Raw genomic sequence first — 68,069 nt, 5'->3', positions numbered from 1 at the left:
CAATCTACCCATAGGTGGTTGGCCGGTAACTGCCTGGATGTTCTTCACATTTGACAAAGGCTGCACATGCCACCACATTTTATTTCTATCTGCCAAGCCTTGGAGTAGTTTCCCACAGTGATTTTGAGTGTGGAAGAAATAGTATTGTCCCTGAAAAGCTGGCTTGGTATCAAACTCTAATTGAGGCTTTTATTAAATTGATTTTCCTTTGGAGATTTTAAAAGGATGATCTGATTTCCAGAAAATAGTAGACTCAAAGTCTTGAGACCTAAAATTCTTTTCTATTTGGCAAAACAAGTCACTGTATAGAGATTGTTCAAATCAACTAAAGTAATAAATGTCTGTTAAACAAAAAAAAAAAAAAAAAAAAAGAGAGAGAGAGAGAAAAATTAAAGCTACCGGGTTTGGTGATATGTGCCTGTAACCCCAACACTTGAAAAATGAAGACAGGAGAGTCAGAAGCTCAATATCTTGCATAGCCACTAGCCTAGGCGACACGAGACCCTGCTTCAAACAAAACAAAACCAAAGCCACAAAGCACTGGGGTGTAGTTCAACTAGGTGAGCAAGGCTAGACCTAGGTTCAGGCTAGGAGTTCCACAGCCAGTGCTTGCGTGGCATGCGTGAGACCCATGGTCCCAGCACTAACATCAACATATGCACATACACACACACAAACATACATACAAGCACACACACTCGTATACATGCATACAAGCAAATATGCATGCACACACACTTCAGTCCCTAGCACTGAAAGGAGAGAAGATAATTCTCTTGCTATTCTGAAGCATAAAGTAGGTACACTGGGCTTGGCTGCTTCTAGAAATTCTAGGAAAGAATTCACACTCTCCTCTCCTGAGCTTCTGGAAGCTTCCTGCTTTCCTGTGTCACTCCAAACTGGGGCTTGGCATCCTGACTCCTGTTGACTCTACTGGCCATCCTTCTGATGAGACCCACCTGATTCATCACCTATGATCAATAATATCCTCATCTTGAGATCCTTAAACTGGCCAGCTGGTATTGTCACACGCCTTTAATCCCAGCACTGGGGAGGCAGAGAGGCAGGATCTCTAAATTCAAGGCCAGCCTGATCAACAGAACCAGTTCCAGGAATGCCAGGGCAACACACACACACACACACACACACACACACACACACACACAAACTGTCTGCCAAGAGCCATGCAGCAGGAACAAAAAAACAGCTTTAGAACTCATGGAATGCATTCCACCAGTTAACACAATCACAATGGCTGTACCACGGGCATGCATGGCCCTGAGGACTACCTGTCCTGAAGACTTCATGCTATTGTGCAGTTTTGCTCTGGTTGTGGCCTTCACTTCCCTCTTAATCTAAATTGTATGAAAACTCTAAGGGGGCTTCCAGCCCCTCAGTGGGTGGCATCATTGACACAATAATAGTGCTTGATCTCTTTCAGGCATTGCTGCTGGAGCAGACTAATGATTCTATCACCACCCCGGGGAAGAAATTAGAGATGTAGATTGTCAGCAGTGACCACCACCCTTAGAAAACATTTGGAAAAATAAAATTATTAGTGGAGCTAGGTTAAGATGTTTTGGGTAAGCCGGGCGTGGTGGCGCACGCCTTTAATCCCAGCACTCGGGAGGCAGAGGCAGGCGGATTTCTGAGTTCGAGGCCAGCCTGGTCTACAGAGTGAGTTCCAGGACAGCCAGGGCTACACAGAGAAACCCTGTCTCGAAAAACCAAAAAAAAACTCCAATAAATAAATAAATAAATAAATAAATAAATAAAAATAAAAAGATTTTTTAGGTACTCCTCTGATGTAGAAAATTTTAGGGGACAGTTTGAAGTTTGGACAGTCACTCTCTTAGTAGTTAAGCTAGGAATTTTTTTAAAGTCAGGGGACAAGACAATGACTGCCATGGCTGACAGGACTCTTCCTGGTGATGGTTTCTTGTACCCACTTTTGCCCTCAGCTCTCTGATATAATTTATAACAATTTGCTGATGAGTAGATATGCATTCTGAGGATTTAAAGTAGACATATATGACTGCTTGTTCTTTATATAAAAGTTTAGATCTGTGATTCTTTTAAAATTCTTACAAGATTACTTTTAAAGATAAATAATAAAATAATTGCTACTTTTTGGTAACTGCAAATTGCTGCCTGCCGGTAAGAGAAAGTGGCTGAGCAGACTCACATTGTTAATCTGTAACAAGTTGCTTAGTTACAAATGTTCTTGGGAATAATTTGTTTTCTTTACCTGTGCTACAAAATGTTTTTCATGTAAAGGTATTGGGGAACATACTGTTTTTAAATATCATTCACTAGAAGGAAAATAGGATGTAGTCACATTGTAATTCTATACTGCTTGAAAGATTTTACTGGGATATATAAGCTATGAAAGAAAAGAATGTGTGTTGGAGCTTGCTCCATCCACCAGTTGTGTATGTGTGTGTGTGTGTGTGTGTATTGTGAAATGCTTGGAGCCTGCTTGATCCAAGGCTTCAGAGGAGAAGATCCCTTTGTGGCCTAAAGATAATTGCCAGGACATTTTGGTGAAGAATGTGGCCGATTTCTGCCCTTGTCCAAAGAATCTGCCCGAGGCTACTTGAAGAGTTGTGAATGAATAGTTTTGGTGGAGAAGATTTCCAGACAGCCTAGCATTGACCATATTGATTGGTTATTAGTGGCCTCACTAATGCAGATCTGTAATGAACAGGAACAAGCTGAACAAGGAAAAACACAAAAGTACAGCTTGAGGCAGAGGCTGGTGGGTGTCTGCGTGTGAGGCCAGCCTGGTCTACAGGCAGTGAAGGAAACTCCATGAAAACCAGAGGGCTGCTGAGGCTGGATTTGAAAAGGGGGTCCGTATTCCAGCCCCAGCAAGCTGCAGAACTTGGCAGCTTTGACCAGGTGGTTCTGGCTTTAGATTGAAATATACATGAAAGTGGTTGTGGAATCTCAATCCACATTAAAGGAAAGCTACTAAGGCCAGGCTTGTGTCAGGGGTGTCGCCACATAGAGAGGCCTAGAGAGGCCATTGTGTGAAACTGTGAAGGTGACGCCTGGGTTGCCTTGGAGACTGAAAAATGTTGGAGATGCAAGAAGTATGGGATGCCTTTCCAGGAAAGCTGTTAACAGGGAGTTGAACCAGCCCAAGAGAAAGAGCTGTGTTACCTACAGTCAACAAAGCAAAAACCAGTTAGAGATCTGAAACAATGGGGAGTCCTCAGGTCCCCTAGGGCCTGGGAACTAGAACCTAGTTTCACCCTATGATTAAAATTGAATCTGAAAGTGTCTGGAGAGATGGCTCAGTGGTTAAGAGCACTGACTGCTCTTCCAGGGGTCCTGAGTTCAAATCCCAGCAACCACAAGGTGGCTCACAACCATCTGTAATGAGATTTGACACCCTCTTCTGGAGAGTATGATGACAGCTACAGTGTACTTAGATATAATAAATAAATAAATAAACCTTTTTGAAAAATCGAGTCTGAAAACAAAATGTCAGTACTTAGGACATGTTCCTCCTCTAGCTTGTCCCAACACCATAAACGGGAATGGTAGTGTGGCCACCCCATGTTTCTCTCTCTCTCTCTCTCTCTCTCACTCACTCTCTCCCCTCTCCCCTCTCCCCTCTCCCCTCTCCCCTCTCCCCTCTCTCCCCCTCTCTCAGTTTTTTTATTTTTTAAAGATTGATTGATTGATTGATTTTATATAAGTACACTGTAGCTGTCATCAGACACTCCAGAAGAGGGCGCCAGATCCCATTACATGTGGTTGCTGGGTTTTGAACTCAGGATCTTCAAAAGAGCAGTCAGTGCTCTTAACGGCTGAGCCATCTCTCCATCCCCCCACTTAATTCTTTCTCATCCCTGCCACTCAGTTCTGTCTGCACCCCTGGCCAGGGCTGGAATGCCTGCTGTCTGCTGGCCCCCACAGTTTGTTTCTTTGCAATTGTATCTTTACAGTTTCTAACTAAAAATGAAACGCTGAAGTCTTGTGCGTTTGACTGTCTGTGTTTCTACCCAGGAAGCCTGCTTGTGTCTTCTTGGCTCTCTCAATACTCCTTTGTGGCTTTAAAAAAAAAAAAAAATGTTGCCTTTTGTTTCCTTTTTTTCAAATATATTTTTATCACTACTTTGTTTGTGGGTTCTTGGTGGGTTCTCTTTTATCTGTCTCCTAACAATATCTTCTTGGCTCAGCCCAGCTTCTCCTGACTCTACTGTCTTCTCTCTGCTTCGTCTGTCTCCTGGACCCCATTTCTTCCTACTCTCCAATCCTACTACTTTCTCTTTTACTACTACCCTTTCCAAGTTCTTACTCTCCCGCCCTACCCCTGAGAAGTCCAAGAGCCAACAGTCACTGAAAGCATAGGACCATTCAAAGGGCTCTTGCATACAAAATTTCATACTACACGCCTCCCCGTTCACTTTGGCTACTAATCATGTAGTTTTGAAGCTGCTTCTCGGTTCTTTCCATGCCTTTGGCAGGGTTCTCGGGTCTGATGTGATCTTCTGTTGATTCTCAGGAGCGCATCCACAGCTGAGATAACCTAATAGTGCTGCTTCTCTTTCCCGTAATTTGGGTGCTGTTTCTTGAATCTTTTTTATTCCTGGACTGTCATCTTCTAACATCTTATGTTTTGGGGTTCCTCATCGAAGCCTCTTAATCTCTGTTCTGGCCTCTGTTAACCTTTGGCTTGCAGCTCTGACTTGGACTTGCAGGATGCTGCATTCAGCATTATCTGTCTTAAAGTCCAGCTCATGGACCTGTTGTTGCTCTGCATTATGGAAAGCTCTGTGTTGCAGGAGACCAAAGTCCTGGTCATTGGCCTGTCAGTGCTTAGGTGCTGAACATTTCTTGTCTAGGCTTTTCTGGCTGGCAGGGAAGGGCAGTGGCTGGTCAGGTTCTCTTCTTTGCTCTTTTTTAGTCAGTGGCCAAGGTTCTCAGAAACCTCCCCTGCTCAACTCTGAGATTTATTAGTTTTGATGGTATCCACAGCTTTTTGTTTCCTGTGGAAATATAAACAAATACACATTTCCAAGGCAAAATATTCACTGACTTCTATTCTAATGTTAACACATCCTGATGGTATAGCGTCTGATTTAATTCTACAGGTTGTTTTTTTTTTTAATAACTCAGTGTCTCTCAGCCACTGTTTTCCCTTTCCCATTAACGTTCAGAAAATGTAAAGTTAAGAATGCTATTTAGTCTATCCCTGGGGGGGGGGTGTTATTCTTCCCTTTTTTTTTTTTTCAAAAAAAAATATTTCTTTTAAGGTACAATTAGATCTTCCTACAGCTGCTTGTCCTGTGGGGTTGTGTGGTGTACCTGTAGTGTGCTTTATATTATAATATTCAGAGAGCTGTTTCATCTCCCTGGAGACACATGCTGAGTCACTGTCAGTCTTCATTTGTACAGGCGTCCCCATAATAGCCCTGACTTCCAGTAAATGTGTAATCCCAGAACCAGCCTTTTCAGAACTCGAAGCAGTCGGCCATTGAAGCCCTGAATATGGATCAATAGAATGGTATAGAAACTTCAGTTTTCCAAGTTCTGCATTGAAACAGTCCATCTGCCAGATCCACTTCTTTGGTACCCTTAAAGGGTCATGGTGTTTGACTATACAAAGAACAAATAAGGCATTTGCTTATCATTTCCTTGGCTTGTTGTCAGGTGATAGGAGGTTTTTTTGTTTTGTTTTGTTTTTTCATTTAACCTTTACTGTTAACATGATGTTTTCATGAAATTTTGAGACTTTGAATACATTCCTATTAATAACTGGTCAATTTCTTCATTTCCTTGTGCTAATGGACCTAGCAAGCCTATATAACACCAAATATGGGTGATATATAATGCACAATTTCTGTTTCCAATTGTCTGTTCAGTTGTGTAAATAATGTTAATTCTGAATTATCAAGAATAGATTCAGCAGTTTTCATATGCAAAACAATTCCTTGTGTATATTAAGAGCCAGTAATTATATTAAGAGGTTCAGGAAAATCTAATAAATCCATAGGAATTGCATACAACTCTAATTTTTGAACGGAAGTATATGGGCTTTGAATTACTGTCTTTATTTTTTTTCTGACTTATAACCAGCCATTCCCAATTTATTTGCATCAGTATAAAATGTAGGCATTTCAGAACTTAAAATCAAATTTTTTTTAAACTGAATACACTTGCTTTTAGGATATTTGCTGTTAATTTCTTTTGTTGTTCCCATTCAGGAAGCATTTGTGAACCCCAAAAAAACCACCATGGAGCCAACTCCAATGCAATCACACTAGGGTCTTTATTCAAGCTCAAGCTTGGGCTTACCCACCTCTCTGATGCAGCAGAACAGGAGGGTGAAGCCGGGGCCCTCAGAGGGACGAGGTTTTATAGGAAATGGCGAGCAAGTGAGGTGGTGTCCAGCCCCGCAAACATCTAATTGAGTGATTATTGTAAGTGGACAGGTGGGTGCCATGAACAATCACAAACCGTTTGAAAGTTCATCTGGAACTATCAGACTAATCCTGATTGGCTGTTGCTAAGGAGTAGCTAGGGAGTAACTCTGGGGTATGGGCCAGGGATGGAAAAAAGCAGGATTTGAAATTAATTACTGGGGCTGGAGAGATGGCTCAGAGGTTAAGAGCACTGACTGCTCTTCCAGAGGTCCTGAGTTCAATTCCCAGCAACCACATGGTGGCTCACAGCCATCTGTCAAATGGGACCCCATACTCTCTTCTGGGTGTGTCTAAAGACAGTGAGAGTGTACTTATAGATATATAATAAATAAACTTTTAAAAGAAAGAAATTAATTACTATCATAGGCCATGCCTTAGGTAGAAAAGAAGGTAACGAAATTATTCCAGGCTGTAACTGAATCATTGGTTGGATTACTCCATCCACAGCTCTCAATCTATTAACAGTCTCCATTTCCCCAATTTCTTTCCTTTTTTGTAACAAATACACAGGAATTCCATGGGCTGGTAGACTAATTTTAAGCTTCCAGCTGCTCTTATAATAACTGCTCAAATGCCTGTAATTTTTCTTTAGTTAAGGGCCACTAAACCACACCACCCACACAGGTTTGTCAGTCAACCATTTTAAGGGTAGGGCCTCTGATATAATTTCAGCAGTGCCCCCCCCCTATAAATTTGGAAACTCAGTCCCTGTTTGTGTCCTATTTTTGGACAACCTGCACAATCTAGGGTTGTTCTGGGTGACATTTTTCAATACCTTCCACTGAAGCAACTTTTATTTCACTCCTTATTATAGAGAGTGTGTCTGGTATTGAGGGAATATTAATGTGAGTTCCTCACTAATGTGATGGGTCTCATCCTCATAAAATTATGGCTCTGTCAGCCACATAGGCCTTAACTTTTTTATTTGATCCTCTGGTCCTACACATTTAAGCCATCACACACTTTGTATTGTCTGAGATAACTGTCCAATTTCTAGAAACTGGGTGCAAACTTCTGCACCAACAGATGCTGGCTGGCTTGAGATGGGGCCCCAGATACAGGGAGCAGCCAAAACTCCACTCGCAGCCTTCCCCCTGAGTGTGGGCTTCTGGTCCCTGCTCCCTCCTGCTCTGCTCCTACACTTCATTGCTCATGGTCCCCACACTTAGGTTTTTACCCTGTGTTTTAAATGCTTTTCTTCTCCCTATACCCATACAAAATGCTCCACAGAAGCTTTCCCAATGGCCCCCGTCCTACAATAGCCCCATTTGTTGCTGATACATCTGTAAAGACCTTTTAGATGCTGTGGAGAAACTCTGGCTAAACCGGACCGTCATCCCTTTCACCTCAGGCGGGACACAATTACTTACAGCCCTCTCTGTTTTCCTTTCCCTTCCCTTGGTGCTCTGCGGCTGCCCACTGTGCCTGCCAGCTCCCTCTGCACTCGCTTCCATTCCCTGGCTCTCTCCGCCTCTCCTGCCTCTACTCCCCCTCGTCCCAACCCACCCAGGAAACTTCCCAGTTTTACTCTGTATTCAAATCATCTGCTTAGTGGTTATTTTTCAGAAAGTCTCTCCAGAAATGCAGGACAGCAATCACATGATATATCATAGCCATCAAGTCAAAACTCTTCCTACGAGGTGACGAGCTTACCCCTTCTTCAATGGACTTTGTCATCAGGAAACAGATAATCAAAAATTGACTCCCTGCCCCACATTTTTTTTATATTGCCTTAGAGTTTGGAATGATCGTTTCATGCTAAAATACTGTAATTCCTAGCTTTCCTTGTGGTCAGGCTAGGCACCTCAAACAGGGAGGTTACTGCTGCAGTCATTCCGCCTGCTACCACTGCTCTAGCCAGACTTTATCACCTGTTGCCAAAGCTGCCATCGCCAACCAATAACTCATGTCCCCAGCCCCCGCTAACCTCCAACTCCCTTCCTTTATGAATTGGTACTTCATAAAGAAATACTGCATGCTTCATAAAAATTAGATTCTACACACACAGACACCCATTTTGTTTTTTGCTTAATGTTTTTCATATTCACCCATGCCCTAGGCTGTTCAGATCTTCATGCCACAGGTCCCAATTCATAAGTCTTGAGGCAGTAGAAGAGTTGTCCACGTAGTGTGTGGACCTGAGCGGAGTCTGCTGTTCACCGAAGCTTCCATGAGTTCCTGACGATCAGTCTCTCTGTCCGTCTCAGTTGACCGTCCCTACGCACAGGAGGAAGTGCGTGAAGACCCACATTTCCTCCAGTGCCCCGCATCCCTACAAAAGTGAGCATGCCACCTCAGCTGCTGCACTGTCTCGGGAGCTGCTGGGCTTTTATTATTGCTTACATTATCAGTGTATCTACTGTGTTACTGTGTGTGCGTGTGTGTGTGCGAGGGAGAGAGAGAGAGAGAGAGAGAGAGCAGTCTGTATTATGACATTATATGTAGAGGTCATGGGGCCGCTTGCAGGAATCAGTTCTCTCCTTCCACTACAGGGGTTCCAGAGATTAAACTCAAGACACCAGGCTTGGCAACTTTACCTGCTGAGCCTTCTTGATAGGGTAGCAGCTGGTTTGAAAGGAGGAAATTGCATAGAAAGGATTTACCTCCTCTGTTAATTCAGACTTCTATACAAACATCCTCCCGCTCAGCCAGAACACGCTTTGGTAAACAACTATGAAAATGTCATTGTATTTATCCAAAAATGTCCAAATATCTCTTCTGAAAAAAATTACCAAGCCGGGCGTGGTGGCGCACGCCTTTAATCCCAGCACTCGGGAGGCGGAGGCAGGTGGATTTCTGAGTTCGAGGCCAGCCTGGTCTACAAAGTGAGTGCCAGGACAGCCAGGGCTACACAGAGAAACCCTGTCTCCTCAAAAAACCAAAAAAAAAAAAAAAAAAATTACCTCTCCAAACCCCCTACCTTGCTGTCCCCAGCTAAGCTTCACCTGCTCACTGGGACATCTATTTTACAAACTGAGAACTGAACAGGAGTCACATTCCCTGGGTTGGAGCTGTGGCTCATCATAGAATCTTTGTCTAGAATCCCCCAATGAGGGGCTGGGGGCGTGGCTCAGTGGTGGAGCCCCTGCCTAGAATCCCCCAATGAGGGGCTGGGGGCGTGGCTCAGTGGTAGAGCCCCTGTCTAGAATCCCCCAGTGAGGGGCTGGGGGCGTGGCTCAGTGGTGGAGCCCCTGCCTAGAATCCCCCAATGAGGGGCTGGGGGCGTGGCTCAGTGGTAGAGCCCTTGCCTAGAATCCCCCAGTGAGGGGCTGGGGACGTGGGTCAGTGGTAGAGCCTGTGCCTAGAATCCCCCAGTGAGGGGCTGGGGGCGTGGCTCAGTGGTAGAGGCCCTGCCTAGAATCCCCCAATGAGGGGTTGGGGGCGTGGCTCAGTGGTAGAGCCCCTGCCTAGAATCCCCCAGTAAGGGCTGGGGGCGTGTGGCTCAGTGGTAGAGCCCCTGCCTAGAATCCCCCAGTGAGGGCTGGGGGCGTGGCTCAGTGGTAGAGCCCCTGCCTAGAATCCCCCAATGAGGGGTTGGGGGCGTGGCTCAGTGGTAGAGCCCCTGCCTAGAATCCCCCAGTAAGGGCTGGGGGCGTGTGGCTCAGTGGTAGAGCCCCTGCCTAGAATCCCCCAGTGAGGGGCCGGCGGGCGTGGCTAATAGAGGGAGAGACATGGGGCATGTGTAAAGCTATGGCCCATTTGCTACACATCTGCTCCCACCAACTTTATATTTTCAAACATTTGAAATTGTGGAGCTGGAGAAATGGCTCAGTGGTTAAGCGTACTTGGTGCTCTTGCAGAGGACTTAGGTTTGACTTCTAGTACACACATGGCAGCTCACAACTGTCTGTAACTCCAGTTCCAGGAGATCCAACACCCTTTTCTGGTACATTTCCATACAGGCAGTGAAATGCCCAGGGCATTAAAATAAAAATAAATTAAAATTTAAAATAAGATATAAATACTAGGGGCTGGTGAGATGGCTCAGTGGGTAAGAGCACCCGACTGCTCTTCCGAAGGTCCAGAGTTCAAATCCCAGCAACCACATGGTGGCTCACAACCATCTGTAACGAGATCTGGTGCCCTCTCCTGGAGTGTCTGAAGACAGCTACAGTGTATATAATAAATAAATAAGTCTTTAAAAAAAAAGATATAAATACTACACTATAATTTTAAGTGTTCTGGCAACCACATTTTAAAATGCTGAAAGAAAGAAACAGTGTTGGAGATATAGCTCAGTAGTACAGTATTTACGCAGCACGTACAAAGCCCTGGGTTCTATCCCAAATACCCCTTCCACAAACCCTAAATTTTACAAATTTTGGAGGTCCAGGCATGGGGGCATACACCTATAATCTCAGCAATGGAGAGATGGAGGCCAGAATATCAGGAGTTCAAGGCCACCCTCAGCTGTCTAGCAACATAGAGGCTACTGGCCTTGGTTACATGAGATCCTGTCTCACAAAACAAAACAAAACTAAAATATCAAGCAAAAAAAAAAAAAAAGTGAAGTTAGACTGGTGTCCCAATAAAAGTAAAATTAAAAAGTATGGTTAATGTTCGCAACAGAATATTTGGCTTGAAAAAGTCAGCCCAGGAATGTAACTCAGATCTGTCACTCCAGCAGTGTGTCTCTGTCACCCCAGCACTCTGTCTGTCACCTCAGCACTCTGTCTGTCACCCCAGCACTCTGTCTGTCTCCCCGGCACTCTGTTTCCCTAGCACTGAGATGGCTGACAGTCCATATTGAGGTATGTAAAGAAATCAAAATTCAATCGGAACGATGAGGGAAAGGACTGTGAGCGATGGCGATACCTTGGGAGTATAAGAACCTGAGTTTGAATCCCCAGAACCACTGTAAAGCTAGAGAGTGGCATAGTGAAGATTTGTGATCCCAGCACCTCCATGGAGAGGTGGAGGTGGAGACAGAAGAATTGCAAAGAGATTTCAGGCCAGGTAAAGTGGAGTAGAGCTGTAAATAAGACAGACCCTATGTCAGGGTAGAAACCAAGAAGCGATCTCCACAGATGCCATGGTATGCACAAACTCACACCTAAACACATACACAGATGCTGTGGTATGCACAAACCCACACTCACACACATACACAGATGCTGTGGTATGCACAAACCCACACTCACACACATACACAGATGCTGTGGTATGCACAAACCCACACTCACACACATACATACAGAATGAGAAAAAGGGAGAATACCAGGCACGGTAGCTCACACCTTTAATCCTGGAGCTCACAGGCAGAGGCAGGAGAATCTCTGTGGGTTCCAGGTCAGCCTGAGATGGCTCAGCAGTTAAGAGCACTGACTGTTCTTCCAGAGGTCCTGAGTTCAATTCCCGGCAACCACATGGTGGCTCACAATCATCTGTAATGAGATCGGATGCCCTCTTCTGGTGTGTCTGAAGACAGCAAGAATAGGAAAGGAAAGGAAACGAAAGGAAGAAAGGAACCCGTTTAGGGCATGGCTCATAGGCAGGAGCATTTGCTATAAAAACCTAAAGGCCCAAACCAGACCCCCATCTCCCATGTGAAAAGGCCCGGCACAACCATGCAGGCCTGCAATCCCAGCATCGGAGGTAGGCGGCGGAGCAGGCAGATCCCAGTCGGCCACAGTGGGATGCTTCCAGATCAGAGAGGAGACCTTGTCTCAAGGGTTTACAGTGGAGAGCCATAGAGGAAGATGCCCCACACGCCCGCACACATAAGTGCACATATGTCACACACCACACACGGAAAATGGCTAAAATAATCACTTTATGTTATACAACTGCAATAAAAGCATATAAAATCCAGCACTCAGGAGGCAGAGGCAGGCGGATTTCTGAGTTCGGGGCCAGCCTGGTCTACAAAGTGAGTTCCAGGACAGTCAGGGCTACACAGAGGAAACCCTGTCTTGAACCCTCCCCCCAAAAAAAGCATATAAAATCAATATTTTATTTCACATATTCAGAATATCATTTCAACCTGTAGTTGTCAAGCTGTTTAAGCTGTTGAGAGGTTTTCCCACATGTTTGACCTTTGTCCACCTCTCATCTCAGTCCGAACCCACCACGTTTCAATTGCTTACCGGCCATGGGGCCTACCAGACTACGCAGAATTGGTCTTCAAACCTGTCTGCCAAGATTCTGTCACTTCAGCCAAGCACCTGGTCTCCAGGTCACATGGCAACATCTCTACAGACACACCGGTGGCTTTTGTGCCCCTCTCAAATCTACAATCACACCTGCCCACAGCTCCCAGGTCCATGCCAGGATCTCCAACTGTTTTTTGGGTCTGCCGAAGGAGCACCCTTGATTCTCAATCACTGTTTTTTTTTTCCTTTGCATGAATTTGCATCTCATTTGCGTGTCAAGCTAAGTGACCTCAGATGGTCATCTCGAAGTCAGGGAGGCGCTGGGCTGGATAGGAGCTCCGGGAACGTTCTTCCTCCTGCTTCTCCTCAGGCCCTTTGTCCTCTTCAACACAGCTCTTCTCCTGCTCCTCTCGTTCCTCTTCCTCCTCTTCCAGGATAGTGTCCAGCTCTTCCCGAAAGGTCCCCATCTCCAGTCCCAGGTCACACAGTTGTCCCAACAGCTGGACATCCACTCGGCGCAGGTTCCCCTGTAAGAATAAAGGAACACCATGGAGATGCTCCACGGGGAGCAAGAAAGCCTGCCAGAGCTCCGTGGGGGCAAGTTTCAGCTCAAGTCCTGTCCTGCCTGGCCAGGGCCCTCACCTCTGTCTCATCTCCGGCTCCGTTTTCTCATCCTTGCCTTTGGGCTCTCCCAGCCCCCATTCCATCTGAGGTCCTGTCTGATCCTGCTCTGCGTCTCTGATTTCTATCTCTGTTCTCTGAGACTAACTCCAATCCTGTCTCTCATGCTCTGTCCCCACCCTGGCCCAGGCTGATCCTCGGCTACGTCTACCTTTATCAATATTCACTCACGTTCCTTGTCCTCTCCTATCTCTCTAAGGCCCTCACTCACCAGCTCCTCCCAGATCCATAGAAGCAGCTCCCTGGCACCCCCAAGTTCTCCCCCTGAAGACGTAAGGGCCTGGCCGGGGTTCCCTTCTGGTGGGGGCACCCTTAGGGCCTTGGGGAGTGGACCCAATCCACTGGGCTCCAGTCCGGCCTGCTTCAGCTGCACCCACAGCTCCATAGTCCGAACCATGGACTGAAGAGCAGGAAGTAGCAAGGTCCAAGTGACCCAGTCCCCTGGGAAGCTGTGGGATACAGGGAAGGCGGGGAGGGGCTGGCAGAGATATCCCAAAGTCCATTCTTCACTGTGAATCAGCTGGCCACACTTTCTTTCTTTCTTCCTTCCTTTCTTTCCTTTCCTTTCCTTTCCTTTCCTTTCCTTTCCTTTCCTTTCCTTTCCTTTCTTTCTCTTTCTCTCTTTCTCTCTCTTTCTCTCTTTCTCTCTTTCTTTCTCTTTCTCTCTTTCTCTCTTTCTCTCTTTCTCTCTTTCTCTCTTTCTCTCTTTCTCTCTCTCTCTCTTTCTCTCTTTCTCTCTTTCTCTTTCTCTCTTTCTCTCTTTCTCTTTCTCTCTTTCTCTTTCTCTCTTTCTCTTTCTCTCTTTCTCTCTCTCTTTCTCTCTTTCTCTCTTTCTCTCTTTCTCTTTCTCTCTTTCTCTCTCTCTCTCTCTCTCTCTCTCTCTCTCTCTCTCTCTCTCTCTTTCTTTCTTTTTTTTTTTCTGAAGTCCAACCTCCATGATCTCACAGGGTTCAAAGATAGCCTTGAGCAGAGGTCCAGCTTCATCCCGTTGCCCCTCAGGCTGACACCCCCACACCCCACACTCCTGCTTAGGGTACATGGTGCTTGGTGCTCAGTACCTGTAGGGGCTGAGCTGTCTTCCTTCCTAGGCCCTCCCTGTTGTCAGTCTTCCTCAGCCTCTTTAGTGGACTTTGGTCAGCCCCAACCTGGTCCTTGTCTGTCCCCTGCTGGGGCTTTGCCACCAGTGTGCCTGAAGAGCCTCTGTATGGAAGCTGTAGGCTACCATACAGAAGCTAGTTCTGCTAGCCGCGGACTTGGCAGCATTGTATCCTTGTAGAGCAGTCAGGACTGGGAAGTGCTTGGGTCTTGCTAGGTTATGCCAGTGGCTCAGGGTCCAGGCTTAGACCTCAGCTGCCCACCCTCCTGAGCCCAGACTCCAATTCTGCAAGGCTCCATATCTTGCCGTCTGTGTGGTAAGCACAGGACTCCCACTTTGGACTCACCCCAGTAAACCCATTTTCTGTTGATGTGGATACAAGTCACCATAAGCTGGGTGTCTTAAAGCAATGCACAGGGTTTGCAGAGACGCATCAGAGGTTAAAGGTGCTTGCTACCAAGACTAATAATCCGAGTTCAAGCCCCAGGACCCACAGGATGAAAGGAGAAAACTTACTCTTATAAGTTGTCCTCTGACCTACACACACACACACACACACATACACTTCAATCCCTAGCACTGGGCTTGGCTGCTTCTAGAAACTCTGGGATAGAATCCACACTCTCCTCTCCTGAGCTTCTGGAAGCTTCCTGCTTTCCTGTGTCACTCCAAACTGTTGCGTCCGGCATCCTGACTCCTGTTGACTCCACTGGCCATCCTTCTGAGGAGACCCATCTGATTCATCACCCGGTCACCTATGATAACACCCCCATCTCAAGGTCCTTAAACTGGCCAGCAGGTGTTGTCACATGCCTTTAATCCCAGCACTGGGGAGGCAGAGAGGCAGGTGGATCTCTGAGTTCAAGGCCAGCCTCGTCTATGGAATGAATTCCAGGATAGCCAGAGCTACACAGAAATACCCTGTCTTGAACCCTTCCTGAAAAAAAAAAAAAAGGAGCCTTAAGCTGGGCCTTGAGGTCACATCTATGATCCCAGCTCTGAGGAGGCTGAAGCAGGAGGTTTACAACTTCCAAGCCAGCTTGAACTATAAAGCAATATAGGAAAGGGGTGGGGCTCAGAGCGGAGGGGAGGAGAAGGTAGAGGCTTCTTAAAGTAATAGAATGTGGTGGTTTGAAGGAAAATGTCCCCCATAGGCTCAGAAAGTTGGGTGGTTGGTGGTGGGCTGGGGAGGTTTAGGGGGACCCTCAGTGGAAGAAGGACCTCATTGGAGGTGAGCTTTGGGAGTTTAAGGCCCAGCCATTTCAGTCTGCTTTCTCTGCCCCTGGCTTCAGCTGAAGATGTAAGCTCTCAGCTTCTTGTTCCTGACACCATCCCTGCTGTTTGCTACGATTTGTGCCCACTATGATGGCCACTTAGCCCTCTGGAACTGCAGCCAAAAACAACCTCCCTTCTGTAGGTTGCCTTGAGTCACAGCATTTTATCACAGCAACAGGAAAGTAACAGCTACATACAGACTCTAAGGATTGATTACAGGCCAAGGATATCTGTGGTTGGGGGCTGTTCGGTCTCGACACACCCACCGCTCCCTGCTTCTCCATTTCCATGAGTGGCCCCTTTTGTTTTCTCAGGCTTTTGTCTGTAGCAGCCCTCACCTCGGCCACCCACCCCTCATTGATCATTCGCCTCTACTATGCAGTAGTCGCTTTGCTGGTCTCAAGGCCACCTCTGTCCTCTCGGAATCATCCTTCATGTAGCATGTTACATTTGCAACAAGTCAATCAGACTTTGAAAGTCCTCTCTACCACTGCCCAACTCTGGTCACGTCTCCACCTCTCTGCAAGCTGGCAAAGACCTCAGGCCTTTTGTACTGGCTGTTACCTCTGCCTGAACACCTTTATCTAAGCCTTGGGGTAGGTGACTCTCCTGTCACTCATTGCAGTTAAATGCACCTACTCTACAGACCTTCACTGCTGCCCTGTACCCCACCACACCCTAATATATTGCCCATTTTTACCTACTTTTTTTTTTTATCAAACACTAGCTTTAATTTTGTATTCATTTCTTACCTATTGCTTTTCTACCTAGAATGATGACTACCTAAGAAAAGGGCTGTCAGTGCGACCCCAGCACCCACTGTGAGTACTCAGTAAACATGAATGAATGAATGAATGAATGAAGAGAATCCACCAAGAGTTCACACTGAGGGCTGTGGATGTGGCTCAGTTGGTAAAGAGCTAGCCTAGCATGAAGGAGGTCTGAGGTTTAGTCCCCAGTACCTCATAAACTTCTGTCCACAGAACACGTGTGCCTGCACTCATATACATAAAACACATACATACATTAATGATAAATATAAGCTTTTAATTGAAAAAAAGTTCATGGCAAATATACCATACATGAGAGACTCCATGTAAAAGTAATAACTCTCTTAATAAGTATAGATGTGAACTCCAAACTAAAGACAGTCTCTTATACTCAAGTCTAAGCTGCCTCTACCTCGTCGCTGAGGAGAGAAGTCTTAAGAGCACTGACTACTCCTTCAGAAGACCTGGGTTCAATTCCCAGCACACACACACATGGGGGCTGCCAACTCCAATTCCAGGGATCCAGCGTCCTCTTCTGGCCTCCAAGGCATTGAACACACGTGGTGCAGAGCTACATGCACACAAACACACACAGAGAAAATAAAATTTAAAAACCTAAAATTAGGGTAGCAAAGTAGCTCCGTGGGCAAAGGTGCTTGCTCTGCAAGCCAGTGGATCTCAGTTCGCTTCCTGGACCCAGATTCGGCTCATCTCTACACCTGCGCCGCGGAATGCCACGCGTGTATACGCACAAGAATAATAAAAAAACATAATCAGTCGTACTGGTTCTGTTGTAAAGAGATATCGGGTGTAAACTGAAAAACTAATGAACGCAGGAGAATTGCGACCGCACTCGGGGGTGGGGTGGAGTGGGGAGGAGTAGATCCCTTACAGGAAAGACCGCCTCCTCCGCACGCGCGCCTTTAAAAGGCGGGCTAAAACAGAAGGGGCGTGGCCACAAGCGTGGTCCTTGGTGTTTGAACCACGTGTTAGGAGGGAACGTCCCGCCTCTTCTGTTTACGTTACCTGGCAAGATGGCGGCGCCCAGAGCGGTAGGTGACCGCGGCGCCCGCGTCCCGGAACTGTGGTTCACTTTGCAGCTCGGTTCTCGAGACCTCTCTCAGCCTCCTGGGCAACAGAAGCCTGCGGGAACAGAGCGTCTCCTGCCGGACCTCGCCCGGGAGACGCCGTCTGGGGCTGCGGAGGGCCACAGAGAGTCTCGGGTCGATTGATAGAGAAACCAAGGGGATGAGGGTGGCCTAGCCAATCAGCGGAGTAGGACAGCTCTTCCTGGGGGGGGGAAAAGACGGGATAAGGGTTTGGAGGGGATGTAGAGCTAATGATGCTTTTGCGCGAAATTCCTGGGGAATTTAAGGATCTTGTAATCCCAGTATTTGGGAGATGGAGGCAGCGGGATCAGGAGTTCAAGGTTATCCTTTTGTGTATCAAGTTGGAGGGCAGGCAGGGCAACGTAAAATCCTGCCTGTAAATAAATAACTAAACCTTAATAGGAAACAAACAAAAATCAAAGAACAGGGTGTGCAGGCAGGAACCAGGAAGTTAACTTGGAGGTCCGAGGAAGAACCTGAGGGGGATTCCTAGAGCTTCGTGAACCTGGAGAATGTATTTAGTAGTAGAGTATTTTGTTGGTACTCATTGCCATGGGTTCCATTTCCAGCACTACCTGTAAAGGTGAAGGCTACGTGGACAGGATAGCAAAGAAATTAGCCATTTGGCAAAATCCTAGGGAGAACTGGGTAAAATTTGGGCTGGGGAAATGGTTCATTATTGAAGCACATGTGCTTGAGGCATGAAGGCCAGAGTTGGTATAAGCGGGGCATGTCTGCTCGCCAGGAATCCCAGCACTCTGGAGATAAAGACAGTTGTTTCCTCAAGCAAACCCACTGGCTGGGGTACCTGAGTTGGGGTGCTGCAGGTACAAGTGAGAGGCCCTGCTTTGATCTATAAAGCCAGGGGCAATTGAGGAAGACAGCTGGCCTCCATCTCTGGCCTCCATACATTTGAATGCACACTATGCACGTATTCCACCACCTCCACCCCAACCCCCAGAGTGAACTGGTGAGAAATGAAGGTATAATGGTAGTTTGGGAAAAAAAAAATAAGGACTTGGTGGGAAATTAGAAGAACCTGAGAAAACCAAGACTGTCTGCATTCAAGAATGAATTTATGGTTGGTTAAATGGAAGACTTTGGAGAAATGTTTTGAATCCCAAAGGTTAAGGATTGGGGACATAGACATTGCTGGGGATTGACCACGGTGCCTTATGAATATTAAACAGAGACTCTAGTCCTAAGCTACACCCCCAAATTAGGGCGGGAGTGTTATCAGAAGGATTTAAAAGACTCAGGAAGGACAGGCTGAGATTAAGGGTCATGCTGTAAGAGTTAGGGGTGGAACCCAGCTCCCTGCTCAACCTCAATGCTTTCCCTCTCCCCTTCTCCAGTTCCTGTACCTGGGTGCCCGAGAATGGAATGGGAGAGCCAGGCGCATCCATAGCATGAGTGAGTTGGTGACCCCGGACAGCAGTCGAAGGAAGAAAAGAACGCTGTTGCAGTTCCTCTCAGATCATTTCCAGGACATCCAGACTCTGAGAGAGTACTTGCTCCAGAAACAGATCTCCAAAGTCAACTGGGAGAATCGGTGAGAACCTATGGCTCACAAGACCCCAGGGAGACCCTGCTGGCCAGACCTCCCAGCCAGAGCCCCAGTTCCGCCGGGCTGTGGCTTCCACTGCCAGCATTACAAGCTCACGTCTTCATCGCTGGCCCATCCCTCCTCTAAGACTCATTATATAGGCACTTCCACCACCAGCTGTGCTTAGGGGTCAAGCTGGCCTCTCAGACATACTTAGCTACAACTCAGATCTGTCATGTCTCCCATTTAAAAGAAATCTTACTCTCAAGCTGTCTCCATCCACAGAGTAGGTGCCACTGGCCACCCAGTTGCTAAGGGTGAATTTTAAGGTGTTTTCTTTGGCTTCTCTGCCTTCACATCTAGTTTGTCAATGCTAGAGGATTCCCAGGGTCAGTCCCCAGGTTTCCAACACTTCACTGTGTGGCCTGCTTGCTCCGATACCTTTCATTTTAAGGTTAGTGTCTTAGCCACTGTCTTATTGCTGTGAGAAGACACCATGGCCAAGGCAGCTTTTAAAAGGAATCGTTTAAATGGCGGCTTGCCTACAGTTTCAGAAGGTTACATGGGCATCATGGTGGGAGATGGCCGCAAGCTGGCATGGCTGAGATCCCAGAAAGGAAAGTGTGAGACTGGGCCTGGCATGGTCCTTAAAAATCTCGAAGCCCCGACCCCAGTGACACACTTCCTCCAACAAAGCCACACCTGTTAATCTTCCCAAACAGTTCTACCAAGGGGGGAACCAAACACTCAAAGATGTGCCCACGGGAGCTGCTCAGATTCCTACCACTGCAGTCATTTATGATGTCAGCTTGGAAGCAACGTGTGCAGGGGGCAGGGAGGAGGGCTTTACTGCTGAGTGGAGCCATCTCTAGCCTCACCATTGTTTGTTTTGTTTTTGAGAGAGGCTGTCACATAGCTTGGGCCAGCTGGCCTCAGGCTCCTTTTACCCACTCCTGTGGGTGCAACACCTGGCCAAGAAGTGAGTTTTAACATCTCTAAATGAGTGTCCACAGTCAGGCTGCCTGATTTACCCTCATCTCAGAACTGGAACTCTGGGATTTACTTCTGTTACTTCCTGCTTTGTAGTTGAACAGGGGCAGAGACTATTGTCAGCTTTGGTCTCCACTGTGATCCCAATACATGGCACTTAATGGCACACAGATTTGCAGCCAGGCTAGTCTCTATTTGCTTGGTGCCCCGTGGTCTACCCCGAGACACAGTGGTACACAGTGAGACGTCCCAGGCTTCATCTCTGCTCTCATTTCTCTGCAGATCCTTCACTAACATCCAGGAGAAATATGGCCCGTATATCACAGGTGCTGTCTTCATCCTGAAGCAGGGAGGCGCAGTGAAGTATGGGAGCAGTGGGGGTGGGGGGTGAGGGTGGGGTGCGGGGTGGGGCAGAGTGCCTCTGCTGTCTGATGGCTGTGCAGTGGGGGCCTTGCTCCTAGACCTCAGTTCATCGTTTAGAAGGAGCTGGCTGGTACCCATAAAAACTGGACAATCCCTGGGGCTCTCTTGCTAACCTGGCCAGACTGGCAAGCTCCGAGTTCAGTGAGGGATGCTGTTTCAAAGCGTCGTGGGAAAGCAACTGATGGAGATGCCTAACCAACCACTGGCTTACATGCATGCACTTGAACACATGCACACAGACATGCAAATACATCCACACAAATACATTTTAAATCAACAGCCAGCCCTTTAGTCCCAATGCACTGGGGGCAGAGGCAGCTGGCTCCCTGTGAGTTCTAGGCCTGCCTTAAAATCCCCTCTTTAAATACATAATTAAAAAGTTATATATAGACAGACGTGGTGCCACACACCTTTAATCCCAGCACTCAGGAGGCAGAGGCAGTCAAATACCTGTGAGTTTGAGGCCACCCTGGTCTATAGAGCGAGTTCCAGGACAGCTAGGGCTACACAGAGAAACCCTGTCTGGCAAAAGCAAAAAGAAGTGATTTTCTGCTCCGTGGTGGTGTGTGCCTGTGATCCCAGGACGGGGAGACAGCTCAGGTGCTTCAGTGTCTCCTAGCTGGACATGATGATGTACGGTGTGCCTGTGCTCCTAGCTGCTTTGGAGGCAGAAGCAGAATTATAAACTCGGAGCTACATAACAAGGTCCAAGACCCTGTCTCAAAAGAGAAAGTCTTTATGCACCTTCTCCTTCCTTTCTTGTCACACACACATTTATTCAGTGTATGGGGGTGTGCTGCTGCTGCTGTATTGGAGGTCAGGGGACCCCCTTCTCTCTGTCTGCTCTTGGGGCCCCAGGCATTAGCTGGCTGTGAGCCTTGGCATCAGGCAGCTTCATCCACTCAGCCATCCCCCAGCCCCTTGGTTATTTTGTTTTCTTCTCTCTGGGAAAATACAGTTTCTGTTTACTCTTTCTACCTGGTTTGAACGCCTGTGTCAACATCCTTAGGATAAAATGTGCCTGAAAACTCCTGTCAGCAAGAACTCATACATGTAGCTCTTTCCTTTAGTGTGTGTTGTTGTGGGGAGTGTTGTTGGGGTCTTACTCTGAAGGCCAAGCTGGCCCTGAATTCCCAATGCTCCTGCCTCAGCCTCCCAAACATTTGGCTTTCAAGGCATGCAGATGTGTGCACCTCAGCCCCCAGCTCTGATGCTAAGCAATATCTGGGGCTTCTGGCATCCTGTGTGAAGGAGTATGAAAAATGCCATCTTGTCACTTGCCAGATGGCCACCCATGGGAAGCTGGGCAGTGACCCTCAGCCAACTCCTCATTCCAGGTTTCAGGACAAGGAGGAATGGATCCGGCCAAATAACCGTAGCCATTTCCTTGCCGAGCTTCAGAAGTTCCAGAAAGTGCCTGTGGAGGCTGTGGATGCCAGTGGCTGTGCCATCAACTACCAGGGCCTTAGTAACCTCTGTGAGTGGGCCGGAATGGGTGGGTTTCCCTTTGGCATTGGGCTCCCTCCAGAAAGGCCCCTGATGCTACCTGCCTTCTTACTCATCAGTGCCCCTGAAGGAGCTGCGGTCCCTGTCCCTGCGGCGCTGCCCCAACTTGGACGACTGGTGCCTCAGCCGCCTCTACCTACTGGCTGGCTCACTGCAGGAGCTCTCGCTGGCTGGATGCCCCAGAATCTCAGAACGGGGCCTTGCCTGCCTCCACCACCTCCAGTAAGATCTCTGCTCAGGCTGGCACAGGGCAGAGGCGGGAGGGGATCCTTGGTGCTACTAGCCATCTGCCTGAACCCTGATCGAGTGCCCGGGGTAGGTGAGCACAGCTGAGCATTCTGTCTTCAGGACTCCGTGACTCCCGGCTTTGCTGCCTTTATATACAGAAGAGAGTTTGTGTGTCACACTGTTGTGGGAGAGAAGCCAAAGAACCGTATTTATAGTTCGCAGTGAATTTCTCATACTCATAACTCTACAGCTAGCTATAGAGTTTTCCTGGAGAGCCAGGAGCATGGCTCAGTGGTATACAAGTTACCTAGAATCTCCCAGTGAGGGGCTGGGAACTTGGCCGAGCTACGGTGTTTGATTAGAATGTACCAGTAAGGGGTTAGGGCTGTGGGTCAGCAGTAGAATGCACTAATCCCTGGATCCCCTCCTTAGCAAGTGCACACTCAGACACACAGAATAAAAAGAGAACCCTTCACATACACACAGGTGCCACTCACCTCTGTCCTTCTTGCCCTTCAGGAACCTCCGCAGGCTGGACATCTCAGACCTCCCTGCCGTGTCCCACCCAGGTCTCACTCAGATCCTGGTGGAAGAGATGTTGCCCCACTGTGAGGTCCTTGGAGCTGACTGGGCCCAGAATCTGAAGCTGGAACCAGACAAGCAGCCTCTGGACACATCTAGCCCCCTCTCTTCCTAGCCTGTGGCCTAGCTCTTGAAGGGTCTTGTGGGCTCTGTGGAGAGTCTGAAGTCTTCTCACACTCTGGCTTCTGGTGTAGTTCATTCAGCACGGAGCAGCACGGGAAGATAAGAAGACTGAGTCAGGACTGACTTACTGCAGCCTGCAACTGGCAAACATCTGTTGCCTGGGCAGACAGCTACATGCGGCTCCACAGTTTCCCCCAAACTCTGCCCATACACATCAATAGGAACTGTGGCTGACATGAGACACTGCTGGCCTACAGGGACTAGAGACCAGCAGCACCCAAGCCCCATGGCATTACCCATTGATTTACTGATGAGCACCCTCAAATGTGGGAGTCCCAGTGTGTCTGCCCACCCCCACCCCCCATGGAGATGAGTGTTTGAGAAAATATTCTCTTCATCTGGCACAACCGCCGGAGAGAATCCAAAGTAAAGAGACCTGTGCGGGGACTTTAGAGTGTAGCAGGGATTCCCTGTGCTACAGGGCGGCACTTCCCCAGCACCCAGGCTGTTGGGTGGCCAGCAGCTTCCCCTGGCACTCCTGTCAACTGTGATTGATCCTGGCACCCATGTTACCGGTGGCTCTGTCATGACTCCAATACACTGTGGAAATGTGTGCTTCTTTATATTAAACTTCTGCTGTTCACATTACCCTGTGGCCTTTCCTCCCAGCTGGATCCAGATGGCACCAAGTGCCAAGTTCTGGAGAGAAAAGATTCAAGATGGATTTGGGAGTGCTGGGTCTTCGAACATGAGCATAGCAGTAAGTTCCTTGCTGAAAAAATAACAGGATGCCATAAATCCTGTCATGCAGGGTATCCCGATGACCTGTGGTGGGAGTGCAGTGTGTGCCCACAGCTGCTGTGCCGACAGAGATGCGTGGGTGCTGGGATTTGGGGGAGTCCCCTTGAGTGCTCAGAGCTCCCACGGTAGCCCCAGAAGCTCAGTCATGGGATGGACGCAGCCTCATCATCAGGCTTTCATCCCTGTCCCCACCCCCACCTAGGCTCTTTTGCCAATACCAAGGAACCACCAGAACCATCTGGTGATGACCTCACCTGGGCCCTGGCTCTGAAACGAATGTCCATTATTAAAGATTTATTTAATGTTCATGTGTGTTGGATGTAAGTGCATCACATTGCATACAGTGCCCAGAGTAGCCAGAAGGTGGCGCTGGATTCCCCTGGAAGGTGGTTATGAGCTGTAGGTTCTGGGAATCAAACCTAGGACCTCTGCAAGAGGAAAAATTGCCTTTAACCACTGAGCTATCTCTCCAGCCCCATGTGTCCATTATTCTTAAGATTCCAGAAAACACTCCGATTTGTCTACACAGCAAGCTCCAGGACAGCCAGAGCTACATAGTGTGAAATTCCATCTCAAATACATATATGCATACATACATGAATGTATAATACATACTCAAGAGTGTCCTGTATTGCTAACAAATCCATAAAACCTAGGATCAAAACCACTTGCTCCAGAGCGTGGAGAGAGAAGGGCCTGCTGGGCTCCAGCTGATAAGAACAAGATGCACAAGGCTACCAATCCTAACCAGGGCTTTCTCCCTAGTTAGCTGGCTTCCTGGGAGACTGCAAGGCCCCAGGAGGCGGGTATCAGTCACAGAGACTTCAGTGCCCTGAGGGAGAAGAGCCAGTAGCGCTCAGAGGCCTTGACGAGCCTCTCCCAAGGCCCTAGGCTAGGCTGGGCTTGGCTCGGCCTGGCCCTTGGCTACCTTCCTCACCCTAGCCCGTACTTATTCCATTAACATTCACCATTTCCTCCCCACTCTCTTCCTTCATCTGTTCCCACGGGCTCCATTATTCAAACTTGGAGGGAGGACATCAGGGCTGGAAAGATAACTGACTCTGAGCGCTGGTACACTGAGTTCCTTTTATATCTGGACAGTTCTCCAAACCAGGTAGGCTGCAAAGGGTCAACCGGGGTGGGGTGCAGGCTTCCTCCCAACCTAGGTCCCTGGAGTTATGGGAAGGCCGTACCTGCTGGCCTCCCAAGACTGCTGGCAAAGACTCAACAGCAGAGGCCCTAGAGCTGGGATGTAAACAGTCAAACACCCTCTTGCCCCAGGGGTGGGGCATAAAGCCCAGAGCATCACAGGGCGGGCCCCTCCCAGCTGGATGGAGGTGGTAGGAAGGCTGGTGGCTCAGGCACTAGTTGGAGGAGGTGCAGGCCCCCAACTCGGGGGCTCTCAGTGCACCCCACTTCATCGCTTTCTACTGTGCTCCCATGCCCCGCCCCCGCCTCCCCGCTCACCCTGGTCCTCCCTTTCCTCTCTAGGTCCTCCTAGTTCCCTGGTTAGGCTCTATTCTGACCTCTTCCACCTGTGCGTCTTTCTCCTGCCTCCCCCTTTCTCTGTTCTTCTAGTTACCGGCCAAGGTCTCCCAGGTTTTTTGGGTTTTTTTTCTCCTCGATCCCTCCACCCGCTCGCGGCCCCTGCAAACTCACACACCCCCACACCACCCTGCTCGCAGCACAGTCACGACGCTTTCAGGCGGTGGCCTCGAACTAGCCCCTTGGCCTCTCTTCTCTTTGCTCGTTGGGACCTCCCTCGCAGGTCCGCGGCTTTGGCCACCCCTAAACCTTTCCCCCGCCGTCTCACCAGGAAACCAGCCCTAACTCGCCAGGGCGCGTCTCTCTGTCTGCCTCCCCTTCCCGGCCCCGCCCCGGCTCCTCCCGGCCCCAAGGGCCCTCCCGCCTCCTCCCCGCCCGCCCGCCCCTCCAGACTCGCAGCGCGGGCTGGGCCGGCAGCTTGAGGACGCACAGCTGCTGCGAGGAGGGAGTCCGGGCAGGGCTTGACCCGAGGACCCCCAGAGCTGGCGGAGGCTGGACCCGGAGGTACCTGGGGCCCCAGGCCCTGGGGTGGGGTTACTGGAGGAGGTAGGTAGGCTTCCAAGAAGGTAAAAAGGAGTTTCCCCGGGAAGCTGGGACTCCTGAAGAGACAGAGGAATGAGGGAAGGGGAGTAGGAAGAGCCGTTGGAGCGACGCTGCAAATAGATATAACACCTTGACTGCAGGAAAGGAAAGAATGGGGGGTCGAGGGGAGGCGGTGTTCAGTCTAGGATAACGTTAAGTTGGGTACTGTAGTTCAGTCTGCCTAGGGTCAGGGTCTCAGAAACCATTAACGGAACTGGGTAAGACCTAGGCTGCTTGCCTGGGCTTCGCTGGGCCGTCTTTGGAGATCCACCCTGCACCCTAAAGACTTCTGTGGCTCCTTGTGACTCTTGCAGCCCCACTGGTGGCCCTTTCCCTGGGCCGGGTCATGCGTTGCCGCAAGTGCCAGCTCTGCCTGTCAGCACTGCTCACACTCCTGGGCCTCAAAGTATACATCGAGTGGACATCCGAGTCCTGGCTTAAAAAGGCTGAACCCCGGGGTGCTCTGCCCAGTCCCACACCACCCAATGCTGAGCCCACTCTGCCCACCAACCTCTCAGCACGCCTGGGTCAGACTGGCCCACTGTCCTCTGCTTACTGGAACCAGCAGCAGCGGCAGCTGGGAGTCCTGCCCAGTACGGACTGTCAGACTTGGGGGACTGTTGCTGCCTCGGAGATCTTGGACTTCATCATGTACCCCCAGGAGCTTCGGCGCTTCTTGCTGTCGGCAGCCTGTAGGAGCTTCCCACTATGGCTGCCTGCAGAAGGCAGCCCTGTGGCCAGCTGCTCTGATAAGGATGTACCCTACTTGCTACTGGCTGTCAAATCAGAACCAGGACACTTTGCAGCACGGCAGGCTGTGAGGGAGACCTGGGGCAGCCCAGTTGCTGGGACCCGGTTGCTCTTCCTGCTGGGGTCCCCCCTAGGAATGGGGGGGCCTGACTTAAGATCACTGGTGACGTGGGAAAGCCGGCGCTATGGTGACCTACTGCTCTGGGACTTCCTGGATGTTCCCTACAACCGGACACTCAAAGACCTGCTGCTGCTGACCTGGCTGAGCCACCACTGCCCCGATGTCAATTTTGTCCTGCAGGTTCAGGATGACGCCTTTGTGCACATCCCAGCCCTGCTGGAGCACCTGCAGACTCTGCCACCCACCTGGGCCCGCAGCCTATACCTGGGTGAAATCTTCACCCAGGCCAAACCGCTCCGCAAGCCTGGAGGACCCTTCTATGTGCCGAAGACCTTCTTTGAAGGTGACTACCCAGCCTATGCGAGTGGAGGTGGCTATGTCATCTCAGGACGCCTGGCACCCTGGCTGCTGCAGGCGGCAGCTCGCGTGGCACCCTTCCCCTTTGATGATGTCTACACTGGCTTCTGCTTCCGTGCCCTGGGCTTAGCACCCCGTGCCCATCCAGGCTTCCTCACAGCCTGGCCAGCAGAACGTACCAGGGACCCCTGCGCCGTGCGAGGCCTGCTCCTGGTGCATCCAGTCAGCCCCCAGGACACCATTTGGCTCTGGAGACATCTGTGGGTCCCAGAGCTCCAGTGCTGATCCTCAGAGACAAGCTGGGGTTGGGGTGGGGGTGCTGACCTGGCCTGAGTCTCTCCTAAACCCTTCCTAACCAAGGTGGCAGACTATGTTTATCTACTTATGGTTTTGAAAAATGTGTCCTTCCTACTCCAAGGCCAGGAGCTATTTCTTCCGTGGGACCCCTGCAGGGAAGGCAGATGCTGCTGCCCCTCTACCCTCACCCAGCCTAGCCTGGCAGGTTCCAGGGGGCATCCTGGACACTTCATTGGACATCATGCATCTACCAGGTCATGGAGGGCTCTCTCTGGAGGGGCCACATGCCAAGGCTGCCCTCTAGCCTAGGAACATTTATAGAAGTAGATATTTCCAAGTCTTTCTGCCTAAGAAGCCAGGATGTCCCCAAAGGCTGGTGTGGTGCTATATATATACTCTATAGTCCCAGAACTAGAAGCTAAAGCAATATCACAAGTCCCGGGAAGTTACTGTGTAGATACACAAACACACAACAGCACTCCAAACCAAATCAGCCATGCTGGGCTCTCTCCTCCCCTCCACATACACACCCCAGCCCCCAAACTTGAGGAAACAGAGACAGAGGAAGCAGAGTCAAAGGCAGAGCTGTGGTTTACTTACTCTGCCAAGCAGCTATTTCTCTGGGCAAGCCCAGGGCCACCCTGCCCAGAGGGTCTTCCCTGGCCCTGGTCCCTTCCCATCCCTAAAAGGCACTGTAACAGGTGAAGGGAGTGATGGAGCCGCAGCAATGGCTGCAAACATGGTGCCCCAGTGAAGTAGCCTGGGGGAGCAGGAACAGGAGCAGAAGTCACCCCATGACAGGCTGGAATGCCACCCTGGCTGCTCAGCATGTTCGCACTGCTGACTAGCACAGGGGGTAGCATCCACTCAGAGCAGGACCCCCTCGTGCTGGCTAGGGCCTCACTTGTCAAAGTGGTCCAGGGGGTAGTGCTCCCCGTAAGTCTGCAGGTGCCGTGCCAGCGACTCCTGCTGCCTGCGGAGCTGGGCGGGCATCTCCTGGTACACATCGGAGAAGAGGAGGCTTGGGTTCGGCTTTAGCTTCCGCTCAGCCTGCTCAAAGGCTTCCATGACCTGGGAGACATGAGGGCGTAAGTGGCTGTCCCCTTCACCCTGCCCTCTTCCAACCACAAGCCACAGCCCAGCCTCACCCCTCTGAGGCCTCAGACTGGTGTTAATAAACATTCCAGATCCTAGCCTGCAGGGACCTGGCCCTGCACTGTCAGCTCAACTCTGCAATGGAGGGAACAGGAGTGGAGGGCAGGATGCAGAGAAAGGAAAGGATTCCTCAGGGTGACAGAGTCAGAGCTGAGCGAGTGACCACGGTGCTGCAGCCTGAGGCCAGACCAGGCCTGTTCTAAGTGCACAGAGGGTGACATTAGCTCCAGCCCAGGTAGGACACACCACTTTACATGGACTGAGTTATGAAGTAGATACCCCAGGAACATGACTTGCCTGGGTTCCACTGTAAGAGTCACTGAGGCCATATGGTCCAGGTGGCTTAGCTCTATGAGCCACGCATGAGGACAAGGCTTGTCTGGGTCAGTGTGAATACCCAGGTCCCATATTCCTGTTCTCCCAGAGATCTCGCTGTGCAGAAGCCAGCAGGGCACACCCTGGGGCTCCAATAGGCCCTCACCTTCTTTCGTGACTGCTTCCGCCAGGCCTTCTCCTGTTCCTCATCCCACCAACCCTGGTTCAGCAGGTACTGCCTCAGCCTCGAGATTGGGTGGTCCTGCTTGTCCCAGTAATTGACCTCGTCCACCGAACGGTACGCCGAGCTGTCGTCACTGGTGCTGTGGTGGCCAATCCTGCTCAGGGGAGGAGTTGTGGATCAGCCGGGGGGCGGGGTGTCAGAAAAGGACACAGGAGTGATGTGGTACAAGGAAGGGAGTGCGCGTGGGGCGACCAGGCCACAGGTGGGGGGTGCTGACAGAGCTCGTCAGACCTGTGAGCTGCAGGGATGGAAGGGAGACAGGCACCTGTAGGTCATGGCCTCAATGAGGAAGGGCTGGTTCTCAGCCACAGCCCGACGTCGGGCCTCCTTAGTGGCGTTGTACACAGCAAACACATCGTTGCCGTCCACACGGATTGACATGATGCCATACCCAGGGCCCCGAGCGGCTGCAGGACAGAGAGGATGCCAGTCAGGGAAGAGAAGAAAGGGGAAGAGGAGAGTGAAGGGTGTGCTCTGCTCATTGCCCTCTGTGCCCTCACTGTCAGACACCATCAGGGAGAGAACAGGAAGGAGGGCAGTGAGAGAAGGGCCCTTACCTATGCCATCCCCACGGTACTGCTCAGAGGTTGGTGTGGAGATGGCATAGCCATTGTTCCGGCAGAAGAAGATGATGGGACACTCCAGGGTGGCAGCGAAATTGAAACCGGCGTGGGCATCCCCTTCACTGGCTGCCCCCTCACCAAAATAACAGATCACAATCCGGTTGGCATTGGCCCGCTTGGCAGCATAGGCTGCCCCTACCGCTGCACAGGGACACAGATGAGAGAGTGTGAGTAGGAATAACCCTGCCCCTCCCTCCCTCTCTCTGTCTCTGTTTCTCTCACACACACACACACACACATACACACACACACACACACACACACCACACGCGTGCGGACTCAGAAAGTTGTCTCCAGGTACCTAGGGTGTGACCCCTGACTCCTGTCTGTCACGCTTACATGTACACCAGCCACCTTCAGAGGACAGCCAAATCTGGACCTTCCACACCAGGGCCAAGCCGCAGCCAGGGGACTCTTAAGTGTGAGTCTGGCAGACTCCTTCCTAACTCTGGGCTCTTCAGGCCACTGTGGGCCAAGTCCTTGCAATAGGAAAGGCCACTAGGCCCCGAGTGCTCAGTACTCCCCACTCTTAGTCCCTTGGTCTAGTCACAACTAAACACACGATTGCCTCAAGGTGCCCACACAGCTCCCTTCCACACTACTTCCAGTCTGCCTTTCAATCACTTGTGATGCCCCTGCTACTGCCCCCTAGACATGGCTCTGTGCTGCCTTTCCTGTCACCTGCACGAAGCACTCCAGGTACCATCTCTTCACACTCTTCCCTGATGCTCTCCCCCAAGACAACATCAGTATCAACAGGGTTGACATTTTTTTGTCTTATTCAGAAAGCCTAGGGTGACACCTGGCATACATTTGCTGAATAAGGGACTCTGGTACACCATAATAAACAGCTCTGCTTCCCACATTCTCCCAGGAGGTCTGCAGACACACAAGCCACACAAGCCACACACCCAGACTGGTTCAACAGCAGGGCTACACCGAGACACACGCCTCCTATCAGATTCTGGGCCCAGGAGGCCATAAGAGAGCCAATCCTTGGTCTGTGTGCTGTGTGGGCACAGGCCCAGCACCCTGGTAGTCTCGGTAGCATGCGGGAGCCATCAGGCACCCCAGCTCTGGGAAGTCCACTTGAGGTCCAGCTCTGAGGTCAAAGCTAGCCAGGGCAGGGTAGAACGTGGTCTCTGCAGTCACAAGTACCCATGAGTAAGTTCCTGCCCTCCTCCCTACCTCAAGTCCCTAGTAAGTCACTTCCTTCTTCAGCTTCAATTTCCTGGTCTTTGCAACAGGGATAATTGTACATGCTAGGTCTATCCCCCAACCACCGACAGTGTCATTAGACAGTCTTGAGTATGGCAACAACACAATGCCTAACCATGGTGGCTTGGGCAGGAGGAGTCTGGGAAGTTCAGTAGGGTCATGATGACCCAAGGCTGCTTGATGAGGTGAGACACCACAGAGCCCTCCTCTGAGAGGTCCCTGTATACAGGCCAGGCTCTAATGGTTCTACTCAACTAGCAGGCAGGAGGCCTGGGCCCACAGAGAGCTAGGCCACAGGTATTGCATGCGTAAGGCTCAGAGTACAGGTCCTCACCCTGAGGGATCTGCGTGGCCAGTGGAGAGGAAATGGTGACGAAGTGTCGTTCCTTGCAGCCGTAGTGAACTGGCATCTGGCGTCCCTTGCCTGGATCATTCACGTTGCCGTAGCACTGGGACATGAACAGCTCCAGCGGGTAGTCCCGGTACATGAGCACACCTGGCAGGAGGAGGCAGCTGTGAGTGTGATGAGCAGTGCAGTGGGGAGGACCATCAGGCTAATGCTGTGGACCACCTGGGACCAGCTCCGTCCTCCCCAGGGCTTCTACCGAGAAGGCAGTAGCCAGGTCAGTATGGTAGGGCAGGCCTTTGAGCCCAGCACTTTGGAGGCTAAGGCAGGAGGACTGCAAGCCAGAAGTAAGCCAGGGCTACAGAGAAGATAATGTTTTCAATTAAAAGATTTATTAAGGGCTGGTGAGATGGCTCAGTGGGTAAGAGCACCCGACTGCTCTTCCAAAGGTCCAGAGTTCAAATCCCAGCAACCACATGGTGGCTCACAACCATCTGTAATGAGATCTGGCGCCCTCTTCTGGAGTGTCTGAAGACAGCTACAGTGTACTTACATATAATAAATAAATAAATCTTAAAAAAAAAAAAAAAAGATTTACTAAGACTGTAGAAGGTGGCGAACTCAGGGGGTCATAGGCCAGGCAGGTCCCATAGATATGACCTATCTCAGGAGAGACTTGTTTGACCAGATAATCCTTCGTGGTAACTCTCAGCAAGGGGAGAGTGGTTTATGTTAGCACCATCCCTGACACTCGTCTTTGAAGGGGTATAACTGAACTTCGTGTATGACAGGGCTGTCCTGCACAGGAAGTAGCAGCAAGGTCTTTATAAATATCTGATTTCAGCCTGCAGGGTACATGGTCAGTGCGAGAAGACGCACTAGACCATCACTCTACAAGTGGCTTTTCAGAAACTACTTGATAATTTCATCCATGAACATGAGATGTTTAAGTGACGCCCCCACCCCTCACCCTGATCCCCACCTCCAATCTTTTGGGAACACCCTCTGTTCTCCTCCAGACTTCATGTAGTTTTCTTTTTCTTCATTTTTTAATTAATAACTCACTGGCCAGGCATGGTGGCGCAAGCCTTTAATCCCAGCACCTGGGAGTCAGAGACAGATCTCAGAGAGTTTAAGGCCAGCCTGGTCTGCACTGTGAGCCACTAAGTCCCTGTGTGGCTGCCCCTGTGTTCACAGATACAGGGAGCCATCCAATGGCCTAAGGGCCACAACACTGAGGGAATGTGGCTCTCCTTCCCTTGGGGCTGTCAACACCCTCCTTTCCCTTCTTTTTTTAATAGCGCTAGACATGGAACCAAGGGCCTCAGGCAGGCGTGCCAGCAAATATTCTACCACTGATACAGCTCCAGCCCAAGGCCTTCTTCCCTTGAGAAACTGTGAGATTTGTGTCTTGAACTAATCCACCTCCACTTGTACCGACAGCAAAGTCCATATCTATTCACAGAAATAAAACCTTTTCTTCAAATAAAAGCCCTGGGGGAAGTCTCTAGGACACGCCTGAGACCTGTGCCAGAGCGAAGGAGGCCCCAAGGAGTCCATGAAGGTGACTCTAGCTGAGTCTCATAGCAGTAGAGGATATGGATTCTGAAGTGGACCCCCAGTGGAGGGATAAGCGCACAAACCCACCCACAAAACCTGACCCAAAATGTGTCATGCCTGCAAGATGTTCAGGGACAAAGATGGAGCAGAGACAGAGGATATGGCCAACCAATAACTGCCCCAAATTGAGTTGCATCCCTTGGGCAAGAACCAATCCCTGGAATTATTAATGGTGCTCTGCTATGTTTCCAGACAGGAGCATAGTCTGGCTGTCATCTGAAAGGCTCTACCTAGCAGCAGACTGAAACAGATGAAGACACCCACAGCCAAACATTAGATGGAGCTCAGGGAGTCTTGTGGAAGGGATCCGAAGAGGACAGGGACTCCACAGGAAGACCAACAGAGACAACTAATCTGGACACATGTTGCAGATGTGCAGCTTGGTCTTCTTGCAGGAACCCAAACAACTGGAGTCGGGGCTGACCCTGAATCTGTTGCCTGTCTGTGGATCCTGTTCCCCTAATTGGGCTGCCTTGTCTGGCCGTAGTGGGAGAGGATGTGGGATGATACCCTGGAGTGACCTCCCCCTTTTCAGAGATGAAGGGGAGGGGGAGAAGATTGTGAGGGGGGAAATGGGAGGAGGGGGGAAGCCTGATATTGGGATATAAAATGAATGAATGAATTAATGGGGGAAAAAGCCCTGCTGGATGGATGTTAGATCACCATCAAAGGCAAATTGCATCTATGTGCAAGTCAGAGGACTGGATGGGTCTGTGATTGTTTCAAGACACGCTGGGACTCTCTGAACATCACTGAAAGGGGTCACAATGCACAGCCTTGGGAGAACACTGTGGGTCATGATGGCAAATTGCATCTATGTGCAAGTCAGAGGACTGGATGGGTCTGTGAATGTTTCAAGACACGCTGGGACTCTCTGAACATCACTGAAAGGGGTCACAATGCACAGCCTTGGGAGAACACTGTGGGTCATGATGTCCTATAGTCCCGCAGAGCCTGACTCACGAAGAAGCATTTTATGGCCCCCGTGGTCTCCCAGAGCTCACTCTGAAGCAGCTGTCTGGCACTGGCCGTTCCCAGCCTTTTACTGCAGAGTTGTTCCTCATATGAAAAGTTCATGAGTCTGGGATGGCTCACCTCCTTGGGAGGCAGCCAGATAGATCTCTGTGAGTTCAAGGCCAGCCTGGTCTACAATGGTAGTTCCAGACCAGCCATGGCTACACAGTGAGACCACATCTCAAAACAATAACAATAAAAAACAAAAACAAGGCAACGGAGTTACATAATTGTTTCTTTTCTTTTCTTTCTTTTCTTTTCTTTTCTTTTCCCCTCCCCTCCCCTCCCCTCTCCTCCCCTCCCCTCCTCTCCTCTTCTTTTTTTGGTGTTTGGTTTTTTCGAGACAGGGTTTCTCTGTATAGCCCTGGCTGTCCTGGAACTCACTCTGTAGACCAGGCTGGCCTCTAATTCAGAGATCTGCCTGCTTCTGCCTCCCGAGTGCTGGGATTAAAGGCCTGCGCTACCACTGCCCTGCTTACATGATTGTTTCTTTTTTTTTTTTTTTTTTTTTGGTTTTTCGAGACAGGGTTTCTCTGTATAGCCCTGGCTGTCCTGAACTCACTCTGTAGACCAGGCTGGCCTCGAACTCAGAAATCCGCCTGCCTCTGCCTCCCGAGTGCTGGGATTAAAGGCGTGCGCCACCACGCCCGGCTCATGATTGTTTCTTAAGGCAGGCCCCACTTGGTAGCCCTGGCTGTCCTGGAACTCACTATGTGGATGAGGCTGCCTCTACCTCTCAACTGCTGGGATTAAAGGTGTCCACCACCACACCCAGCAAGCCTGGATTTTCTATGTATGTAGGCAAGGCTGGCCTTGAATTTGTGGCAATCCTCCTGCCTCTGCTTCCGCACATGCCACCAAGCCTTGGCCTTCATAGTCATCTGTCAGATGTCTTTGGATGGGCACAAAAAAATTCCAAAAGGCCTTGCTATGCTGCATAGACAATGCTGGAGGAGGAACTCTGGCAGAGGAGGGGTGCGCCTGCCTTGAGACTTCCCACAAACTCAAAAGGCCCAGGCACTGGGGCTTCTACATGACAGTCACCACAAAGGGGCAGAAAGAAGGTGCTCACACACACAGTCCCAGGCTGGGGTGGGGCTCCTTGGTAAAGTGCCTGCCTGGTATGTGTGAGGCCCTGGGCTCCATCTCCACCACCACCCAACATAAACAAATCTGACAGCCCAGCCGAGGCTATGCACAGCACCCAGGCAGATCTAACCTGCACCAGGAAGCTGCCAGTCTCATGGGAATCAGTGCTTTGCCTCAGCACCTGCTGCTGCTTCACAGCCGTGAACAAACACCACTCCCTGTCACCACCACAGCTGGGAGGGCAGCCAGAGTGACAGAGAGGGCTGATACTGGGTCAGACTTCAGGGAAGAGGAACCCTGCTCCCTGGGAGGCAGATGGCCTGGATTGCAGGACCTCATTCTCCCTGCTGATTGCCTGGCTCTCACAGTTAACAAGGACAACTGCCTCACGAGTGGGCTAGGAAAGGGACCTCCACACGCCACCCAAACCAGGCCAGCCCTGGCTCCAAAGTGCCCACACTCTGCAGCAAGAGGACAAGACAGAGTCCTCTGATGCAGTTGGAGACTTGGCCTTCCAGAAACCAGTAGGGGCCACCTGCTGCTTTGGAGACCTCTCCTCTCCTCTCCTCTCCTCTCCTCTCCTCTCCTCACGTCACAGTGGCTTGTTTTTTGACACCCTCTGGCCATGTAGCCCAGGCTAGTCTCAGACTTGTAGTCTTCCTGCCTTGGCTCCCTGAGAACTGGGGTTACAAGCATGTGCTATTGTGCCAGGCCTCTCCACCTCCCAGTGTCAAGTAAGAGATGGGTCCTCCCCTGTCCTGTCGCCTCCACACAGGCGAGAGCTGACGGGTCCCCAGTGCCATGGAAACCTGGCTTTCCTTGCTGGTAATGCCAAGTGTCACCGTCACAGACTGTATGTCCAAACCCCGTCCAAGACTGGTCAGGGCTGGTCTGGCTCTAGACTGGATGCCCAGCTTATCCAAGGCGGCCTCTGGACAGTCATCCTGGCCACCCCACTTCTGAAAAGAGGTCCCTGGGAAAGGCTCCGATGACAAGGGCCTCTAACTCCAAGTGCTCATCCCTGTGCTGGCTTTATGCCAGCTGCCTGTGACCTTTCAGCAGTCAGTAGGGCTACAGCATGACCAAGCAACTTGCCTAAGATGTGGCGGGCGTAATAAGGCTCAGGATTTGCCGGGCTGATACTGCCGGGGCGCCTTCCTTTCTGGACCCCAAACAAACACATCCCTGGCTCAGTAGGCCTCTCTCCTGGCCCTCACTGATTGACTAGTTAGGGGCTATGCTGCCACACCCCGTCCCCAGCTCGAAAAGAGCTTTTCGCCTTACTCTCTGCTCCCGGCTTTCCTCTGTATCCATCTCCCTTGTCAAAAGAAGAAAGAAAAGAGACTGAGATCCACACTGCGCTCAACACAGCTTCTGCTTCCTGGGGAATACAGCACCCTGGGAGAGTCCAGAAGTGCCCTGCCCTGGGTAGACAGGTGTCCACAGAGAAAGTCATGCCTTAAGCCAGGCCTGGCCCCGGGTCCTACTACCAGCCGCTCACTTCAGGCGCCTCCTCATTGCCACCTCGGAGCTGAGCAGACGGTGGCTCAGAGAGGGCTGAGGTGCCACCTCACACTGCGTGGCTCTGGGAGAGGCCTGCCTTGTCACAGCCTCACCTGCCCGCTTTTCATGCTGGTTCTTGGGCACCGCCCCCCCAGGCCTTCACAGCACCATGCTGTGGGGCTCAATGGAGACCCCAGAGAAAACTACCAACAGACATACCTGCCTCCCGGTACTGGCCAAACACCAGGTCTGTGCGCTCCAAGGCAGCAGCACTGCCCACATGTGTCCCCTCCTCGCCATAGTTGGTCATGTAGAAGGAGATCCGGCCCTACGGGTGAAGGGGCCAGAGGCCTAGGCTTGTTAAGGCAGTCCTCGACAGAGAACCCTGCCTTACTTCTCCATTTGATTTTTAGAGACAGGGCCTCTCTGTAGCCCCAGATTTCATGAACTCACAAAGTAGACCCAGCTGGCCTCAGATTCCCAGAGCCTGCCTCTGCTTCCTGGGTGCTAGAGTTAAAGTGGTGTGCTGCCGCACCCAGCTCCTGCCTGTCTTGTAATGATCAGTCACCACTGTGGCCATCACTGTGCGGGCAGGGCTGGGCTGGGCTCAAGGAGCTCCTGCCTCCAAAGGAAAGTGGACAGTGAGAGCTGAGGGTCAAGAGCCTGAAGTGTCCCGGGCACAGCCAGGTGTGGAGATAACCGGCTGCACTGGGCAAAGGCAGGGTGGGTGGAAGGCCTGGACAGAAGGACAAGGAAAGACACAAGGCCAAAGGGCCACAAGGTCAAGTGAGGTGAAGGGAGAGAGGTGCGCCTGGACTGTGCTCCAGATCACTCTGCAGGGATGCTGCAGCCATGCCTCGGTCTTGGGATCCCTCAGGTGGCTGTACAGGGAAGGGATGCAAACTGCCAGGAAAGAGGCCTGGTCTGGGAGCTAGGGACACAGAGAGAGGGATGGATGGATAAGTCCTCAAAAGCGGAGTCAATGGCTCAGAGAGTGACCACCCAGGCTTAGCCTCTCTATCCCTGGGCCTGGAGAATCACTGGGCTTCCCAGCCTCCCTTGCCAGTCAGAGGTGGTTGTCAGGAACAGTTTTAGCCCAGACTTTAATGGAATTTGCTTTTCTAGATAAGGGAGACTCTTGCTGGCACCCCCCCTACCCCATCTCCTTCCTGCCTCACTCAAGAGCCAGGACGCCTGGACCTGCGGCAGCCATCCTGCAAGCACGAGGCAACAGGCACAGAACAAGGGCCAATGTGCCATAAAGGATGGCACAAAAGGGCCGACTGGGTGGGTGTCCAACAGTGCTGCAGCTACCAACCCATTCCTAAGGGAACATCAAGGAACAGAGAGGAGGCAAGCAAGGAGATGGCAGACAGCAGACAGCAGGGGAGACTTGGGGTGCTAGGACAGGTGAGAAGGGCGGCTCCAGTACCCAACTCAGAGAGATGGTTAGAGGAGGAGGGCACGCAGGTCGAGTCTGGACAGGCTGTCTGCTGTGAGGTATGGACAGAGACCATGCCAACTAGCCTAGGACACCAAGATGAAGTCTGGCTGGAGAGCTGGGGAACCCCTGGTGTATGATGAAATTCAGATCACCCAAGATCATATGGAAGAGCTCTCCTAGCTGCCCCTCAGGACTGCCACCTCTGTGGAGCTCAACAATGCGCCTGGAACCTGCTTTTCCAGTGGCCTGGGAAAGTGATGAGGAAGGGTTTTTCTTTAAGTGGGGAGCCAATTAAAACTTAATTAGCTTTCTGGTGCCAAGTGGGTGGGCAGGTACTAGGTATGGAGGGCCTTCAGGGCTGTCAAGTTCAGTTAGTATGTGGATGAGCCTGGGAGCACCCCTGGTCTAGTGTCCTCCCTGAGTCCTGTTACCAGAACACCCATTCTGCCATATGCAAGAGCTATCTAGAAGAAAGGACAAGTGCCAGTCTCTCTGGCAACTAGGAAGGGCTGATGAACACTGACCGATGGCATTCAGGGGACTGCCCAAGAGAGCTAGCTCTATGGAGGCACAAGTCAGGGAAGAACTGAGATGGGCAGTGTTCGGCCTCCCACCTGCCTTCTGCTCGCTGTCTGGAATGAGACTCCAGCAGCCACCTGGGTTATGAGACTCACAAGCAGATCATGAAGAAAGAAAGGCCTGCACCACACCGCACCGCACCGCACCGCATAGCAACAGCGTTGTGGATTTTGTTTAATGCTTGAATTATGCTGTTTGGGTTTCCAAAATCACAGGGGAATCCACACATCTGCATGTAAAACGCTGAGGGTCCCTGTCCCTTTACCTCAGCTGGTAAATAAAGTTGTTGGCGGCCAATGGCTGGGCAAGGAGACAGAGGCAGGACTTCTAGGATCCCTGGGCAAGGATACAGGAGAAAACATGTATCCATGCTGGGGAAAGAGAAGATCCAGGCCTGAGAAGTGTAGGACATATGAGTCGGGGATCATGGCCCAGGAGGGCTGCAGGCTTGGGTCCAGGGTGGCCAGGATAGAATATAGGTGTTAGTAATAATTCAGGAATGTCAGGGGGGAGAGTGTGCTAGCAACATGGAAGTTTGGGAATGGCCCCACTGAGCTGTTTAAGGCATATTAAAATATAAGGCTGTGTGTGTGTGTGTGTGTGTGTGTGTGTGTGCGCGCGCGCGTGCATGTGCTTGTGTCTTTCATTTGAGAATCCAGAGCATTGCGGGGGGGGGGGGGGGGGGTGGTAGCAAGGAAGCGTACCACTGCCTCCGCAGCCACCACTGGGGAGTTTAGAGTGGATTAATCTACTAATCTACTGCCACACAGTGAATGGCAGCGGGAGACACTCAGCTACCAGTGGATGAATTCTAGGCTCCCTATTCCCCTAGCTTCTTTCATCTAAGAGGACAAACTAGTCACCTGCTGAGTACTGCTTTTGACTTTGGCGCTGGTAGCCTGTCACTAACACTGAAGCAGTCCTTATGCGCACCACACGGGCTGTTCTGCATGTTAGGCGGACTCCTGCTCGGGAGAGCATGGTTCCCATGCCAACACTACAAGCTGGTTGGATGGGGTTAGGGTGAAGGGGCAGCTTTGAGACAGTGTCTCACTTTGTAGTTTAGGCCGGCCTGGAACTCAAGGCTATCCTACTGCCTCAGCCTCCCAAGCACGGGAATTACAGGCATCTATCATTATGCCTGGCTTTTGAAGGAATTTATTTACACAGCTAGTGACAGAAGCCAGGACAAAGTAAGAACTCTACCACTGAGTTGTGTATACAGTTGTCAAATACTGTGGACACCAAGACAAAGACAAGAAAAATGTCCTACCCAAGGTCATGACTGTGACTGGCACTTCTGGAACTTTGCTGGGAGCATGGCAAGTATGAAACCCTTCCCGCATTCTTCCAGTGACCCAAGACCCCCCCAAAAGGATCCCCCATACCGCCCCCCTCCTTGGTGCTTTCCTTGTATCCCACCCTGCTCCCGCCCGTCCCGTCCCCACATACCTGCCGCTGGGACTCATAGAGAATGCGGTCCATGGTGTTGAGCAGCGTCATGCTCCGGTAGAACTTCAGCACCTCCTCCTGGGGCAGCTGCAGGTGGAGGCAGACAGATGGGGAAAGGTGGGAACCAGAGGAGCCAGGCAAGGGACCAGGGCCTGGGGGGCCTGGCAGGGGGAAGCAGCCTCACTCACGTGGGGATCTTCACTGGCATTGATGATCTGGCCCTGGCGGTCCATGACACGGTAGATGGGGATGCCAGAGATGACATTGGGCTGGATGAACTCAAGCTTGTCTACAAACTCTGCAGAGGCCCCTGGGAACTGGGGCTTGTCGTCCAGGGATGGGAACTGCTGTTGCTGCTGCCTGCTGGGGTGCTGGGAGGAGAGGCAAAGAGCGCTTTATCAGGAGCAGCTGCTGCTTCAGCTGGCTCAACCTTGGTGGCTGACGTTATGGTGGGTAAGAGCTCATGCGCTGTGAGCTAGTCGGTCTCAAACTTGCTTCATATCTGAGGCTAGCTTTGAAGTCCTAGTCCTCTCCACATGCAGTTTTGTTTGTTTTGTACACAGGGTTTCTGTGTAGCCCTGGCTGTCCTGGAACTCACTCTGTAGACCAGACTGGCCTAGAACTCAGAGATCCGCCTGGAGCCATCACTACCTGAATATGGGGACCAATCTTTTAATGGATGGCATGGCAAAGGGATTTTTCCTGCCCTAAGAACAAAAAAATAGTTCATGGAAATGTGAAGGTTGGCTGGGCACAACAGTGCAAGCCTACAATCCTACCCTGTGGGAGGCAGAGGTAGGACATCAGGAGTTCAAGGTCATCCTCAGTGACACACAGGGAGCCTACCTAAAAAAAAAATCCATTTGAAGTGAGCTTTAAAGAATGGCATGATTGGGGCTGGTGAGTTGGCTCAGTGGGTAAGAGCACCCGACTGCTCTTCCGAAGGTCCAGAGTTCAAATCCCAGCAACCACATGGTGGCTCACAACCATCCGCAATGAGATCTGGTGCCCTCTTCTGGTGTGTCTGAAGACAGCTACAGTGTACTTACATGTAATAAATAAATAAATCTTTAAAAAAAAAAAAAAAAGAATGGCATGATTACCGGGCTGTGGTGGTGCACGCCTTTGATCCCAGCATATGGGAGGCAGAGGCAGGTGGATCTTTAGAGTTTAAGGCCAGCCTGGTCTACAGAGAGAAACCCTGTCTCAGAAACTAAAAATACTAAAGTAACATAAACATTATATATATATATATATATATATATATATATATATATATAATACATAGCCTGGGCTATGTAGGAGAGGCTTGTCCCAAAAGACTTACAGATGCCCTATGGGATATTGCATGCCTTTCATATATTTAAGTCTTTTGGGACAAGCCTCTCCTACATAGCCCAGGCTGGCTACTCACTCATGATCTACCTGCCTTAGCATCTGGAGGACTGGGATTATAGGTGCTACTTGTGATAAATTCTACACACCTCGCCTTCCCTTCTCTCACCTGGCCAAGTGCATTACATGCATCAGTGCCCTCTCCCTGCCAGGGCAGCTCCTATGCCAAAGCTGTGACCCATTCAACAAATACCTGAGCACCCACTTAACTCCCAGCTCTGGGCAGGGATCTAGGAACTGCAGGCATCTTTCTCTGTCGCCAGGAGGGACATGATATACCAAACAGGAAGGAGGGCAATTCTTGTCCTCTCGCAGCCATGAGGTCAAGACCAGGGCTCCTCTGAGGAGGTGACATAAGAACTGAGTCCCATAGAGTAATAAGCAGCCAAGGAAGAGTGCTGCAGGCATCAGACAGAACATGCCAAGCCCAGAAAGCAGGGCTGGCACCCGCCCTGCAGTGAGTGCTGCTGGACCACACTCTGCAGTGGGTGCTGCTGGACCAAGCCCTGCAGTGGGCTCCGAGTAGCCAGCAGTTCTGAAGGGACCTTGAACCTCTCAGATCAAAAACTGAAGACATGGTTTCCAGAAGTTTCTCTTTGCTCCTGCATGCTCTATCTTTTATACATAACCTAAACACAGAGCTATGCACAACAGCACACAGCACGCACAAAGTGGAGGCAGAAAGATGTCGAATTCTGGGACAACCCTGAGACATAGAAAACCCCACCACAGACACAAAACAAAAAGCTAAGTATGAGGGTCAATTCATTCCCTATATTGGAAGGGGTCGGGAGACTGGTGGAAGAAGATGCCACAAGTTCAAGGCCAGCTTAAGCTTCAATGTGAGATCATTTTAAATAATAATAATAATAATAATAATGAAGTGGGACTTGGCAGCTCAACTTCTAATCCAAGCACCTGGGAAAAGGAGAAGCAAGAGTTCAAAACTACCTTTGGCTACATAGCAAGTTCAAGGCCAGCCTGGGCAACATGAGACCCTACTTTAAAAAAAAAAAAAAAGGGTAGGAATGTGGCTCAGAAGATAAAGCACAGGAGGGTATAGGGAACTTTTGGGATGGCATTTGAAATGTAAATAAAGAAAATATCTGAAGAAGAAGAAGGAGGAGGAGGAGGAGGAGGAGGAGGAGGAGGAGGAGGAGGAGGAGGAGGAGAAGAAGAAGAAGAAGAAGAAGAAGAAGAAGAAGAAGAAGAAGAAGAAGAAGAAGAAGAAGAAGAAGAAGAAGAAGAAGCAGCAGCAGCAGCAGCAGCAGCGGCAGCGGCAGCAGCAGCAGCAGCGGCAGCAGCAGCGGCAGCAGCAGCAGCAGCGGCAGCAGCGCTTTCCTGGCATGCATGAAGCCCTGGGTTTGATTTAGAGCGGCGGTCCCTGCCTGGAAGGTAGGGGTCAGGGATATCACCAGACTGAGACAGCCTGGGCTATGGACGACTGTCTGAAAATGAAAAACAAAATGCAAAAAATAAATCAAATAGTTGGACTGCACACTGAAGTTATCTAGGAATGAACAAATCTTCCAGCCTTCCCCAAGCCTGCTGTACCTAGTGCCAAGTTCCAGGAAAAGGCCACTTGCCAGAAAAAGCTGAGCACAACAAAAACCAGACTCAGACTTCTCTAATCAACACAGCAGCTTTGGATGTGTCTTCAGACTTCCTGGAGGGCCTTCCCCTCCCCACACACCACCCATCTTCATTCATAAAGGCTAGGGTGTGAGCAGCTCCCATCAAGAGGTGGCTACCAGGGTGGGGGAAGGGCTACTCTGAGAAACAGAGCTGCCCACCTGTTCCAGACCCACAGGACTTCCCACACTGTCTTCCCTTAATGAAAACCTATAGAGACAACTTGACCTCTGGGCAAGGGGAAGGATGGCTGAAGGGAGAGACAGACAGGTTGCCATGTTCCAACAACCCTGGCTTGCTGCTAATTAAACCTTTCTGGGTCATTGTGCCACTCCACTCCTTGATGTTATCAGACAGGAGGTAAGAGGACCTTGTAAGGCTAGCATCAGAGAAGACATGGGTGGCAAAGCCAGAGAAGCCTACATGCTCAGGAGGGAACTGAGTAGCTGGGTGCCAGGCTGGGCTGGGCTTCCTTGGGAATCAGTGACGACTACTTGCACTGCTATGAAGCAGATGAGCTAAGAGGCTTAGGGAGGTAAACCAGCTTTCGCCAGCCACAAATCTAAAAACACTAGTCACAAATGGAATTCCAACCTGACAGGCTATGATTCAGACCCCTGGGCCCCAAACCCCAACTGCCACAGCATGTCCACTCCCACACATCTTCGTCTTTTCTCCCACCGCAGCTGGGCTTCCTCTCGGGTCAGCAACTGTGGCCTCACTTCTAGGGAAGCCACAGAAACAGTGGATTCCCTACAAATTTCATCTCACGTGTGTCCCCTCCCTTCTTTTAATTGCATCGGACAAGGCGCCGAGGTTCCAGCGGGCAGCACGTTGCCAGTGCGTGATTACTGGCATTTGTGGCTGTGAGGAAATGATTGCTCCCCACAGCAGGGCAGGTTCAGGCTGGCACCCTCGGGCAGACTCATCCTGTTTGAGCAAGAAGGAAGCAAGCAACCTCTCCTCGACCTGAGCTCCAGGCACAGCAGGACCTGGATACCGACCTGGAAGGGGCCTTTGTCTGTCTCCCACACAGGCCACAAGGCAGGGGAGGTGTTGAGCTGGCTTATTCAAGAAGCTCTCTACAGGTGATTAGCCTTGTACACGGGAGAATGAGCGGTGAGTTGACTTCAGTGACTCTGGAGTCAAACGGACTTGGGCTCCACTTTCTGAGCTCACAGTGTGGCTCTCTGCAAACACTTCAAATGTTCTCCTGTCTGAAAAGCTGCAGAGGGCTGTGCACCAAGTCCCTAGGGTGATTGCCCAGGGTTCATGTGGGCCTGGGCAGAGTATGTCCTTGAGAAGTGGTAAGAGAGAAGGGCATGGTGGTACCTCCAATGTCACCTTCATGGTGTCTCTTCATGGCAACAGAATCCCTGAGACACCTGCTCAGGAGGCTGAAGCAAGAGAATAATGAGTTCAAGGCCAGCCTGACCCCACATACTGAGACCTGTTTTCAAAACCTGGTCAACCCCACCAAAAGACAAAGGTAAGAAAGCAGGAAAATCAGAAATGATAGCGCCTTGAGAGACAGGGAGAGAAGAACCAGTACTCCTTTTTTTTTTTTTTTTTTTTTTTGGTTTTTCGAGACAGGGTTTCTCTGTGTAGCCCTGGCTGTCCTGGCACTCACTTTGTAGACCAGGCTGGCCTCGAACTCAGAAATCCGCCTGCCTCTGCCTCCCAAGTGCTGGGATTAAAGGCGTGCGCCACCACGCCCGGCTAGAACCAGTACTCCTTAAATTAAAAACTGACTCCAGACTTTACCCTAACAAACTTCAGAGAGAATCACGGGGAGACAGAGGAGAGCTAAAGAGATAACCTGGGAGTGATGAGTCCCAGGCAGAGCCTGTAAGCTAAGAATGAGCTACGGTGTCCAAGCAGGACACACTGTCAGGGGACCTGATGCAACCATTCAGATACCCAGGTGGACTTCACATACTGGAGCAGGCACAGACCACGTTCTCCAGTCCCCTCTTTCCAAAGGGCTGCCTTTACCCCCAAGAAGTCACTGTGCTAATTCAGTGAGTTCCAAAACTGGTCAGTAATGACACTGGATGCTGGATTATGGAATGGGCAATAAAATACCTACAGAGGCTGGGCAGTGGTAGTGTACAACTTTAATCCCAGCGCTTGGGAGGCAGAGGCAGGCGGATCTCTGTGAGTTTGAGGCCAGCCTGGTATGCAAAGTGAGTTCCAGGACAGCCAGGGTGACAGAGAAACTCTCCCCCACCCAATCCTACAGAGAAGGTATATGACCACATCCAATGACCATCATATTTCTCTTCTGCCTCTTCTTGGAGGCAGGAAGTTGCCTGGCAGCCAGTGACATAGGGTGGCAAAACTGCTCAGTCTGGGACAAAGTCCTGAAGCCAGAGAAACCCCAACAGGAGCTGGGCAGCCTGGGCAGCCTGCAGAGGTATCTGCACAGCCTTTCCCATGGGGGCCTCGATTAACAGCACAGGCAGAAGCTGTAGGACGATGACTCCCTGAGCCTCAGTTTCTTCTTCTGGTGTACATTCTCATGGGCTATCATGAGCATGGCATGAGCTGACATGTACACGTGATTCAGCCCAGTGGCTGACACGGAAGGGACGTATGGCAAGCCTGTACCACTAACAGGTATGCTGGATGACTGTTCCCGTCAATCAGGCAGATACAAAGCAGTTTTACCGTGGGCTTGGATGAGAGCTTGCCCGGGAGCACGGGTAATAGATGCCGAGAAAAACAGGGTGTCCTCACAGCTACACCTAACCTACCTGGTTCGAATCCCAGGTCTGACTCTGTCCAACCACAGGACACTGGACAGGAACCTCCTGCCCTGAGCCCACACCCCATAAAGACAAGAGAGCTGCCTGTGGGCTGGGGATAATACACCACTGATGCCTTGTAGCAAGTGTCACCAGCCACTCCATGCAGAGTGACAGAAAAGTTCCCTCAAAGAGGGGAGTTGAGCGAAACTGCTGGACAGGCCAAGAGAGGCAAGGGTGACAAAGTACTTCGGGTGTAAGGAAGAACAAAGACTTCAAAGCTCAGTGGAGTTACACAGGCATGTTAGGCCAGCATTAGGAAGCTGAGGCAGGAGGATCGCAAGTGCAAGGCTAGCCTGCGCTATAAGACATGACCCTCTCAAAACAGAACAAAACAAAAACCAAAACAAACCAAACAAACAGAAACCCACTCTAGGCCTGGCACTGGGGAACACTGGCAACCAAGATGACTGAGGCAGGTCCGTAAGAGCCAACCACGGGGCTGGAGCAATGGCTCAGATGTTGATTCCTGGCACCCACATCAGCTGACTCACAACTGTCTGTAGCTCCAGCTTCAGGGGATCCCACACTCTCTCTAGTCTTCACAGACACCCACAAAAACGTGCACATACACACATGCAAATAAAATGAACCTTAAGAGACAAAAACAAAAACCAACTGACTAAGAACACAGGTGCCACACGAAGCTGTATCTCTGTGTTCTCTGAACCCTGCCCCCCACAGTACCTCCATCAAACACAGCCGGTATTTGAGGCTCAGAAGGGCTAAGCAACTTGCCCAAAGCCACACAGCTCACCAGTGATGAGGCTGGCATGTGCAGGGACTGCCTGAACAAAGAAGGTAGGGTTCAGAACTCATCTATCATGGGGTGGGCCAGCCAACTCTACATCCTCTCTGTCTCTCTCGGTGGAGGAGAGCCAAAAACATCCACACCTACTGAGCCTTGAGCCCTGAGGCACTGGGCCTGCGCAGGCAGCAGGGAGCTACAGCCCCCTTGAGGGTTGCCGCTCAGCTAGGAAAGCAGCCGGGCTCCCTGGGCCTCAGAGACCCAGTGGTTTTTAACGCCACAGCTCTGGGTGCTGCAGGTGTGAAGCCCAAGAGAGCATTCACTCTTTCCCTGAATCAGTCAACATGAAACCTGCAGTGTCTCTGGGGAAAAGCTGTAGCTGCCATCTCTAAAATCCTGACTTAGTCAATGTCCGGAACACAGACTGAGTGCCCCTAAGAACCGCTCTCTTGGGGCTAGAGAGAGAGCCCAGACGTGAGAGCTCTTACAAGCTTTAACAGAGGACCTGAGTTCAGTTCCCTGCAAGCTCAGGCTGCTTGCAAATCACCTGGAACTCTAGCTCCAGGGGGATCTGATATCTTTGGCCATAGCAAGCACACATCTGCAGTTAAGCTCGCTCTCTCTCTCTCTCTCTCTCTCTGCAGTTAAGCTCACTCGCACACTCTCTCTCTCTGCAGTTAAGCTCTCTCTCTCTCTCTCTCTCTCTCTCTCTCTCTCTCTGCAGTTAAGCTCACTCGCACACTCTCTCTCTCTCTCTGCAGTTAAGCTCTCTCTCTCTCTCTCTCTCTCTCTCTCTCTCACACACACACACACACACACACACACACACACACACACACACACACACGGTGGAGCATACCTTTAGCCCACACTCCGGAAGCAGGGGCAGGACTGCATCCAGTTCCAGGCCAGCCTGGACTACATAGCACCACCCCAGGGAAACAACGCCATATGCACTCTAGGTGGATGTGATGGCCCACACTCGGAAGGAAAGCCAGCACTTGGAGGGGAAGGTGCGAGGATCAGAGTTTTCAGGGTTGCCCGGCACTTGAGATCTTGTCTCAAAACCCAAACAAAAGCCGGGCAGTGGTGGCGCACACCTTTGATCCCAGTACTTGGGAGGCAGAGGCAGGGAGATTTCTGAGTTTGAGGCCAGCCTGGTCTACAGAGTGAGTTCCAGGACAGCCAGGGCTACACAGAGGAACCCTGTCTCTAAAAACAAAAACAAACAAACAAAATAATCCCTCTTTAACCCTTGCCAGCACTACCTAAGGGAAGTATTGCTGGTTTTGCCCAAGGAAATCTAAAGTGTACAATCCCAAACTGAGGAACTAGCAGGTCAGCCAGCCAAAACAAGCTGTAGGGGTGGGGCCTGGTGGTACCCACCAGCCAGCTACTCCTCCACTGATTCCACCCCTCCATCTCCTACAAGAAAAACTACTGTGAACAGACCCTTTGTTCCTTGCACTGTCTGTCAAACAAAGCTGCTCGGGTGACTGGAACACTTCTGCTCCATGAGACAAAGTCTTCTCTCTCCTAAAATCAAAACGCCTCTCAGGTAAGACGCTTACGCTGAGTTAGTGAGGGGTGGAGCGCACCTGCCTAGCACCCATGAGGTCCATGGTTCTCTCCCCAGCACTGAAGGCAACCTGAAACAAAACCAAGGCATGCTGGTACACAAGGGAAGTGGAGACAGGAAGATGACAAGTTCAAAGCCAGTCTCAGTTCAAGGCTAACCTAGGCTACTAGAGACCCTGCCTTAAAAGAAAAAGAAAAAGAAAAAGAAAAAAAAAAAAGCCAGAGAAAAGTTTCATCTGGTAAAGGCACTTGCCACCAAGCCTGATGGACTCAAGTTTGATCATTTGACCTCTGGGACCCCAAAGCTGTCCTCTGACCTGTGAACGTTCACAGTGGCATGCACGTGCCATCTCCTCCTCAAAAAAGAAGTTTCTTGTTAGGTCAACAATATTGTATTCCAAAACAAAATTCATGAGTGTTGTGGCGCACACCTTTAACATCAGCTCTCGGGACGCAGAGAGGAGGATCAGAGGCCGACCAAGGACTGCACCATGGGACGCAGTCTCAAAAACAAACAACAAACAAGTGCCCAGCGTGGATGAAGTGTGGGGGAGGGGTGGTGTCGACCTGAGCCTAGCTCTTCTGAAGCTAGCACAGCCCACCAGAAGCAAGTGTCCTGGACAGAAGCTGTGGGAGGGAGAGGTCAGGGTGAGGCTCAGTGTCTGCGGACTGTGAGCTTCCCCCTCTCCCTGGCAGCCAGGAAGGACTTAGGCTTTGGAGTCCCGGCCTCAGACTTCCTATCGCTAAACCTTAGTTTCCCCATTTTTAACAGCAGTGCACCAGCACTTTGTGTGCTGACACTATCAATCACAGAGGGTTTCATAATGTGCAAAACCCACACCAGACTCCTCAAGACATCAGCCAACACCCTCAGGGGCATCCAACGGCTTAACATTGCAACACAACACTGTTATCTACAAACTACACTTAACTAGAACTTCACCACAGTTAGCAAAACACACATACACACACAAACAGAAAAAAATAATGTCATCGTGTTTTAGTGAAGTTTATAATTCCACGTTGGGCTACATTTATACCCGTCTTTGGCTACATTTAGCCTCCAGGCCAAAGGTTATCCTAAACAGGAAAGACCTCAGTAACAAGTACCTCCTCTTGGCAAGTCACCTGGAGAGCCTTCAGAGCGCTGACGCAGGCCATCGGTGACAATGAGCAGAAGCCTGGCTCTGACCACCCTTGCTCAGCGCCCTAGCACCTCTGCACTCCCAGATGAGGGTCGAAATGCTACAGACAGTGGCCCTGGTTTTTAAGTCTGACTTATTTGTATAAGTGCTGGTGTTCTGTCTGCATGTATGTCATGTGAGAGTGCTGATTCTCCTGGAGCTGGCGTTCCAGAGAGTTCTGAGCGCCTGTGTGGATGCTGGGTCCCTACAAGAGCAGACCATGCTCCGAACCACTGAGCCATTTTTATTTTTTTTGTTGTTGTTTTGGTTTTTTTAATTTTTTTTCAAGACAGGGTTTCTCTGTATAGCCCTGGCTGTCCTGGAACTCACTCTGTAGACCAGGCTGGCCTCGAACTCAGAAATCCGCCTGCCTCTGCCTCCTGAGTGCTGGGATTAAAGGCATGCACCACCACGCCCGGTCATTTTTAATTTTTTAAACTACACTTTTATTTACTGTGTGTGCATGTGCAACCGAGAGTGAGAGTGAGATAACTTGTGGGAGTTGATTCTCTCTCGCCTTCATGTAGGTCCTGGAAACAGCTCAAGTCACCAGGCTTGATGGTAGCTGCTTCTACTCTCTGAGCCATTTCAATGGCCTTAAGGGTGAATCTTTTTTTTTTTTTTCCGTTTTCTTTTTTTCTTCCTGCAGAGTCTTGTCACATAGCCCTGGCTGACTGGGAGTTCCCTGCAATCCTCCTGCCTCTGCTTCCTGAGCATTAGAATTATAGGTCTGCACTGTTGTACTCAGCTAAGGCAGTGCTGGAACGTTCTACCAACAGAGCCTGAGACGGTGGTTAGTTTTGTTTTGTTCGTTTGTTCTCTTCTTTCTTTCTTTTTTTGGGGGGGTGCGTGGGATGGGGGATGCCTGCGTGCCTACAAGAGTTACAGTCACCACCTCAGGCCAGGCTCTCACAGTCTGCGTTTCCTTCCTCTTCTTAACCTTGAACAGCAGAGGCATCTGCTGTAGCAGCAGAGGAAGACAAGCGCAGATCCAGCGAACACCACAGGGCCACAGTGTTCAGTGAGGGGTGCCAAGAGGAGGGGGGCTGCCTTGTCCCTCTTCCTGACCCACTAGCCCTTGTCATCTACTCTACCCAAGCCACAGCTGAATAACCTCCCCACCCTTCTCCCAAGGCCTCAGCTCTGCATCCCCAACCAGGTAAAACTGCACCTTCCAGCCATGGATGGCAGCTCATGTCTGCAATCCCGCCACTTGGGAAGCCGAGGCAGGAAGGATGCCACCAGTTTTAAAGCCATCACAGGCTATGCAGTGAGTTTGAGATCAGCCTGCACTAGAGGGGAAAAAAAAGTTTTCTCTGTGTTCCCAAACCAAACTGCGGTCTTACTATACAGTCACAGTAGATAACCAAGAGCAATGCAAGAACCTGTACCATTCTGGGTCCCTCCAAGTCCTGCCTGACTAATAACAGCCGTGCCTGGCACTGAGACTGTTATTCAGTACCTGTCTCCTGGGAACAAGAGTGTTAATAAGAGGGTACTAACGTGGAGTACTTCTGTTTGAACTTTCTTTAAAACAAAAAATTTTTTTTAATTAGCTTGTTAAACTAATGGGCTTTATTTAATTTTATTTACATTGGTGTGAGGGTGTCAGATCCCCTGGAACTGGAGTTGTGAGCTGCCCTGTGAGTGCTGAGAATTGAACCTGGGACCTTCAGAAGAGCAGACAGTGCTCTTAACCACTGAGCCACCTCTACAGCCTCCTAATAGGGTTTCGTAAGGCTTCTTCATTCATTCTTAGTTTTGGTTAGCCCACCCCTACCTCTCCTCTCCCTGCACCTCCCCGTCCCCATTTCGCTTCCAGTATCCTCCCTGTTCTTTCAAGCGCGCATGCTCTACCACCCCTTCTTACTGTATTTTTTTTTCAAGTAGATCGCAAAACTCACAGGCTCTGAAGTAGCTTCTCCGTGCACACTTCACTTGTTTACCTTTGCCCGGCCCCTCAGTTCCCCATCCTGGACACGGCACTATTTGCTTGAGCCCTTTGGCCCCCAGGGTTCCCCTTTTCTAAATGCATCTGCTCCTTGCTCCCTGCTAATGGTCTCTTTTACCCTCCTAGCTCCCATATGTACTTCATGTTAAGAACATAAAAGATGGGGCTAGTGAGATGGCTCAGTGGGTAAGAGCACCTGACTGCTCTTCCGAAGGTCCAGAGTTCAAATCCCAGCAACCACATGGTGGCTCACAACCATCCGTAACGAGATCTGGCGCCCTCTTCTGGAGTGTCTGAAGACAGCTACAGTGTACTTACATATAATAAATAAATAAATCTTTAAAAAAAAAAAAAAAGAACATAAAAGATTTGCAGCAGCCGGGCGTGGTGGCGCATGCCTTTAATCCCAGCACTCCGGAGGCAGAGGCAGGTGGATTTTTGAGTTCGAGGCCAGCCTGGTCTACAAAGTGAGTTCCAGGACAGCCAGGGCTATACAGAGAAACCCTCGAAAAACCAAAAAAAAAAAAAAAAAAAATCTGCAGCTTAGAACCTCCATGGAAATGTACGACGTTTATCTTTTATGGCCTGAGTGACCTTACTTTCCCAGCTCCATTTGCCTGCAAGTTTCACGGTTCCAGTTCTCTGCATGCTTAAGTTATATTCCATCGTGTGTGTGTGCATATATATATATGTACATATATATGTATGTGTATATATACATATGTGTATATATGTACATGTGTATGTGCATATATATGCATATACACACACACACACACATATATATATATCACATATATATCACATTTTCAGTATCCATTTGTCAGTTAATGAACATCTAAGTTGATCCTATTTCCTAGTTACTGTGAATGGAGCAGCGATGAACAAGGATGCACACGTGCCTCCATAGTAAGACACAGATCTGCTGGATATATGCTCAGAAGCCATACAGCCAGGTCATGTGGTAGATCTGCTTATAGTTTTAAGAACCCTCCCAACTCAAGGTTAGAGTGGCTGCACCAGTTTACATCCCCACCAACAGAGGCTGAGGGTTCTTTCATTATGCTAGATGCTGTGCAGGCAGCTCAGAGAGAAAAGACATCACTTTATCCAGTCTTGGACCTCCACACGCTACAATCACAACCTGCTGGGTGAGATGTGCCCACTGGCACACATCTGTGGCAAGACTGTTTACGAGGCAACCAACTGCTCTCTTGAGTGAATAGAAGTCCGGCTCCACAGGAAGGAATCCATACCTGGTACAGTAACGCAGGTCAAAACATTCGCTAGGGAAGCCATAGGAACCAGAGGAGAACCTGCTGATGCTATTTTCCTAAATGGCCATGCTGTCAAACTGTCTTCTAAATATTAATGTTTAGACCATAGGTTTGGGATTCTCCCAACCTTGACCAGAGACGCTTCTTACTGAAGTGGGCAGTGGTTAATGCTGACACATTACTGCTCTGTGCTCACAATAAGTGACTGTGAGTGCTCAGCTGTAAAGGAGACATTGACATTCAAAGCTCGGGGAGCACTGTGAAAGAGCAGCCAGAAAGAATGTAAGACGCTGCTGCAGGATGGGAGGAGCTACTACAGGATGGGAGGAGTTGTTACAGGATGGGAGGAGCTATTACAGGATGGGAGGAGCTGCTGCAGAATCCGTATCCTCGTGACACAGCTATTGCAAACATAATTCATAGCAGCCGTGGTCACTTGTAAATGATCTGCACCAAGATGAAGCCAGTTAAAAGTTCCAGCAAGGTCTGGGGAGATGCTCTCAAGACCCCCATTCCTGGCTAAAGGTCTGTTTAGCAGTTGCCAGCTGCAAGAGAAGGAAGAGCCAGGCACTTTTTTCTTTTAGGCCACTGGTAGGTGCCCCAGTGGATGAGTCTATACCCAATTCATGTATGGGCAACATTAACTGGACTCACCAGCACTCAGAAAGCAGAGGCAGGTGGATCTCTGTGAGTGAAAGACCTGCGTGGTCCACTTAGTGAGTTCTGGGACAGCTATGGTTATGTAGATAGACCCTGTCTCAATAAACAAACAAACAAGTCTAAGAGGGCGCAGAGTCTCAAGGGATGTGAGGACCCTAGGCAGAACTGAAGTGGGGAAGGTGGAGAGGATTTCATCAAAATATACAGGATACATGAATAACATTTTCAAGGACTAAATAAAAATTAAAACAAAAACTTTCCCTCGAATTGAGCACAGGTGCACACACCTGTAATTCCAGCATTTAAGAGCTCAGCCAGGAGGACCACTAGTCCGAGGTCAGCCTGAATTATATTACAGACAGGACAACCTTGTCTCAAAAAGAACAAAGCCCACAGTTCTAAAGCTGTACTAGCCACATTCACGGCTGGGTAGCCACATATGGCTGGTGCTACTATGCCGGACAGCACAAATACAAGTCACCTACACTGTCTGGGAAAGCCCTGCTGGATAATCGTGGGTCCAAAACATCTCCTTCTGCTACTCCCCAAACCTGCTGCTGCCACTCAGAGATAAAGGGGTGGGCACAACAGCACATGCCTGCGAGCTGAGTACTCTGAAGGCTGAGGCAGGAAAAGCTGAGGCAGGAGGATCCTAAGTATGAGCCTGGGCTGAGTTCCAGGACAGCCAAGGCTACACAGAGAAACCCTGTTTCAAAAAAGTCAAAGGGGGGAAAAAGTTTTAAAGCCAAAACTAGGTGTGTTGGCATAAGCCTTTAGTCCCAGCTCTTGTGTGTCTGAGGCTAGTGTGGTCTACAAAGCAAGTTCCAGGACAGGACAGTCAGGGTTACCTAAAGAAACCCTGTCTCAAAAAGACCAAAAACAAAAAGAATGAAATCAAAAGAGAGAATATAATAACGTCAAGCATGATAGCAAATGCCTGAAATCCCAGCATCTGAGATGCAGAGGCAGGAGAATCAGTTCTAGACTCACCCCCAGCAAAAAGGAAGGGAGGAAGAAGAGAGGGTGGGTGAAAGGAGGAGGGAGAAGGCTGAGGATGTAGCTGGGTAAGTAGAGTGCTTGCCTGGCATGTGTAAGTCCTGAGTTCAATCCCCAGCACCACATAGAAGCAGGCATGGTGGGGGAGCTAGAGGGGGAGCTGTGGGAGGGGGCACTGGGAGGAGGGGGGCAGATATTGGGACATAAAGTGAATAGATAAATAAATTAATGAAAAAAAGAAGCAGCCATGGTGGTGCACAATTTTAATTCTAACACTGGCACGGAGGCGAGAAGAGCAGGAGTTCAAGGTCATGCTCAGCTCTACAGGGAGCTGGAAAGCCAGCCTGGGCTAAGTAAGCCAAAAGTGGGAGGGTGGGGGATGGAAAAATGTAAATATACCAACTAATGAAAGCTGCAGACTGCGCCCTCCTGCCGGTCTTCCAAATGTCCTCTCAAATAAGTAAAGAAATATGGGGACAACAACCGGAGACTGAGCCAGCAGGAAAACAGATTTAATCAGCCACAATGACCTTTCCCTAGGGTACCTCACTTCAGCTCAAAGCTCAGCCTACCTGCTGAGCCAATGAGTTCAGGGACTGAAATCAGCTGTGAAGGATTTGATTGCCAAAAAAAAAAAAAAAAAAAAAAAAAGCCAAAGAGAACAGCACACAAGCAGGAGCCTGCCCCACCCCCACTGGCTCCAGCAACCTTCCTATATTTGCTTGCTTCCGCTGACATTCTTCCTCATCCTGCTCACCTCTGCTCGTCCCCTTCTCTTCCCGACCCTGTCTTCTCTGCCCTATGAAATACACAGAGGAGCGACCGCAGCCTCATAGAAGATGGAGATGCTTGGCCAGGGCATTGCCAATCCAGTTCCCACTCTCCAGGTCATTCTTTTCCTCTCCCAATCTCTGTGGTCTTGGTCCTCACCACTAATATAAGGCAGACAGTCCTACTGCCCTTTTGTACTGGGTCCAATCTGTACTGCTGACAAGCTGGTATTTCCACAGCAACCCTAGGAAGTGCCCACTACTGGCAGTGTATGGAGAGGCACAAAGTACAGTTCCTGGCCCAAGCTACACAACTGGAAAGTGGCAGAGCAGAGAGGCAAAAATCACGTGGTCCAGCTCTAGACCCCAACCACTTAACCAGACCTGTTTCCACTGGAAATTTAGTTCAAAACCCACTAACCAGGTATTACCAACAAAATTTTTCTTTTGTAAGAGATTGTCTCACTCTATAGCTCCTGAAACTCTACGTAGACCAGGCTGGCCTGTAATTCACAGAGAGGAACAGGACAGGGGGATCAGGTGCAGGGAGAGCAGGGCAGTAAATGAAAATTGGCAGCAGAGGTAGGGTGGGGGTTGAGTTGTCTCTACAATGTGCCAGAGTCCTGGGGGGTGGGGTGGGAGAGCCCCCAGGGAGTCTATGGGGACGACTCTGAGAATATGGCACCTGAAGTGGCCACTGCCTGTGGCCAGGCAGGACTCCCAGTGGAGGGACCCACCCACAAAACCCTTGACCCAGGATGTGTCTTGCCTGCAAGATGTGCTGGGACATGGATGGAGCAGAGATAGAGGGAATGACTGACCAATGACTGGGACCCATCCCACAAGCAGGAACCAATCCCTGATGCTGTTAATGATACTCTGTTATACTTCCAGGCAGGAGCCTGGATTAACTATCCTCTGAGAAGTTCCACTCAGCAGCAAATAGAAACAGATTCAAAGACGCACCCCCCCCCCCAGCCAAGCATTACATGGAGGGAGCCTGGGGAGTCTTGTGGAGGAGTTGGGGGGAGGACTGGGGGCCAGGGGAGGATGGTGGCTTCACAGGAAGACCACAGAGTCAACTAACTGTGGATTCTTGGGGAGGCTCTCAGAGACTGAACCACCAACTAAAGAATGAGCACTGGCTGGACCTGGACACACACACACACACACACACACACACTTGTGTGGCTTGTTCTTATGTGGGTCCCCCAATAACTGGAATGGGGGCTGTCTCTGAACCTGTTGCCTGCCTGTGGATTCTTTTCCCCTGGCTGGACCGCCTTGTCTAGCCTTGGTGTATGGTACTTCAATGATTTGAAGTGCTGGGGAGGTGATGGAAGTTCCCCCTTTCCAAAGGAGAAGGGGGAAAGGAACAGGAGGAGTAGCTGTATGGGGGGAGGGACTGGGAGGAGAGGGGGAGCTGATATTGGGATGTGGAGTGAATAAATAAATAAATGAAAAAAAAAAAAAAAAAGAAAAAGACACAGTTTCACAATGTAGCGCTGGCCTGGTACTCACAGAGATCTGTCTGCCTAAGTGCTGGAATCAAAAGCATACATCACCACACCAGGTCCTTTTCTTTTTAAAAAGAATCTTTTGGGGGGTGCAGGGAGATGGCTCAGTGATTAAGAGCACTGGCTGCTCTTCCAGAGGAATTGGGTTCAATTCCCAGCACCCATATGGCAGTCCAAAACTGTCTGTACGCAACTCAAGTTCTACAGAATCCAACATCTTCATGCAGACCAAACAACAATGCACATGAAATAAAAATAAGTAAACCATTTTTTAAAATCTTTTTTTTTTTTTTTTTTTTTTTTTTTGGAGATAGGGTCTCACGTAGCTCAATCTGGCCTCAAATGCCTCCTTTCCTACCTCCCAAGCGCTAAAATTACAGACATGTGTCGCCATATCCAGATAAACAAACACACAGGGCTAGGAGCCAAACTCTGGACGTGGCGCGTGCTAGGCAAGCATTCTACACTGTAGTACATCGCCAGACCGCAACAGACTTTGGAAGTGTTATCCTGCCCTTATCAACAATGGATCAAAAGGGATTCCGAGTTTTCTCCAGTGTTTTCAAGAAAAGTGGGTAGCCAAGCATCGTAGCTTACATCTGTAATGCCAGTACTTGGGAGGCTGGGACAGGACTATCTCCAGTTCGATGCCTGTCTAAGCATCTGGGTGCGCTAAAGGCCATTCCGGACTCGTGGGTGAGATCCTGTCTCAAAAAAATAACGTGGGCAAAGGGTCCTGTTTGAACTTGTAGCTCTCTTTGTCTCCCTTCATAATCATCTTCTGTAAAGGACAGTCATGGCAAAGTCCCTTGCCTTGACTTTTGATCAGGTGGCATAGGAATCAAACCAGTTTCTTGCTCAACTCCCTTCACAGTTGGAATTTAAGCAATGTAGGACCCTATGAAAATCTGATCTGTCCTTTCAACCCCCGTCTCAACCCCGACTCGTCTCCTTCCATCGAGGCCCACAAGTAGCTGCCTTGCTTTTCCTCTAAAGGGATTCTTCCCTTGAATTTCTCTTCAAGAAGTTTCTCAGTCCTTTTCTTTCTGAGTTTGCTCTTCCTTCACAGCCCGCGGCGTCTCACACAATGTAAGAATAACTTTTACGTCTCTATTTCTCCCTAAGAAAGACCCCGTGAGGCTCAGATACTCACGGATCTAGCCAAACCACGAACTCCAGATCGCCCCAACAGGAGGCGGGCAGCCTGGCCCAAGCCACGGCTCGGCCTCCAGATCTTGGCCGCAGACATCACTATCGCCATCTTGGCTAATAACCACTCCTCCTTTCTCACGGGATAGACATACGGCTGTCCCACCAGATGCCTTATTCAAATAGCAGCACCGCTAGGCCAACACGCTATCTGCTACTAACCACCTTGCGACAAAGACGCATAAATGAGTAAGGTGGCAATTTTTAATCTCTAAAATTGCTCCGGTCGTCTGCTTCTAGTTGCTCCTAATTCAGGCAACAAAAAGGACAACCTAACTTGAACCTCCAAGGTTCAGGACCCGGAGCCCTGGGCAAAATGGGCCCTCTCCAAGTCCCTCCCTCTGTTCCCTGTTGTCCAATGGCTATGCCAGAATTGGGAGGTGGAGGAGGGCGGGACCAGATTGTTAGTAAACGCTGAGCCACGTGCTAGGGCCAACTCGGGCGTGCCCTAGACGGGCGCATGCGCGGTAGGTACGCGGCCGGTAGACCTGCGCGCGCCGCTAAGCGGAAGCTACGGTGGGAGCCGCAGCGCGCGTGGTCAGCGGCTATGGAGGGCGCAAAGCGTGCAGACGCCAATGTACTCACTGACACCGGAACAGAGTCCAGCCCCCGAAGTCCAGTCTGCAGTCTCCGGCACTTTGCTTGTGAGCAAAACCTGCTGTCCCGGCCGGATGGATCTGCTTCTTTTCTTCAAGGTACGAGCCTCACCAAGTTTAACTCAGCGCGCGCCATCCTCACCGAAGAAGGGTTTTGGAAGAGCGGTTACTGTGTAGTATGTAACCAAGTACGCCCGCCTCCTTGAACTTATTTCTAGATGTTGAGTATACCCACCTCCCGACTCGAGAAGAAATGAGTTGGCCAGCCTGGTAAATCCCTCTCAGAGGAGATCGAGAGCAAGACCACTCTCATAAGAGTGACTATCCCAGAATAGGTATTTAACCAAGGCAGATATTACCCTTCACTAGATTTCTTTCTTTCTTTCAAGACTTATTTTATTTATATGAGAACACTGTAGCTGTCTTCAGACACACCAGAAGAGGGCATCAGATCCCATTACAAATGGCTGTGAGCCACCATGTGGTGGCTGGGAATTGAACTCAGGACCTTTGGAAGAGCAGTCAGTGCTCTTAACCACTGAGCCATCTCTCCAGCTCCCCTTGACTAGATTTCTTGGGTTTTTGTTGTAGACCAGGCTGGCCTTGAACTCAGAAATCCTCCTGCTTCTGCCTCCCGAGTGATGGGATTAAAGGCATGCGCCACCACACCTGGCTTTGACTAGATTTCTTAAAAAAACACTTCTAGATCCATACATCACCAGTTGAGGCTAAGGTGTTTATTTGCATAAATACCCTTTGAGACAGACACATCACCACCACTGGTTTAAATGTAATTACTGTGGCAGATGATACATCCAAGTAAGTGCTCTTCAAATTAAACATGATCTTCCCATCCTGGGCTGAGAAGCATCTCCCCTTCCCCGGTCCCATCATTTAAGAAAACATGCCTTTCCTTGGTATACACATTTCATCAGAGTAAATGAATAGAGAGAAAAGAGAGGTCTTGTGGCTGAGACCCACACAACCCTATATCCCAGTCGGGCCAGCCAACTTTGAGAGGTCATGGGAGGGTGAGAAATTACCAGGGTAGACAGATGAGAGGGCAGAGACAGTTGGCAATGGTAAGTTTGTTTGAGATGTTAAAGGCTGATCACCTTATGGCTAATAAGCTAGAGGTCATTGCTTCTAGGGGTGGTGTAGTGGTGGGTCAGAAAGAGCGAGAAAAAACAGTTGAGACAAGTCTCCAGGCATTTTCCTGTGAAAGAATCAGATAGATGGGGCAAGAGCTGAAGACTGATAGAGCTTAAGAAAGGGGAAAACTAGCCGGGCGTGGTGGCGCACGCCTTTAATCCCAGCACTCGGGAGGCAGAGGCAGGCGGATTTCTGAGTTCGAGGCCAGCCTGGTCTACAAAGTGAGCTCCAGGACAGCCAGAGCTATAAAGAGAAACCCTGTCTCGAAAAACCAAAAAAAAAAAAAAAGAAAGGGGAAAACTGACAGGTCAGTGATGGGTGATGGGGCACACACTGTTAGTCCCAGCACTCGAGACACAAATGCAGGGTCTCTATGAGTTTGAGGCCAGCCTGGTCTATAGAGGGAGTTCCAGGACAGCCAGGAAACCCTGTCTTGGGAAGAAAAAAAAAAAAAACAGGGAGGCAGCTGGGGGCTAGAGAAATGGTTTCTCTTGCTGAGAACAAAGTTGAGTTCCCAACACCCATTCAGGCAGCTTTCAAGCACTTGTAACTTGGGGGGAGCCAGGAGATTGGAAGCCCTGTTATGGCCTCTGCAGGGACCTATACATACATACACACACATGCACACGCACGCACATGCACATAATTTAAAAAGTAAAATAAATCCTAGGGGGAAAAGAAGAGAATTTCTGCAGCCACATCATCGAAATGGTGGGAAGAAAGAGACTCCCTTGCTCGCTGAGAGCACAGTCTATTTAGCAGAACAGGAATGTAGCTCTAGTAAGCACCTGAGTCTGTTGGGTTACGTCTGGTTTCACTGGAGAAGCACCCACAGATGTTTAGTGTTCTCATCCCAGGCTGGCTCTCAGCTTAGCTCATTTGCTGAAATCAGCCTCTCCTGTCTCTTGGGATATAAGAAATATAGAGGTAACCTTCCCGTGTTCTAAAACTCCAAACTCCCAGGGCCCTAGTGCAAGTTGGAGACCTTGCAGACTTTCAAAAGGAATGTTGCAGACACTTCTGACCTCAAAGGCTCCTGCAAGAACACCCTATGGGAGGGGGGCTGTGGCTTCGGCAGGCAAGCAGTGCAAATGATGCGTATATATGATAATGACACAATATCCCTATGACTTCACATCTGTCCTCACTAGGAGTCTCTTGCTGTGATAAGGACCATAACCAGAATCAACGTGGCGAGGAAAGGGTTTGTTTGCCTTGCGTATCCCAAGTCCATTGAGGCAGGAACTGAACCGTGGAAGGAACCTGGCTTTTCATGGCTTGTTCAGCCTGCTTTCGTAGATAACCTAGGACCACCTGCCCAGTGGTGGCACTACCCACAGTGAGTGGGGGCCCTTCTATATTAGTTGTTGATCAGTAAAATGCCCTACAGGATCATGCAGTAAGACCCTGTCTCAAGAAAAAGAAAATGCCCCCACAGACCTGCCTGCAGGCCAGTCTGATGGAGGCAATTCCTCATTTGAGCTTCCTCTTTCCAGGTATGGCTAAGTTGACAAAATGCAAAGCAAAAGAGGCAACTAGCCGGCACAGTAGTTTACCTTAAAGGCAAAAACAAACAAACAAACCAAAAACACCTGATGGTACAAAACCCCTAATCCCAGCACGGGGGGAGCGGAGCCGGTAGAGGCCAGAGGAACAACAGTTCGTGCCCTACTCCCTCAGCTACATAGATAGCATGGTCAAGGCCAGCTTTGACCATATAGAACCTGATTTCAGAAAGTCCATCAATGAAAACCTACAGAGCCTGAGAAGCTGCCTGTGTACGCTTGCCATCTCGTTTTTTGCTTTGGACTTTGCATAAATGTCCCACCTCAGAGTGACATCCCTAAGTCCTTGTTTTTTAAATTACTGTTTTTTTTTTTAAAATGGATGTCCCTGGTGCCTGAGGACAGAAGAGTACAATCTTCCCAAGAACTGTAGTTACATACAGTTGAGAGCCATCTCTCCAGCCCCAACCTCTGACCCACTTATACACATACATTTTATCGATTTGGAGCTGTGCTGTTAAGTGTAGTGGGCATTGGAAGTTACAGTCAGAAACATGGAAACTGCTGTTGAATGCAGTGCCTTCACATCGTAGATGGCCTCTCTGAAGCCTGTGGAACCCATTCCTAACCATTTGGGGGAAATAAGTAGAAATTAAGACCCCCTACACATTCACAATCTTTATTGTTTATCCTTTTAAAATGTATTTTATTAGTATATTTTAATTGCATCTAATAAAGGTTTTCTGCTTGGCTGGCTTATGAGATGTTCTCCTATAGCTCAGGGTAGCTCCAGACTTACACTGGAGCCGAGGATGATCTTGATTTCCTGATCTTCCTGTCTGTCTCCCAAACACTGGGGGATATGTTATGTGCGTGTGTGGGTGCGAGCGAGTGCCCATGAAGGCAGAAGAGGGTGTCAGTCCCTTAGAGCTGGGTTTCGTGGTGGTTGTGAGCAGCCTGATAATGAGTGCTGAGAACTGAATTCTAGTCCTCTGGAAGAGCAGTGTGCACGCTGACACACACCACCAGCCATCTCTGCAACCCCAACTACCTCTAAAAATTTACCAGTGGCAGAAGTCTGTGTAAGCTCTGCACCTTCTGGCCAGTGTCTTATGTGTTTCAAGTGAACTGTGTCTCTTTAAAGTCCATATTTATTTCACCTTCTTGTGTGATGTTGGGAGACTGAGGGCCTCCTGCTTCTGTGAGCCGCAGTCACCTGATCTTCACAAAAGTGCCATGAGGAAGGTACTTACCTGCTTAAAGTTAAGAGAGCAGAGGAAAGAAGTGCTAAGTGCAGCACAGAGCGGCCAAGGCCTCCCTCTTTCCCCCAGGTGATACCTCTGTCCTGGCTGGAGTCTATGGGCCGGCCGAGGTGAAGGTCAGCAAAGAAATCTTCAACAAGGCCACCCTTGAAGTGATCTTGAGGCCGAAGATTGGGCTGCCTGGTAACTGGACTCCACTGACCCCCCCCCCCCAAAAAAAAAGATCCAGTCTGTTGGGACCTCATGTGACCCCTTGATGCTTGCTGTGTCCAGTCTCTGCTGCCCTGCTCTCCTCCCTCTTTGCCCAGCTTTTGATTCTGCTGCACTGGAATGGAATCTAGAGCATCATGCCTGCTGGGCAGATGCACTTCCAGGAAGCCACAGTCCCAGGCTCTCCAGGGTGGAGTCCGGTCAAGCCCTCTGCTGCTGAGCTTACGCCTCCCGGATCCTCACTGGTGGGCTCCAGACAGGAATTCCAGCTCTGAGCCACACCAGTAGCTTTTCCCACGTGAATTTAAGGCTATGTGGCTAGGCCATGTAGCCAGCCCTGTTAACTTTTTTTTTTTTAAAGATTGATTTATTTATTATATGTGTATGTAAGTACACTGTAGTTGTCTTCAGACACACCAGAAGAGGGCATCAGATCTCATTACGGATGGTTGTGAGTCACCATGTGGTTGCTGGGATTTGAACTCGGAACCTTTGGGAGAGCAGTCAGTGCTCTTAACCGCTGCTGAGCCATCTCACCAGCCCCCCTGTTAACTTTTTGAGACAGGGTCTCAAGTCCTCTGAGCTGGCAGTGAGCTCTCTTTGTAACCTAGGCTGCCCTCAAATTCATGATCCCACTGCCTAACCTCAAGTCTCAAGATTACAGACCTGTACCACCAGACCCACCCTCTCTTGAGCCTTTTCTTTCTTCCCTTCTTTGCCTTACTCGCTCTTCCTTCCCATTAACTTGTTTTTCTGCCCTTTTAACACTTCTCCCCATGTGTCGTGGGATGGGCCTGCTCTGATGAGAGTAGATATGGCCAGTAGCACAGGACATGGGCACCTCTGCGTATTCCTCCTTGGGTGGCTGGCTAGTAGACCCCTGGCCAAGGTTGGCCATAGCAGGAGTTACTCAGAAACTTGCAGACTCGCCCGCTTTCTCCTGGGAGTGTGTACTCTGACCCGGACTGAGGCTGACAGCCCCTTCCGGAAGTCTCCCTCCAGAGGCTGGACCAAGCAGAGCAAGATGACAGGGTGGAAGGGAAGAGCCTGACCGCTTCCCGTCTCCCCAGGCGTGGCTGAGAAGAGCCGCGAGCGGCTGGTCAGGAATACCTGTGAAGCTGTGGTTCTAGGGGCTCTGCACCCCCGGACCTCAATCACCGTGGTGCTGCAGGTGGTGAGCGACGCTGGCTCTGTATCCTTTCCCAGCCCTCTCCTCCAGGAAATGACCAGAACCTCCCCTCCGGCTTCCGTTCTGGTAACCTTGAAATATACCCTCAGCCACCCAGGACCTGTGCCAGGCAGCAGCTCATGCAGAACATACAACAAGGACATGGTCAGCAAGATGGTTCAGTGGAGAAAGGTGCTCGAGGCCAAGCCTGACGGCCTGAGTTCAGTCTCCAAGGCTCATATGGTAGAAGGAGAAAACCAACTCCCGTAAGTTGTCTTCTTAACTACCACGTGAGCACAGTGGCACACACTTGCCCCTGAACACACACAAATAGATGAATGTAATTTTTAAAAATTAGCAAGCAGGGCTTACTGTGTGCTCCTGGGCCTGGCACTGAGCACCTCATGATGTTAAGTCATTTAGTTCTCACTGGGCTTGTATTGGGTAGCACTGTAATTCCAATATAAATCCAAGTCAGTGGGTTCAGGCTCTCTGGTTCGAGAGCCCTGCCATGGGTGCTTCTCATGTCGCCTTGTTTCAGGTGAGGGGCAGTGTTTTGGTCTAAGGGACCAAGATGGAAACAAGGGTGGGACTCAAGCTCCAGGCACGTTCCACCTCAGAGCTCCATTATCTAGCATAGTAGCTGCCCACTAGACTCCCCAGGGGTGGGCCTGGCTTTGCCAGTAACGTCTTTCATGTGTGACTTTGGGAGATCTCTCTACTTGACCCTGTTTCACTCACGACACTTGGTATATCCCTTAGTATATATACCTGTTCCCTAGCATTGTCCCATCTGACAGGGATATGAGACATAGAGAAAACCATTTGATCTCATAGCTGGGAGAGAGTTGGTAAGACCTGGTGTGGAGCAGCGGCAGCCACTTGGCGCTAGAACCGCGTAACCATCCTGCCACGCTGCTGCTCTGTGATGAGTCAGCGATGTCTGTAATGGGAAGGATGAATGTTCAATGCCAGCCTGAAGACACTCTCCTTAACCAGTCTGTGATGCCCAGCTCTTGGCCTGTTGCCTGAACGCTGCTTGCATGGCATTGGTGGATGCAGGTGTGCCCATGCGAGCCCTCTTCTGTGGGGTCACCTGTGCCCTGGACTCTGATGGAAATCTCATGCTGGACCCCACGACCAAGCAGGAAAAGGTAGGGTTGCGGCTTGGCATGCCTCCAGGCCTGACCCTAACCCTAAGGAGACAGTTGGCTTGTGCACTTGGAAGGCTCTGCTCTATTCGTCAAGGCTCATTCAGCTTTAAGTGCTAGAAACCCAATTCAGACTTGCACAAGCCAGAAAGGAAACTTGCCAGCATTTACTACCAAACCATAGAGCAGAGCTCTGGTTCTTATGTCCTGTGCTGGCATGATAGTGAGCATAGGGAAGCCCGTTCTCCACACCTCACATGAAGGGTTTGACACTGGGGGGTTAGAGGAGCCACAGGAGTGGGGGGATGGGGAGAAGAGACAGGAGCCATTAGAAACCGTGGCTGGGCCCCAGCAGGGTCACAGTCTGTTACAGAAAAGAGTGCAGTGTTCTGTTCTGGCTGTTACCTGGCTTTTGCTACAATTGCTGCTGTCAGAGTGGGAACCAGGATGCTGTCTGGAGGCTTCCCCGGTTCCCATCAGATAACCAGCAAAATGTAATGGCAAGAGAGCCATGGTATTGCCTTGCCTGTGTAGGACAGAGCAGGATGGTGGAGAGGCAGCCGGGAAGTGACCAGCACTGTGGTTCCCCTGTGGGACAGAATAAACACATAAGGAGCAGAGAAGTAAACAGCCACCTAGGAATGGGTGGTCCCTGGACACTTAACAGCCTTGTCCCTCTTGTCCCTAGGAGGCCCGGGCCATCCTGACCTTTGCTCTGGATAGCGCCGAGCAGAAGCTGCTCATGTCCACCACCAAGGGGCTCTATTCTGACGCTGAGGTACCAGTGTGGGGGCGGGGCATAGCCCAGAATCTTTATAACATCTTTTCCCTGCTCAGAGAAAGCCCCTCTGTACATCCCTGCTGGGGAGTAAGAGGAAGGGTGCATGCATCTTCAGGGCTCAGGTCATGAAGGTCTTGCATGACACGCACAGGGTTCTGAGCCACAAGTTTTAATCTCAGCACTTGGGTATCAGGGAGGCATGGTTCTGAATTCAAGGCCAGGGAGGGCAACATTTTGAAAGAGAGGATGCTTCTTTGTAGCATTTTGAAAGAAAGCCGGAAAGATGAACTCAGAAAACAGGGTTCAGCTTGAATGAAGCAGTCCCCGGTGCTCAGCACAGAACAGTGCCCTCTGGAATTCTGGGCTCTCACGGGGCAGTTTGGAAACTTGGGTCAAATAGTCTGTGCCTCCATTTCTTCCGATTTAGAGCTCTCATTTTATGGCTTGTAAGGTTATTTGAGTTGGGCTTGGGAGCTCACGGCTGTGATCAGAGCACTTCAGAAGCTGGGCAGAAGGACTGCTGTGAGTTCCAGGCCAGCCTGGACAGTATAGTAAAAACTTGTCTCAGAAAGGGAGCAGAGGCCTTAGGTAGGTCTGTCTAGTCCCTCTCAGCAGGCCGTAAGGTAGGAGAGCTGCTAAGCTTGAGATCATCTTGAGCTATATACATAGTTCCAGGCCAACCTGGGCTATATAGCAAGATCTTGTCTCAGACAACAGCAACAAAAGATCTGAAGGTTAAAGGTTATTCCTCTAGTTCTCAGAATCTCCAACTCTCTGAGTCCTTCCAAGATGTGAGGATTCCGATCTCAGGCATTTGAGGTCTTGTTGTTTTCAGAGTGTGGTCCCTTATTGTCTTTTCATTCAGAAAAGGCTTAGGGGCTAGGAAGATGGTTCTAAATTAAAGACTCTTGTTGCCAAGCCTAACCACCTGACTTCAGTGCCCAGGGCCGGCCAACATGGCAGAAGGAGAGACCCAACTCCTTCAGCTGGCTCCTCGGGGTGTGTCCCTGCACTGAGAGTTACATATTAGCTAGCGAGGAGCAAGCTTCTGGGCTTGGGGATGTGGCTATGTTGGTAGAGGGTTTGTCTCCCTTGCAGGAGACCCTGAGCTCTGTTCCCAGCGCCATATAAAGCCAGGTGTAGTGACACTCTTAGGCTGAGCAGGATGATTGTTGTGGCCGTGACATTGTCTCATTGTGGGGTGGGAGTTAGGAGGTAGTGAAGAAGGGAATGGCCCTCGTGATGGTGAGGAGTAGAAAGGGAGGGAAGGAGGGAGGCTTAGGGACTCCTTTGGGGCTAACCCTCTCCTGGTTCCCAGCTCCAACAGTGTCTGGCCGCCGCCCAAGCTGCCTCACAGCACATCTTCCGATTCTACCGGGAATCACTGCAGAGGCGCTACTCCAAGAGCTGAGGCACGCCAGGGTAGGGCGCCCCTCCCACCACGCCCACCGCCTACCGCCGCCATGAACCAGCACTCCACTGTGCCTCTGTCTGTGCCCATGTAGCCTCTGGTCCTGTCGCAGCGGGGGCTTCTGTGCCAGGCTGGGGTGGGGGCTTAGGGACATTCTAGGCCTGGGCACAACCCTCCCTTCATCAGGATACCATTAAAAAGGGCTCCCCCGTGTTGGGTGAGTGAGTTAGTACCCACTGATTCCGGTGTCTGGAGAGTACTCGTCCATCGAGCTTGCTTGGTGCCAAGAAGCTGCAGTGAACAAGAGGCACAGGTTCCGTGGTCCAGGATAAGAGATGGGTGTGGTGGTGGTGTGTGCCAGTAGTCCCTGGCACTTGGCAGTTAGAGCTCATTTCCCACTACATAGTGAGCCTGAGGCCATCCTGAGCTACATAAGACCGTCTTACTTCTAAAAAGGTGATCTGGAGAGAGAGCTCAGCTGTTAAGAGCACTTTCTGTGCACAGAGGACCTGAGTTTGGTTCCCAGCACCCACATCAGGTGACTTATAACCGCCTGTAACTCAGCTGCCAGGGGATCAGACCGCCTCTTCGGGCCTCTGGGCACTCCTGTACACACGGAGACAAAGCTAGAGCAGGGGTGGGCACATTCTGCATCGGGATGCAGTAAGTATGCCCCTGGCCCTCTTCACCACCACAGCCACCCCCAGACTAGATTTCTCTGTATCCCTGGCTATCCTGGAATTCCCTTTGTAGACCAGGCTGGCCTCAAACTCAGAGATGCACCTGCCTCTGCCCCCCTCCCCCCCAAGTACTCGGAGCGCTGGCTTCACAGTATTAGGGTGGGTCAGTCTCCTTAAACTGTTAAGGCTGGCTCTCTACCCCACAGGACTAGGGGTTAAAACAAGGACCTAGGTCCTACCTGTTCTACCACTAAGTTCATCCCCGGCCCCCAGCATCCCCTGCCCCCAGCATCCCCCGCCCCCGCCCAAGGGCCAGCTTGAACTTGTATCCTTTTCTCAGCTTGTATCCTCTTCTCTCAGCCGCCTGAGCCAGAATATGCATGGCTCCCAGTCCTTCTCTCCCACCAGTTTTCCTTTCTGTTGATCATGGACTACTGAATAGTTAGTTCCTCCATCTGCTGTGGGATGAGCTCAGAGTCAGGCTACGAGGCACGCATGCTCCGCCCGAGGTAAACC

The 68,069-nt window shown here is 50.3% G+C and overlaps 5 protein-coding genes and 1 long non-coding RNA gene across 10 annotated transcripts; 3 read left to right on the top strand and 3 right to left on the bottom strand.

The window, feature by feature from the left end:
* Positions 1 to 12,200: 12,200 nt before the first annotated feature.
* Erich4 (glutamate rich 4) lies at positions 12,201 to 13,625 on the bottom strand. Its single transcript, XM_021169110.2, has 2 exons — positions 13,422 to 13,625; positions 12,201 to 13,056 (listed from the first exon to the last, which is right to left on the bottom strand). Exons 1-2 carry the CDS (start codon positions 13,605 to 13,607, stop codon positions 12,820 to 12,822), a joined length of 423 nt encoding a protein of 140 aa, XP_021024769.1. The 5' UTR covers positions 13,608 to 13,625; the 3' UTR covers positions 12,201 to 12,819.
* A 3,114-nt stretch (positions 13,626 to 16,739) lies between these two features.
* Positions 16,740 to 22,772, bottom strand: LOC147003379 (uncharacterized). Its single transcript, XR_015047998.1, has 3 exons — positions 22,651 to 22,772; positions 17,378 to 17,641; positions 16,740 to 16,922 (listed from the first exon to the last, which is right to left on the bottom strand). It is a non-coding gene; the product is annotated as an uncharacterized LOC147003379 (long non-coding RNA).
* Positions 17,289 to 23,506, top strand: Dmac2 (distal membrane arm assembly component 2). Its single transcript, XM_021168515.3, has 6 exons — positions 17,289 to 17,403; positions 18,816 to 19,012; positions 20,279 to 20,359; positions 21,757 to 21,896; positions 21,985 to 22,147; positions 22,673 to 23,506. The coding sequence occupies exons 1-6, from the start codon at positions 17,386 to 17,388 to the stop codon at positions 22,848 to 22,850; spliced, it is 777 nt and encodes a 258-aa protein (XP_021024174.1). The 5' UTR covers positions 17,289 to 17,385; the 3' UTR covers positions 22,851 to 23,506.
* A 1,127-nt stretch (positions 23,507 to 24,633) lies between these two features.
* On the top strand, positions 24,634 to 27,450 carry B3gnt8 (UDP-GlcNAc:betaGal beta-1,3-N-acetylglucosaminyltransferase 8). 3 transcript variants are annotated; one of them, XM_085842020.1, is made up of 2 exons: positions 24,634 to 24,773; positions 26,101 to 27,450. In XM_085842020.1, the coding sequence occupies exon 2, from the start codon at positions 26,133 to 26,135 to the stop codon at positions 27,297 to 27,299; it is 1,167 nt and encodes a 388-aa protein (XP_085698146.1). In that variant the 5' UTR covers positions 24,634 to 24,773; positions 26,101 to 26,132; the 3' UTR covers positions 27,300 to 27,450. The 3 variants fall into 3 exon arrangements, with proteins under 3 accessions (XP_085698146.1, XP_085698145.1, XP_029335345.1); XM_085842019.1 differs by lacking the exon at positions 24,634 to 24,773 and adding an exon at positions 25,599 to 25,750 and having other exon boundaries at positions 26,101 to 27,448; XM_029479485.2 differs by lacking the exon at positions 24,634 to 24,773 and adding an exon at positions 25,605 to 25,708 and having other exon boundaries at positions 26,101 to 27,448.
* A 434-nt stretch (positions 27,451 to 27,884) lies between these two features.
* On the bottom strand, positions 27,885 to 57,839 carry Bckdha (branched chain keto acid dehydrogenase E1 subunit alpha). Of its 3 annotated transcripts, none has more exons than XM_021167667.3 (9): positions 57,582 to 57,839; positions 40,102 to 40,284; positions 39,914 to 40,000; positions 36,658 to 36,766; positions 31,201 to 31,362; positions 29,583 to 29,789; positions 29,291 to 29,432; positions 28,948 to 29,119; positions 27,885 to 28,382 (listed from the first exon to the last, which is right to left on the bottom strand). In XM_021167667.3, the coding sequence occupies exons 1-9, from the start codon at positions 57,687 to 57,689 to the stop codon at positions 28,212 to 28,214; spliced, it is 1,341 nt and encodes a 446-aa protein (XP_021023326.1). In that variant the 5' UTR covers positions 57,690 to 57,839; the 3' UTR covers positions 27,885 to 28,211. The 3 variants fall into 3 exon arrangements, with proteins under 3 accessions (XP_021023326.1, XP_085698142.1, XP_085698143.1); XM_085842016.1 differs by lacking the exon at positions 57,582 to 57,839 and adding an exon at positions 46,505 to 46,636; XM_085842017.1 differs by lacking the exon at positions 57,582 to 57,839 and adding an exon at positions 46,435 to 46,452.
* A 254-nt stretch (positions 57,840 to 58,093) lies between these two features.
* On the top strand, positions 58,094 to 67,113 carry Exosc5 (exosome component 5). The gene is made up of 6 exons (XM_021166910.3): positions 58,094 to 58,332; positions 62,222 to 62,335; positions 63,433 to 63,554; positions 64,544 to 64,684; positions 65,370 to 65,459; positions 66,781 to 67,113. Exons 1-6 carry the CDS (start codon positions 58,098 to 58,100, stop codon positions 66,871 to 66,873), a joined length of 795 nt encoding a protein of 264 aa, XP_021022569.1. The 5' UTR covers positions 58,094 to 58,097; the 3' UTR covers positions 66,874 to 67,113.
* Positions 67,114 to 68,069: the final 956 nt, after the last annotated feature.

This window comes from Mus caroli, unplaced genomic scaffold (genome assembly GCF_978045245.1).
Source record: "Mus caroli unplaced genomic scaffold, Mus_caroli_1 scaffold_8, whole genome shotgun sequence".
Classification (NCBI taxonomy): Eukaryota; Metazoa; Chordata; class Mammalia; order Rodentia; family Muridae; genus Mus; species Mus caroli.
Note: the sequence above shows the minus strand (reverse complement) of the source record. Positions and strands in the feature narration are given on the sequence as shown.

Excerpts from the sequence above, each read along its gene's own strand:
- Dmac2 (XM_021168515.3), top strand. Across the intron at positions 19,013-20,278 it reads AAAGTCAACTGGGAGAATCG|ATCCTTCACTAACATCCAGG; the intron begins GTGAGAACCTAT and ends ATTTCTCTGCAG. Across the intron at positions 21,897-21,984 it reads CCAGGGCCTTAGTAACCTCT|TGCCCCTGAAGGAGCTGCGG; the intron begins GTGAGTGGGCCG and ends CTTACTCATCAG.
- B3gnt8 (XM_085842020.1), top strand. The coding sequence starts at position 26,133 with ATGCGTTGCCGCAAGTGCCAGCTCTGCCTGTCAGCACTGCTCACACTC.
- Bckdha (XM_021167667.3), bottom strand. The coding sequence starts at position 57,689 with ATGGCGATAGTGATGTCTGCGGCCAAGATCTGGAGGCCGAGCCGTGGC. Across the intron at positions 36,767-39,913 it reads TCTATGAGTCCCAGCGGCAG|GGCCGGATCTCCTTCTACAT; the intron begins GTATGTGGGGAC and ends CTTCACCCGTAG. Across the intron at positions 29,120-29,290 it reads ATTGAGGCCATGACCTACAG|GATTGGCCACCACAGCACCA; the intron begins GTGCCTGTCTCC and ends TCCCCTGAGCAG.
- Erich4 (XM_021169110.2), bottom strand. The coding sequence starts at position 13,607 with ATGGTTCGGACTATGGAGCTGTGGGTGCAGCTGAAGCAGGCCGGACTG. Across the intron at positions 13,057-13,421 it reads TATGGATCTGGGAGGAGCTG|GGGAACCTGCGCCGAGTGGA; the intron begins GTGAGTGAGGGC and ends TTATTCTTACAG.
- Exosc5 (XM_021166910.3), top strand. The coding sequence starts at position 58,098 with ATGCGCGGTAGGTACGCGGCCGGTAGACCTGCGCGCGCCGCTAAGCGG. Across the intron at positions 58,333-62,221 it reads ATCTGCTTCTTTTCTTCAAG|GTGATACCTCTGTCCTGGCT; the intron begins GTACGAGCCTCA and ends TCTTTCCCCCAG. Across the intron at positions 63,555-64,543 it reads TGGTGAGCGACGCTGGCTCT|CTCTTGGCCTGTTGCCTGAA; the intron begins GTATCCTTTCCC and ends TGTGATGCCCAG.